Source organism: Muscardinus avellanarius (genome assembly GCF_963383645.1).
Source record: "Muscardinus avellanarius genome assembly, chromosome: 5".
NCBI classification, from domain to species: domain Eukaryota; kingdom Metazoa; phylum Chordata; class Mammalia; order Rodentia; family Gliridae; genus Muscardinus; species Muscardinus avellanarius.
Window position 1 is genome coordinate 139,243,101 of NC_137790.1, and position 60,948 is coordinate 139,304,048.

Below are 60,948 nucleotides of genomic sequence, written 5' to 3' on the forward strand. Positions count from 1 at the left end.
AAAATCAGACTGGGAGTATAGCTCAGGGGCAGAATACCCTTGAGTTCAATCCTTTGTATCACACACATACACACAAAATAAATAAATAAATTACATAAACATTAATGTTAAGGAAAATTATGATGTGGAACGCAGAATTTAATGTTTTGTGTAATACATGCTCATTAACCTGGTAATTACCTGTTGCTTTAGTCAAATTGTATGGTTCTTAACACTATTGGTTAATTTTGCATTTTGTATGTAGTACCCAAATATGTATTTACTCCTATAATCGTATTCTAATTGGTCCAATTTAAGACTACAGCTAAATAGAAATCTACAGAACAAATTTCTGGGTCAGACTTATTTTTATTTTAGAAATGGGCTTTTGCTACATCGTAATTCCCAAGAACAGTCCTGGTCATACAGAGTCTTCATGTATTTCAAGACTTCTATTTTCTTCCAGCAAAAACCAAGTTGCATACAAAGCAAAACATGCTAAAACAGAAAACAAAAGAATCATAGCACAAAACAGAAGTTCTTATAATCACCTTCTTCTCCTTTTTTTCTTTTTTATAAATTCCATTTTTGAACTACAGGCCATATCCCGACAGGTGGGTTCACAGGCAGTCTGTGCTATGTACAACATTAGGGTTGTACCACAACTAAAGGTATGATGTGGTTTTCTATTCCTATAAATACATAAAAAACATACCTAGGAAAGTCTAAGCTCTTTTTACTCAAAAGTCCAATTCGAGATATAGATATGATAAAAAACTAGGACAAAATCTTCTTCAGGTAGAGCCATCCTCAAAACTGACCAAAATGAATGAACACAGCTGTCAAATACAAGATTCAATCAGCTCTTCCAGTTTGGAAGATAGAACTCTTCCTGTTCTCAGAAGAGGTGAAATTATTCCCAGCGTCTTGGGTCTGTTCATTGCTATCTTCATTCAGAAAAGTCTTTCCCTCGGATTGAGCCCTAGAACAGAACTTAGCACATTTATCCAATTATTTTCAGGAAATTTCCTGACTCCAGATGATCTGTGCTTTCTGGCTGGAGCCCCACGGGTCATCAATACCAACAGGGCTTTCTTTTCTGCTTTGATCATTTTGCACCCTCACCATCTGCAAAACAGAAAACCATGTGCTGCCTTTAATGTATTTATTTAAATCGTCCCCTCTGGAGCTCAGCCCTTTACATGCTACGGATGAAACAAACACAAGTGGCTTTTTCCATTTTCAATAGTCAAAATAAAACCGCATGCTGTGATAATAGACGCAAATTAGAAATACATGAGTAGAACTCCTACCTGGGGTAATAGTGGTGCGTTGGTGATGTGAGACTCCCTGCTTAGCAAATTCAGCAGCTGGGCTCATTAAACAGACATTTGAAGGAAGGTACAACAGAGCCAAGGTCAGGGGTCTACTCAGGATCCCCTTGCCTTCGTTTTCTTTTGGCATTAATTTCTAGGACATGATGCCTTGCCCTCCAAATTCTCCTCCCTCCCCGTCTCCAGTCACCGCCATGGGAACTTTTGCTCCCAACACCAGCACCTACTAGTCTATTCTCCAGAGAAATACTTTTGAGCTACAGGAGCAGATTCGACCACCTGCTTCGGGAGTACCAGGGGCGCTTATGACCCTCCTGGGAATTTACCTCCCGCCCTATGGCAGCTCTCCACCTTCCCGAGTAAGAAAACCCAGTTTCCCCTGCCTCCGTCTTCGAGGCGTAGCTCAGACCCTGGAGTTCACTGGAGGCTCAGGCTTCCGCGCCCTCTAAGGGACTTTGCTGAGAAGGCAGCCTGGTATGGCCTGTTCTGGTCGTGCTTTCTCCACCCTCTTCCCAGTTCTCCGGAGAGCCTGCCTATTTAGTCTATCTGGTGCACACAATTCTCAATCCAGGGTGGGTCGGGGAGCAGCAGGCCCACGACAGAATCTTCGAGAGGCTCTGGCCTCGCTGGCTTCCAGAGATTTTGCTTATGGACCAATAGCAAGGAGAAAGGGAAAATCACGTGTGTCTTGCCTTACACATTCGAAAGCTAACACCTCGTTTTCTTTATGAGTTTAAGTAGTTGAAAATATGTAGTTATATGCTCTACTATAAAAGTGACACTTAAACAGTGTGGTGACGCACGCTTGTAATCCCAGTACTTGGGAGGCTGAGACAGGAGGACCGCAGGTTCGCAGCCAGCCTCGGCTACTTAGTGAGGCTCTTTGCAACCCAGTGAGACCCGGTTTCAAAATAAAAAATAAATAATAGGGCTGAGGGTATAGCTCAGGGGACAGAATGTCCCGAGTTTCATTCCCAGGACCACACACACACACAAAATTCCTGCGAAAAGGATACATGCTTGTCCATGATCCCCAGAGATGTGACCGCCCTCCTGCACAAAATACCTATTAATACCCAGTGAAAGGGGCTCCCATGAAGGAAGGCTGACCTGGGTTCAGTATCTACAATTCAAGGCCAAGGGTGCTGAGCGCTGGCCTGCATCAGTCACCTGGAGGGACTCCAGTGATCGCCAGAGTTCCCAGTGGGGGAGGTCTGTCTGGGGTGGGATTGAGAACCTGCATATCTAATGAGTTTCCAGAGACTGCTGATATTGTGAGACTGACCAAATCAGTACGGTCGGGTATCTTAAAGTGGTTTGCCAATAAAAACTGTAAGGCTGGTAAGGATCACACTTTGAGAAACTGCATTGGATAATGGGAAAAATAAAGACAAAGAAACAAACCCTGGATTTGCATAAAGGGAAAGGAAGGGGGACGCTTTAAGAATACATGTTCAAATCCTGCAAATGTACATTGCAATAAGCAAATGGAAAATCTGTCAATTAATTAAATGCATAGAATAAAAATGTCAGAAAGATGGACAGGTTTAAAAAAAAAGACCACTCTTCTTTGGGAAAACAAGAAATAAACAAGGTGATATGAAGCCTGATAATTTTGCACGATGGATTCTTATCTTTAGGTTTCACTATTATCAGAATTTGATAACTCATACAGGAATAGTTCCTGGTGATTCCATTCTGGCACATTGCATACTTTGAGCTTTATACAGATCATCTGCAGCTTTTGACAACTGAGAGGGACATTTTCTTTGTCATGGTCTGACTTTAAGGTGATCTTATGTTGTAGAAACAATTATAGAGGAGGAATCACTGTGGCAAACAGCACTGGATTGTGTGAATATTCTTAAGACACTAGGATGTCTGTGGCTTCCATTTCTTTATCTGTAAGACCATAAAGTACAACTCAGTGACTTCGAGAGTCACTTCAATTGTTGAATTCTAAGCTTCCATGATTCCAAAGAGGGGGGGGGGAAACCCTTAATTGATATTTTCTAAAGAAACTGAGATTGGTTGCACAGAGCGGGGCTGGCCAATAATCACTCAACTAACTTGTGGGCTAGAGCTCTAGATGCAATAGTACAATACAAAACCTTGGAGAAAATGAAGAAGAATGATAATAACAAGAAGGGTATTAGATATGCCCACGTGGTGATAATCCTTGTGATGCTACTGACCTTATCATTGGGGGCAACAAATTACCTTAAGATGTCCAACGAGACTGACTCAATCAGAATTTACAGGAGCATTTCCCAACATGAATCCACCTTGGAACCACCTGGAGAACTTCAAAAAGTACTAATGCCTGGGTCTCACCCCCAGAGAATACGATTTTATTAAATGTGAGCCATGGGCTGGACTTTAGACTTTTCAAAAATTTTATGCTGAAGCCACAACCCACCAAGTGACAATATTGGACATAGGGCCTTTAAGGAGGCGATTCAGATTGAATGAGGTCATAAGCGTAGAGCCTTGAACTGGTGACCTTGTAAGAAGGGCAAGAGACATCGGGGCTCTCTCAACTGTAAGGACACAGCGATGAGGCGGCTGTCAACAAGCCAGCAAGAGCGCCTTCATCAGGAACCTATGAGCTAGTGTCTCGACCATAGATAGACCTCCAGCCCCCGAACTGTGAGAAACAAATGACTCCTATATGAGCCCCCCAGTCTACGGTATTTGCATGGCAGCCTGGACAGAGTGAGCCATTCCCCCGTGCACTGCTCCCGTCTGCCTCTGATCTACCCCTGACGCCTCCTTCCAAAGGTCGAGAAAACACACTGATTGGAAGTTCTCAAGCCAGAGCGTGGCACTGAGCCTTTTGGGGCCTCAGTTTCTCCGACTGCATAGTAGCAATAGTATTTCCTGTCTTTCATACAGGGCTTTGGAAGGGATCTGGGGAGATAATATATAGGATTTCCTCCTCCTCCTTCCTCCTCCTCCCTCTCCTCTTCCTCCTTTTTCTCCTCCTTTTCCCCTTCCTCTTCCTCCTCCTCCTCCTTCTCCTTCTTCTTCTCCTTCTCCTTCTTCTTTTTCGTGTGTGAGAGGGTGCTGGGGATTAAAACCAGGGCCATTTTACCGCCTAGCTACACCCCAAGCCCTGTTTTATTTTTTATTTTGAAACAGGGTCTCGCTAAGTTGCTGGACGTCTCTCTAAGTTGCTGAGGCTGCCTTTGCGCTTGCGAGCCTCCTGTCTCGACCTCCCGAGTACTGGGATTAACAGTACTTTATACCTGCTTTCCAGTTCTGGTTTTTGACAACACAACTAATTTTTTTCCCTGCCCTTCTGGATCTTCTCTCCCTTGCCTTCTTATTTGGGGGCCCCTCTTTTAACCCTGCCCTGCCATCCTTACCTGCTGCACTGTTTCCTCTGCACTGACCTCCCCCCAGGGGAAGCCCAGACAAAGGAACGGGGGCTGGGGGTCTTCCGCTAGTGCACTCAAGATTACCTTTCGCTCCTTGACGCTGTCGTTGGCTGGAGCTGCCATTTCTCCTGCGTCCACCTCTCCCTCGTCATTCACCATCAATTCCCCAGGTAGAATTTGCGGATGGAGTCAGCAGCCATCCCGGAATCACTGATAGGAGTGTTCCCTAATTCAAAGGAATGCTGCTCCTGGGAACCAAGCTCACGGCGCAGCCGGCTGTTCTCTGTATTCCATCCAGCTCAGGAAGAATGCTAAGGCGATAGGGAATAGAGGAAAAATTGGTTAGTCAAGTCCCTTGCGAGATTAAATGGAAATACCGCCTGATAATAGAACAGGAATACATTTTATGTATGTGATTGGACTAGCCCCAATGTACTTGGCAGATGGAATTTGACTTGGGGACAATCGTTTAATATTCTGAAGGGGAATTAGACATTTATATGTCTCAGTGGTTTAGGACTCCAAACCAATTCTGTTTTCATCACTGAATTTTTATTGAGTACGTAGGACTGTGCTTTGCAAAATCAGACTTTTAAAAAATGCACCTGCCAGGCTTCATATGTGTTTCTTTTTCTAAATGGCAAAGCTTTTATTTTCTTTTTATGTTTTTCTTTCGCTCCAACCTTTGATACTATAAGCTTTCTGTTTTGGAACTCCCCAATATTAGAGTTTTATTATTTAATTACTAATAAGGTACTAATAAGAGGCCTTTTGGGGGGTAAAAATAACAGAAATGAAAATAAGGTTCTTTCTAATATAAATCATATCTATCTGTTAGGAATTTGCCTGACTTCTTTTCTTTATTTTTTGCAATACTAGGGATTAAACCCAGAGGCATTCTACTTCCAAGCTACACCCCGCAGCCCTATTCTTATTTTTTGTTTTGAAACAGGGTCTCACTAAGTTGCAGAAGACCTGACTAAGTAGCTGAGACTGGCTGTGAACCTGCAATCCTCCTGTCTCAGCCTCCCAGGTGCTGGGACTACAAGCATGTGCCACCGCGCCCAGCTTTGTCTGACTTTTTTAATCTTGGGGTTGGGATAAGACTTTCACCATTTTCTGTCAGCTATTAAATATAACTCTTAAATTCCAGGGACCCCAAGTCCGGGGTGACGTTCATAACTGCAGGCCTGTATTGCTGTCATAATCCCCAATACCAAAAATAAAATAAATAAAAAATACTGTGAAGTGAATAGTGCTAAGTCGGGTCCCTTCCCCACGTGAGGTCAGCGGGAACAGGATGTGGAACCCGGGAAGCCAGAAGCGGAGGTATCGCGAGAATCCAGGTGCCGCGAGACTACAGATGGTGCGAGAGAATCGGCGTGCCTATAAAACATCGGTGCCTCCGATCCACCTGTGAGTCAGCAGGCCGATGAGGACTGTGCGCGAATCTCCAGAGGCGAGGCCCATCAGTCCCTTCCCCCGCGGCCGGCGGTCTCTGATGACCCGGTTGGTGTTTTTACCTCCCTCCTAAACCCCCAAACTCTATTTTCAACCTAACAAATAGCATTTTAGATTCCACAAGCACATCCCAAAGTTTGCATCCTGAAATCTAAAATGCCATTCGTTTCACACCACTTTCTTATTTAATTTTATTTTTTGGTACTAACTAGGGATTGAACCCAGGGGCATTCTACCTTCAAACTACACCCCCAGCCTATATATGTATGTATGTATATATATTATATATAAATATATATATATATATATATGTAATTTTTGGGGGTGGTACTGGGGTTCCTGGAAGCCCTTCTACCTCAGGGCTAGGCTCCCAGACCTATTTTATACTTTTTATTTGGAAACAGGGTCTCTTAAGCCAGCGCAGCTGGCTTCCGAACCTGCGTGATTCTCCTGTCTCTGCCTCTCAAGCCCAGGGATTACAAGCATGCGCCACCACGCCCAGCGCCCTTTTTATATTTAAAGACAGGGTCTTGCTAAATTTCTGAGCTGGCCTCAAGCCTGCAACCCTCCCATCTCAGCCCCCCAAGCACACACCTGGGATAACAGGCGTGTGCTTGGCTGTGAAGCGCCTGGCTTTCTGTTATTTTCTTAAGGACTGTTTCAGTTGCAATATTTCCCAAACTGGGGACTTCTCAAGTCACAATACAGCGTCTTCTGTGCCGCCATTTTCTGGGCTGGGGTAGGTGATGTTCGCACACTTGGCTCTCAGATCTTTGCTGGATTATCTGTTGATAACCTGGAGAGAGAGAGAGTGAGAGGCAATTTTACCCTCCGATATTACCATACAAGGCGGCTCATCTTTTCCTGGGGCTGGCAGCGTTTGCAAAAACAAACTTATCCCATAAGGGACCAGGCAGTATAGGCAGACACTGAAATACCTTGTTGTTGGCCAAGTCAACAAAAGATGTAGCAACGATCCAATGAAAAATGCCCATGCTCTGTTTGTTACAGGCTGCCGGTGTAATTCAAAAACACCTCTTAATTCCTCCTGTCAATTTATTTTTCTCTCTGGAAATGGAGGATCTTTCTAGAAGATCCTCTTAGCTATTGAAATTGTCTGCCTTTTTTCTTTTTTTAAATCTTGGGGTTGAGAGAAGACACCATTATTTTTGTTTTGTTTTGGTTTTTGTCTGTTACTGAATATATCTCCTAAATTCCAGGGTTCCCGAGGACCCTGTGAGTCCCAGGGCTCTATGAATGCCAAACATTTTTTACATTTCTGCAAACCCTAGCAAATTCCAGCAGCCATGGACAACTGTTCAGTGTGGCCGCCGCTCCATCCCTGACTCCCAGTGCAGGCCGGCATTTATTTGGTGCTGTACGATCTTGAGTATGTTCTGTACTCTGTCTAGAGGTATCACCATGGGCAGAGGCTGGGCAGCCACTCTCAATGCCCCGCAATGTGAAGACATTCTTAAAAACCCCTGTGTGGTTGTTCCTGCACTGGCTGGGATAGACTATCGAAGACATTCGAACCTACGGCTCATAAAAATTCAAGTCAGAACCAAGGACAATTTGTAATGAAAGGATGAAATAGAAGTCCTGGGAGCAGGTGGAGGGTGGTAGCAGCTGGCTATTATTTATTTATTATAGCAGTATGCTGTGTTAAGGGTTTAGTAATTGAAGTATAGTTTAACGGACAGGAGCACAGATCTGGGCTCAGAATGCGTGGGGTTGAATCTAGAATGTGACAACTATTAATCGGGAGCTTTTGAGCAAGTGACTTAATGTCTAAGAACCTCAATTTCTCTCTTATAAAAAAAAGGAGCTATGATAGTCGGGCATGGTGTTGCACACCTGTAATCCCAATACTTGGGAGACTGAGACAGGAGGATTACCAGTTTGAGGCCAGCCCCAGCAATGTAGTAAAGATCCTGTTTCAGAATAAGAATAAATAAATAAAAAGGGTTGGGGATAAAGTTCAGAGGTAGAATGCTCCTAGGTTCAATTCTCAGTACCAATAAAAAATAAATTAATTCATTGAAAGTGCCGGAGTTAGCCAGGCGTGGTGGCACACGTTTGTAATCCCAGCATTCAGGAGGCTGAGACGGGTGATCATGGTTCTCAGCCAGTTTCAGCTACTTAGTAAGGTCCCTTGCAACTCAGTGAGACCCTGTTTCAAAATAAAGAATAAAAAAAAAAATAGGGCTGGGGGTGTAACTTGGAGGTAGAATGTCCCTGGGTTCCATCCCCAGTACCACAAAAAAAGGGGGTTGGGGGTTTAGCTCAGAGGTAAAATTCCTCTGAGATCAACCTCCAGTACCATGAAAAAATAAAAAATGGGGGCTATGACTGTTCCCCTGTGAGGACCATGCTGATGATTAGATTTCACAATCCTTTCGAAGAGCCTTAGCACATTGCAAATATTCAGAGATCGAGTTAAAGGAAACATCTCGCCCATTTAGGATTTCCTGGTGAGAACTCCCGATGGGGCAGCAGCGGGCTCCAGGTCAAGGGATGGGCTCTCTGGGAGGTCCTCTCTTGCCTGTCACCCCCTCGCACTCCCCCTCTCCCCACTGACCTGAGAGTGTTGCTAAGTCGGCCCATAGATGGCGCACAGAGACATCGAGCCCACTGCAAAGGCAATACAAGAGCAACTTTTGCGTGACTTACAATGGGCAGGCCATCTAACCGAATGGACAAATGGCTTGATAAACTTGAGTTAGTCCAGCTCTGTCCTGTGGATCCACCTAAGCTGCACTAAGCGATGATCCAGGGGTGGCTGCCTAATGCCTCGAGTTCTTTGTTACTGTGTACGGGACCAAAGGAAAATACAAACAGAGAGTAGCCTTGATGCTTGGCTCTCAGAGACACATTCCTTAAAATGTCCTTGTCTAGAGGGTTGGCTTCGCTGGCTGATACTATGAGGATGACTTTGTCCTTCCGCAGATTGGGGGTTCCTGCAAAGACGTTGTCAATGGTCCGCTGCCGGACATGGCCACTAAGAACATCTTCATCGAGCTGCTGAAGAGAGCCCTGGAGGCGATCTTTCATTTGGTGGACTCAGTTGTAAGTAGTCAAATCAAATCCCAGGTACACAGGGCAGCTAACCTGGGAGAGAGTAGGTGAGGACAGCCACTCTGTCTCCCAAGGTGGCCGTCAGAGGATGGGGCCAGGTGAAAGTAATCGAGCCCTGAGATTATAAATGCTTTCACGTGCTGGAACTCATCACGCCCTACTCGTTGGGAAGCATCTACCAGGGAAGCCACATCCATGTAATATTCTTGGAGAGAGTCATCTCCAGGTGTATAAGTAAGACTTGACTCTTCTTTCATGCCACTGAATAACTCAAGTCAGTCTCCTTAGCAGAAGGATGAACCTGAAACTCCTAATCACAGAAGGCAAATACCTGAAATTCCCAATCACAGACTGGCACAGGGCGTTGCTGTTTTACTCCTGCCCCCGTGGCAGGCATTACTAATCAATTACGATACTGGTCACCAGGTATATTCTCCAAATTTGTCTTCACATAGTGCAGAGAGAGCGATTGCAATTTAGCCCCCGTTGTCCCAGAAGAAGAAACCTATGTGCCTCCCCATTGTGGATCTTTGTCAAAGGATTCATTTATCCTCCGGCATTTTAAGGTACAAGATGAGAAGCCTTCAGCTATGTTTAGTGCCTTTCACACAGTTGCAGAGTCCAGAGTATACATTTGCATCTGTGTGAAGATTTAATTATAGGTATTGATCCCCAAGAGGAAAGCATAGATGTCAAAATTAAATTGATCGGGAGCATGAGCTCACGTATCATTTTACACATGTTCAAAAATTATATCAGGAAGCAATGTCATGAGGAAAAGGATGTGCAGGCACTGATTTTGGAATCCCAATGTCATGTAAGATGTGACATACTCTAAGACTTAATGTGGGTACTCAAAGTGCCAGTTTGCAAAGAATTTAATCATCTCTTGAAAAAATAAGGTGTTTACACTGCAATAATATACTGAGAAATTAACCCAAAGGCATTCAACCCTGAGCTAAACCCCCAGCCCAATTTCTTTTTGCTTTTTTTTAATGGGGTTTCCTTAAATCGCTGAGTCTGCCCTCAAACCTGCAATCCTCCTGTCTCGGCCTCCCAAGTACTGAGATTACAGGTATGGGCCACCATGCCAGGCTTGATATTAATTTTTTTGGTAGCAAGATATTCTCAGTGAAAGAAATAGTACGTCAATTTACATTCTAATGCAAACTTATTTTTTTTCAGACCACTAGTTCAAATAATAATGCTTTAAATCCAATGAGTTTATGAACTTGGTCCTCAAGCATGAGATTGTAGCTGTTTGGGAAAGTCATGATAGGAAATGTCAACTTTGACAAATAAGATGGTCAGTGTACTCTTCTCCTATGAAAAAAATGTTTATAAAACGTCAAACAATATGTAGATTGCTAAATGGAAAAAATGTTTTGACCTCTATTATAAGATGCCTTTGAATGCATTATTTCATTTCATCCTCATATTGATAAGTGACTCAGCCTGTGCTGATGGTCGGAAGCTTAATACTGAAATAGATGGCATCAAACACAATGGACATGGGGAATGTCACCGAGAGGGCACATGCTCAGCTAGCTGGTTTTGAATGTTCAGTGGACTCTGCATTCCTGGGATGAATGCCACATTCGCTTTTTTTTTTTAATCCATCATCTGATTTGGTTTGCTAAGATTATGTTTAGAACTTTTGCACTTGTGTTCATGATGAATGCTGATCTATCCTTACCTTTCTACGTAATGCCTTTGTCTTCTTTTGGTAACGGGGTAATCTGGCCTTGAAGATGAAGTTGGAAAATATTCCCTCCTCTTTAATTTCCTGAAAAAGTCTGCATAGAATTGATATTATTTCTTTTTTAGATGTTTTGTTGAACTCACCAGAGAAATAATCTGTGCCTGAGGGTGTTTTTTATTTTTATTTTTATGGGACGATCTGAACTACAAATTCAATCTCTTTAATAGCTATTGGGCTATTTAAAGTTATTTCTTCTTGAGTGAGCTTTGATCATCTGTGCATTGCAAAAAATGTACTGCATAGCCAAGCACGATGGCACACTTCTGTAATCCCAGGACTTAGGAGTCGAAGACAGGAGGCTCTAGCAGGTTTTAGTTTTCATCTTATCATTTTTAGTTATCACTTCACTAAAACTTTCCCTACTGATTATAGCTGTTGAGAGCCGGTCCAGTTCTTTATTCCGTCTTGGGCGGGTCTACGAGATGAACTCGGGAGAGAGCCTTATATGTTCATGTTCTCTTCCTTCTTCCAAAGGACTAAGAACTGGTCGTGAATGTGCCACATTTTCCCTTCATTAATACATTTATAGCATTGACCAGAAATTAGCATTTCGTAAGCACATTTGAAATTTATGAGTCTCCCATTTCTCACCAGAAACCCAGTTTCCAATTTAGAATTTCTGATGGAGATGTAAATTCCTGAAAACAAAGCAAGGCGTGAAGACCACAGTATGTATCTTACATTTTTCTCTGCTGTGGATGCTATGTAATATACATCACCATCAGAGTATCTCTAGAGTTCTCAGCCATAGTCTGTTAGGAACCGTGAAGAGTGACTAAATGGGTGTTTCTGCCTCTTGGAGTTTATAATTCTGGACTTGACTACCCACTACCTGCTTTGTAAACACATAGTGGGAAGTGTTTCATAAATTTCCTGACAGAAAATGAAGGGTTGCAGTGAAGTGTTTTTTCATGCATGCTCATACCAGAAATATTGCTTTTCTTAAGTTTTTTTTTTATAAATGAGCAAAATCTCAATCTTTTCCCTAAGCACCTGGCAAATCGATTTTGTAAAGAGGTATATTTCATTCATGAACTCTGTTAAAAATAGATTCCCTCCTGCTTACATGCTTAGCGTGAGAATCAACGAAACTAGACGTAGACGATTGTAGCTTAAAGATGCACAATTTTGGTCAAACATAAAGTATAACCGTTCTGTTTGGGGTCTAAATTCATCTTACTTAAGGAGACAGGACTTCAGAAAAATTTTCCTTCCAGAAAATGTGGCAGAAGGTGTGAATAAAATATGTTCATAACTCTCAGCAACAGTGTGTATTTTCTAGAAACATCAGCCAAGCCAAGTTCCTACCCTCAAGTCTGCGGAGGAATTTCCTTGGAATGGCAGAGAGGGAAGAGCTGGCTTGCTTCATTACTGGCAAGACTTGGATGGGAGAGAGGATTAGTTGGATTTCCAGAGAAACACCCCCAGAGATCTACCTAACTTTGGCCAAGGATTTGGGCTTCCATGCCAAGTGTGCTCTGTGAACTCTGGTGAAGATTGGACTTGGAAAGGAGATTTAGGGGGAGAGAGAATCTAAAGGACCTAAGCCATGTGGGCCGGGACTAAGTGTGCAGTGAGGCAGCCACCGCCCTGCCTGGCCTTTGAGGGAAACCTCAAGATATATATGAGTTATCCAGCATCTGCCTTGGGATTGGCCTCGGAGCCAACACGGCCATGCGTTCTCCACAGGCGGGCCACATGTACAGTCAAGGCTACTTTGATGTATAAGGCTCCATCCACAGAAACAATAGCTGATGTGTGTGTGCATGTGCGTGTGAGTGTGCATGTGTGTGTGTGTGTGTGTGTGTGTGTGTGTGTGTGTGTGTGTACTGGGAATTAAACCCAGCACATTCTACCTCTGAGCTATACTACCAGTCCTATTTTATTTTTTTTATTTTGAAACAAGGGCTTGCTACATTGCTGAGGGCCTCACTAAGTTGCTGAGGCTGGCCTCAAACCTGCATTCCTCCTGTCTTGTCCTCTCAAGCACTGGGATTACAGACATGTGTCTCCATGACCAGCTAACAGCTGATATTTTTCAAGTCAACATTTTATAGAATGGCTTCCTATGAGATTATCGATGCTTTCTTTTTTGCATTTCTTCTTCCTGAGTACTTAATTGAGAGATCAAGATTGGCTTCAGGTCTTGAGCGAGCTCAGTTCTACAAGTCTTCTCTTATCAAATCTTCTAGCACTGTGAGGGTAGGATTACCATCATTCCCATTTCACAGATGAGTAAACTAAAGACTGGAGAGGTTATATGACTTGTCCAAGGAGGGACAGCCTGTGAGAGGCAGACACAGGACCTGACCCAGCTCTAACTGTCAACTCTTTCAGAAGAACAGACCATTGGATAGAAGGGTGGAGTAGAAAAAGATGGCGCACAGTAACCTGCTCACTAGAGATCCAGGGCCCGGGTTTGAAGAATGTGGTTGTCCGTCAATTGGTATTCCTTCCGACTGAAGCCACGAGGGAGCGTTTTCTTCTAAAAGCGAGCAGTAAGTAAGATTTGTCTGCAATAACTAAAATTTGGATTCTATTCTTCTCTAGGCATTGCAGAACAGTGGTTAGGAGCAGGCTGTTTGGAATTTGAGTCCTGTCTCTACCCAGTGTTAGCTCTGTGACTCTAAGTCATCTCCATGGATCATTTTTACTATCTAAAACACCATAATAACAAACTACAACCTTACAAGGTTTTTGAAAAAATTAGTTTGCACAGTGCCTAGAGTATCCCACGTAGTCCACAAGTTTAGTGTTTAGAAAGAAACAAATAGAAAAATCTAGGCGCCCCCAAATCCTTTCTATGATAGTTCATTCTATAGAGTTTCCATGAGGAAAAAATACAGTCAGTTGGTATCACACGCACGCACGCATGCGCGCGCACGCGTGCACACACACACACACACACACACACACACACACACACACGCATGACTGCTCTCAGAAATGAGAAAGACAATCCTGTTACGTTTATGCATGCTTACCGTCAGATGCTGGCAGTACTTCCTATGTCCCTTTAACGCCACCGACACAGGCCTGTCCTTCTTTCTGTCTGGTGAGGTCACTGTCTGGACGCAGGCACTGGTGTGTGTATTTGACTGTGTGTCACAGATTTTATGCCAAAGAGAAATATAGGCTCTATGATCCAGTGTTTGATTCAGAATCAAAAAGTATATTGGCTCTTATTAAAAACTGATTCGTACATCAGAGTAAGATGGAACTTAGAAAACTAAAAAGGAGAAATGAAACCCCGCAAATTCCATCTTGGGTTTGGTTTTGGTTTTGCAGCACTGGGGTTCAAGCCCAGGGCTCGGAGCATGCTAGGCAAGTGTTCTACCCCTGGGCCACACCTCCAGCCCCCACACATTCTTCTGAGCCCAACTCCAGCCTTGTCTGAACAGGGAAGTGTTCATGTGTTAATGAATTCATCGAAAAGAGCATCTGTTGAAGTTATCCTAAGATCCAAGGCTACTTAAAGCTGGGAACAAAGTAGAGGTTATGTTTAGGTTGGTAGCTAATATTTATTAAAAATTATGCTGTCTTCTTTTGTCTTGAAAGTAGACTTGCTGTGTCTTAGATATTGGTTAATGCAGCATATTTGATGGGAATGACAGGCTCACTGCTGGGTCACAGTTGCGTTTTCTTTAGAGTTAAATGGCTCATTGTCCGCTGTGTAGATCCACCGAGCAAAGTGCATCCCACTGGCAAGTGGTCAGAGAGGGGACTGCCTTTTGCAAAGTGTTTTTATATCGCAGATATAAAAATGCCTGCTAAGCCAGGCGTGGTGGGCACGCTTGTAATCCCCGCACTTGGGAGGCTGAGACAGGAGGATTGCACAAGTTCGAAGCCAGCCTCAGACACTTAGTGAGACCCTGTTTCCAAATAAAGTATAAAATAGGTCTGGGTGTATAGCCCGGAGGTAGAAAAGCCCCTGGTTTCCACCCCCAGTACCACCAAAATAAATAAATAAATAAATAAATAAATAAATAAAAATGCCTGCTAGAATTGTGACACAATCTCTGCAGGAAGTTGGCCCTTAAAAGTGTTTTGTTATATAGATGTTGGATGGATGGATGGATGGATGGATGGATGGATGGATGTTCTTGGGTGAATAAAATAAAATTTTCATAGTTTTATCATTATAAACAAATGTATAATAGTATAATTTCAATGCTGATGAACTTTATAACCTAGTTCACCAGCGATCCTTTGGAAACATGAGTTCTCGCTTTATTTTCTGTGATAACTAGGTACCCAGTTGCCTTCAGTTCCCTTAAGAACCCGGGCCAAACCTATCACACCAAAGTAGAAGGCTGTACAGTGGTTCCCCAATTTTGCCTCCACTGGAATCACTTGTGCTGCTGGTTAAAGCCCGGATGGCTGAGCCCAGCCCAGAGCTTCTGAGTCAGCAGGTCCGGAATGAGCGCGGAGAACGTGCGTTTCTATTGAGTTTCCAGGTGGTGCTGACGCTGCTCGTGTAGGGACCATGCTTTGAGGACCACTGGGATAGGTGATCTCAAAGTGGAGGGGATGGAAACCACCTCTGGAGGTTATAAAACGTGTGGCTTCCTCCTTGCTGTTCACTGCCTCAGATATGAAGTAGTAGATATGTGCTTATGGTGGACTTCTAGACCATTTGATTCAGGTTACCCTTGGGATGCTCTGGAAAACAGAGTGGGCCAGATACGAAAATGGAGTTGAAGATGGACTCGAGATGAACGGGAGCAGGGAGGGAGAGGCAGACGGAGGGAGACAGCCAGTGGTTGTGCTTCTGATGAAGAGGCCTCCCTGCCGGCCCGCAGGACGCTGGGCACTATGAATCTCTTCAGTGATGAAGATTCCTGACTTTCCCCAAGACTCGCTAACTTCAAGGGCAGCGAGCTCAGCCCTTGGCTGCAAGAATCACGCTATAAATGAGTAATAAATGCAGCATGTGGAGGTGCTTATGAAAGCCATCAAGCTTTTATTTGTGCCGTTCATCTGGAACTTATGAGAGCTCATCGCGCAGCAACTGCAAGAGGGGCCTCAACAATTTACTCTCCAGAAGGACAACACGGAATATAGAAAGTTCTCCATGGTTAGGGTAACTGGCTAAAGATAAGAAAAAAAGAGAGAAAAGAAAGAAAGAGAAAGAAAGAGAAAGAGAGAAAGAGAGAAAGAGAGAAAGAGAGAAAGAAAGAAAGAAAGAAAGAAAGAAAGAAAGAAAGAAAGAAAGAAAGGTGAGAGAAAGATCCCTAGAAAATATTTAGGATCTGAGATTCAGATTTATTTTAAAGGATAAAAGAAGGCCAGATGTGGTGGTGTACACTTATAATCCCATTACTTGGGAGGCTGAGACAGGAGGATCACAGGTTCATAGCCAGCCTCAGCTACTTAGTGAGGCCCTCTGCAACTTAATGAGACTCTGTTTCAAAATAAAGAATAAAAAAAAAATAGGACAGGGAATGTAGCTCAGAGGACGAATGCCCTGGGTTCCATCCCCAGACCCGCAAAAAAAAAAAGAAAAAAGAGCTAACACTCCTTATTTTTCTACTAATGACTGATTTCTTAATTATTAATTCTTCATTATAGCTTTTATGAAGGCAAGTTTGGCTGTTTAAAAGATAAAGTTGAGCTGGGCGTGGTGGCGCACGCTTGTAATCCTTGCACTTGGGAGGCGGAGACAGGAGGATCGCGCAGGCTGGAAGCCAGCCGCATGTGCTGGTTTAAAGACCCTGTTTCCAAATAAAAAAGTATAAAAATAGGTGTCTGGGAGTGTAGCCTGGAGGTAGAAGGGTTTCCAGGAACCCCAGTACCACCAAAAAGAAAGATAAAGTTGAAATATATTTCAGAACTAGCTATGGAGATATGAGTGTTGAATGCAAGAAAAGTAAAATTTGTTCCAGGAAGCTACTAGGAATGGATATTACAGTATGAATCGATTCCTTTTAAGCCAGGCGTGGTGGTGCACGCTTGTGATACCATCATTTGGGAGGCTGAGACAGGATCGCAGTTCCTGGACAGCCGCAGCTACAAAATGAGGCCCTCTGCAACTTAGTGAGACCTTGTTTCAAAGTAAAGAATAAAAAATAGGTCTGGGGGTGTAGCTCGGAGGTAGAATGTCCCTAGGTTCCATCCCAAGTACCACAATAAATACATACATGCATAAATAATAAAAGATACATCAACCTCATGATGGTTATATAATACCTTGAAGAAAACAACCTACTTCCTCCCATCGAGCCCGCCCATCCGCTGTCTCCATGGTTTCCCTGAGAGATGACAGATCAGTTAGGTAAAGGGAAGCCTCTGCCATGTGTCCACTGGGAAACTAATCCCATCAGAAAATCAATTTGACTGGAGAGAAACTACAATACCTTATATCTAGAAGATCCTTTGACTCCCTGCAAAAGATTAAATACCTGTCACTAACATATCTAAATCAGTAAAGATTTATAGGCTGTGGCAAGAAGGGGCAGCCTCTCAAAAAAGAGGCTGTTTTCAGTTGCTTTTAGCTATATACCTAGGAAGGGGTTACATACAGATGGAATTTAATTAATGCTGAAGACGCCTCAAGCTTATTAAGAATAGGATTATATATAAATATAACTGGAGAAAGAGGAAGGGGTGATAGAAGAGAGAGGATAGAATAGAGAGGAGAGAAGAAAGAGGGAGGAGGAGAGAGGGACAGGATGTTAAGAAGACATCCACAGAGGTATCCCAAGTGACTTTTTTTTATTGCTACGTTTACTGGTGCATTGTAATTACACATGGGAGTGAGGTTCAAAGCGGTGCACACACACATAGTACTCAGTGTAATTTTTTGCTAGAAGCCACGGGCAATTAGCTTGAGCACACCACTCTTGAGGCAGAGCGATTTCCTCCCACAAGCATGTTGGTTTAAAGCTTTCTTGCCTCCTGCATTCGGGGCTTTCTTAGGATGAGTTCAGCTCTGCTCTTCCTCAGCAGACAGTGCAAGTGACAGTCTGGAGTCGCCTGGCTTTCCGCCACATTCCTGACTCCTTGGGTCATCGGCACTGTCCCTGACCTCTTGCCTGATCCCCTAGCGCTGTCCTGAAGGTCAATGTAGCTGACACAAGACAAGATGGCGCTGGGGACTGGAGCTGAGCGGAAACAGTTGACCAGAAGTGACACTGAGTGAGACTGAAGGAGAGCCAGGTCGAAGATCCCAAAGTCAGGCCATTCCTGGGGCCGGTGGGGGCGGGGCTCTCAAGGTCAATGACCTGTGCGTCTCCGGGGACCCTGCTCCTCCCAGGGAATATTTACAAACAGTAAAGCCCACGGTAATGCGAATCTCAAGAGAAGGACCACTGTGTGCTCCCTGAGGAAGGGACCCTATTACAGTGGGACAGAAAAACTGTACCGGTGTGAGATGTAGCTGTGGGTTCTTGTTCCTAGCTATTTTAGAAAAAAATAGTCCGAACTCTTCTGCTATTATAAGCTTAAGCTTATCCCTCTGTAGGAACATAAAGCTTTTCATGAAAAAGAACATCAACAAGGAATTGGGTCACACAAACTTACAGGGTCTCCACCCTCTCCCCCGGTGTCCTCTGCTGCCTTCCAGACCTGCAGAGGGAAGAGAGACTGGGAATCTTAGTGTCTCCCCATCCCATCGATCAAAGTTGCCAGGCTGTCAGGCACTCGAGGCCCCTCCTGCAGCGAGGCAGCAGTGTTTGGGACAGTGAGTCTAGGGGCTGATGGCTGGCGCTGGTTCTGGCTCTTGTGCTCCTCTTTGAAGCCCCAGCAGAAGGCGGCCCTCTTAGTGCCCGCAGCCAGCTGGCCCTGGAGAGCAATGAGGGCCCCTGTTGAGGGACTTGCGGGGACAGCCGAGGCCACCTCAGCTCTTTGAAGAGACAAATGAATATATTTCTAAAAGGATCCTTTATTTTCTTTTGCTTTTTTTTTTCTTTTTTTCTTTTCTTTTCTTTTTTTCCCTGCGGTACTGGGGATGGAACCCATGGACATTCTACCTCCGAGCTACAACCCTAGCCCTGTTTTTTATTATTTATTTTGAAGCAGGGTCTCACTGAGTTGCAAAGGGCCTCACTCAGTAGCTGAAGCTGTCCTCGAACCACAATCCTCATTCAGCCTCCCAAATGCTGGGATTACAAGTGTGCACTACCACGCCTGGTTTGCGCGCGCGCACGCGCGCGCGCGCGCGTGTGTGTGTGTGTGTGTGTGTGTGTGTGTGTGCGTATTACTGGGGATTGGAACTCAGGGGCATTCTATCTCCAAGCTACACTCCCATATCTATTTTATTGTTACTTTGAAACAAGGTATCATCAGGTAGATAAGAGTCTTACTACCTGCTGAGGCTGTCCTCAAACCTGTGATCCTCCTGTCTCAGCCCCCCAAGTACAGGGATTACAGGCATATGCCACTATGCCCAGCTTAATGTTGCTTTATTGAGAGCTCAAGGAAGAACCGACACTTTTAACAGTGCGGTTGTATATATTTATTGTTTCGTTGCTACAGTGCTGAGGGTTGAACTCAGGGGTGCTCTATCACTGGGCTTCACTCCCAGCTCTTCTTATTTTTTTTTTTTATTTTGAGACAAGGTCTGTGTTGCTGAGCCTGGTCTCAATCTTATGATCCTATTGCCTCAGCCTCCAAGTGCTTGGGATTATAGGCATGTACCATTGCACCGTGACCAACTAGGTTGTATATATTCAAGTCGCAGTCCTGTCTCCCTGAGTCCTGCATGGTTTAACTGCATCGCGGCTTATTTGTGGTTAAAATGTCATCTGAGGTTTGCTGTCCCCACCTCTAGCCCAGGTTCTAGTTGTCTTCTCAGTAAACCAGGGAGGCTGTATTCCTGGATCATAAATCTACTATTGACCCAAGAAAGGAGACTTCACTAAATAAAATGTCACAATGCAGTGGCAAGTCCAATGTAAATTAGCCTTCCTTCCAAGGCTGGGCAGTGCATAAATTATGACCAAGTCTTAGAGTTCATCTCTTTAAAAAAAAAAAGTCCTTCCAGCCAGGCATGGTGGTGCATGCTTATAATCCCAGAATTTGGGAGGCTAAGACAGGACGGTCGCAGGCTCACAGCCAGCCTCAGCAACTTAGCGAGACCCTCCACAACTTAGTGAGACCCTGTTTCAAAATAAAACAATAAAATAGGGCTGGGGATAGAGCTCAGAGGTAGAATGCTCTTGTGTTCAATCCCCAGCACCCCCCCAATTTTTTTCATTATACTATCTAAAATGCTTTTGAAAACATACATAAGTGAATAAAATGCAAAGGTCTGATTTAGTTGTTATAAAATTAACTTTATGTCATAGTTTTTAAATTATCATATGGAAAGTGTGTGCAGCCATCGCCCGGTGGAGAATGAGCAGGTCGGCCATTGGCAATCCCAGGCACCTGCCTGCCCCGTCATTACCGACCCAGCCTGCCCAGGCTGCAGCCCAATGTATGTGTAATAATTCCTTGCCTTTTAAAAATACTTTGCCACTTCAGTATCCATCCCTAGGTACTAGCTTAGTCTCTTCTGGTTTTAAACTTTTCTTTTTTTTTTTTTTTTTTTTTTTGGTGGTAAACCCTTCTACCTCCGGACTACTCCCAGACCTATTTTTATATTTTTATTTGGAAACAGGGTCTCTTAAGCCAGCGAGGCTGGCTTCGAACCTGCGCGATCCTCCTGTCTCCGCCTCCCAAGCGCGGGGATTACAAGCGTGCGCCGCCACGCCCGGCCTAGTTTTAAACTTTTCATGAATGGCACCGCACCATGTGGAGCCTTTCGTGTTTTGCTTCTTCTGGCTCTGACTACACTGCCGTAATTTACTCACACTGCTCGTGTAGCTGAGTCATCCGTTCATTTGCAGCGATATAGAGCACTTCATTGAAGACGCCATGATCTGTCTACCCGTTCTCTTGCGGTGTAATTGATCTCTCATGATTTGTTGTTTTATAGGTCTATTAATCTCAGTGCTATGACTTTTTTTGCAGCTCAATCTCACTTTGTCGCTGGTGAAGCATACCTCCTCTGTTTTTAACACTTTTCAGACTGTCTAATGCAAAAAACCAAAATGTAAATCACAAAACCAAAAAGCAACATCACCAAGGATGTATGAGAGAACAGAGTTATTCTTAAGAGCAATATCAAAATTGAGCCCTTCTGCCGGGTGTAGCTCACGCCAGTCATCCCAGTACTGGGAAGGCTGAGACAGGAGGATCCCAGGTTCATGGCCAGCCTCAGAAACTTGGCAAAACACTGTTTCCAAATAAGTAAATAAGCCGGGCGTGGTGGGGCACGCTTGTAATCCCCGCGCTTGGGAAGTGGAGACAGGAGGATCACGCAGGTTCGAAGACAGCCGCACTGGCTTAAGAGACCCTGTTTCCAAAAATAAAAAATCATAAAATAGGTCTGGGAGTGTAGCCCGGAGGTAGAAGGGCTTTCAGGAACCCCAGTACCACCACCAAAATAAATAAATAAATAAATAAATAAATAAATAAATAAATAAATAAATAAGGCTGGAGGTGGAGCTCAGAGGTAGCGTATTCCTGGGTTCAATCCCGAGTACTCCCTACCTACAAAGAGTGAGCCCTTCTGAAGTGGCTCCTGCACTGTAAAAGCCACATGAAATGTCCACAGCAAGGACTGCAGTATGGAGTGAAGGTTGCAAATCCAACCGTTCAGTCTCACTCCCACCCACACCAGAGAGAGCCCGGCAGAGACAAGAACCGAACAGCCCCTTCAAGGCTCGTAATCCTTGGGTCCCATGAGGTCCAGCAACTCCCAGACATATGCAAATGTGCAGCAGCAGGCCCTCTCTGCTATGTTTCCCTGGAAAGGAGCGAATCAGGGTGCACAAGGACCATCAGAAGTTTTATCATGCAAGAATTGTATTCACACAAATCATAACCCACCACCAACTCGCCCAGCCCCTGCCTTGGGGAGGGAGGATACAGAGAATAAGAGGAGCTGCAGGGATTAATTGTGCAGAGAGGGCGCCAGGTTAACAACCATACTGGCAACATCCCTGCTCCAAAGGAAATGGCCTGTTACAGACAGGGCACCAAGCACATAGATGGCCACAGGCCAAGTCTGCCTAAGACTCTGGCTCCAAGTTAGCAATCTCCTAAATTTCTGTAGCATGAACTTTCAGAAGATGTTTTAATTAGATTTGGAGTTGGTTGGCCTTTATTTTCCTATGCATTCATTTAGTGAGATGACAAAGAACTAAATAATATACAAAAAAATAGAGAGAGATATAATACCCTGGCCTTTCTAACTTTCTTGTGATTTACTTTTTTATTTATGTGTGGAACATATTGAAAATGGTATACATTTAGACTGTGCTTGGTGCCCTCTCCCCCATGCATGATTTTTTATTTCCTAAAGACCATGTGCTTAACTGAGTGGAGCAAATGGAGGCAGTCTTTGGAAATGCCAAGATTCTAATTTCGTTCTCCTGGCATTTGCGACAACTGGATTTTTCACAGCTCACCAGGTACCGTGAGCGCATGCTGCCCAGATTCACCCTTCCAGTGGTCAGGCGAGTTCTATAATCAAAGCCCTTTCCAAATTCAAAGCTGGAAAAGTCGTCATAAGCAACAGCATCAAGTAACACCACCAGCAGACCACAGAGTCCTGTTTAGTAACAATGACAGGTGAGAAACCAGATACTGCACACAAAAAGAGAATTTCCACGTAGTGAAAGTTATTCAAAGACTCAGAAATGGAGCAAAATGGGCCTAAGAGGAAGCAGGACGCCCTGCACGTGAAGAACCCGGTGGCAGCTTTGCCTGCAGTTTTGAATATGCACCCGTCTCTGACTTTAGCCTGAAACCCCCTGAGAAAAAGTATTCAAGAGAAACTCTTTATGAGTGGACTGAAAACACTAGGAGGAAACTGTGTTCGATGTCTTGCCACTAGTTTTAGGCACCTCTTAGGCATTCCAAAGTGATTTCTAAAGAAAGGGGCAGTGCCCATCTTTGGCGGGGTCTTCTGCATTCCTGGGTGGAAGTTAATGATAATTCACAAGTCATCCCCACTACCAAACAGGTCAGAGAGCCCATGGTGGAAAGCCCAGGTGAGTCACTCAGCTGAAGTCCTGGCACATCCAGCCATCCATTCACTCACTCGCGATTCACTCATCTCCTAGTGCATTTGCTCCGCCCGTCCCACCATTACACGAGGGCTCTGTGCTACTCGTTGCACCAGGAACACAGACGATTCCTGTCTCCTGCCTGTCCGCTTTCACGGTCAAATTAAACAGACGGACAAGAATCAAACTTTTGTTCAGAGAAGGGTAAGTGCTCTGGAAATGTCGGAGTGGTGTGCAGGCCTGAGGAAAGGCTCCTAACGCAATCTTAGAGAGTCACAGGAGGCTTCTTGGAGAAACTGGTGTTTACACAGATGTGTGTGTGTGTGTGTGTGTGTGTGTGTGTGTGTGTGTACGCATGGGTGCGTGAGAGAGAGAGAGAGAGAGAGAGAGAGAGAGAGAGAGAGAGATATGCACTAGGGATTAAAGCCAGGGGGTTCTTCCTCTAAGCTGTACTCTCAGTTCTTTCTTTCTCTTATTCTTCTTGTCATTTATTATTATTATTATTATTATTATTATTATTATTATTATAACAGCGTAGCCAGCCATGGTGACGCCTGCCTGTAATGTTCGGGTCTCATCAGTGGTTAAATCCATTGACTCATAGGGTGGTGATGTAGGCAGATAGGGCGTGGCTGGAGGGGGTGGGCCACTGCTGGTGTGGCCTTGGGGATTCTCTATGTTCCTTTTTTCCTCCCCTCACACTTTTCCTCTGCTTTTTTCAGCATGCCCTGAGCTCTGCAGATGCGTCAGCCTAACGTGGACTAAACCTATGGAATCTCTGGGACTGTGGGCAAAGAAACTTTCCTTCCTCTGAGTGGTCACGTATTTGGTGAGAAAGCTGACCGACACATACCATACGTGCTGGCCTCTAACCTGCAATCTTCCTGCCTCAGCCTCCCAAGCACTGGGATTGCAGGCATGCGCCGTCACGCCCAGCTTGCTTGAGCTGGTCTCTGAAGGAAGGGTAGAAGTTCACCAAGGGAAAGAAACAGAGATGAAGATGGAGAGAAGAGCTGGGGAGGAAGGGAGGCAGGCAGAGCTTCACAGGAGGACATGCAGGAATGAAGCCATAGAGGACCTTGGAGGAGGAGGCTGAATTCTGCAGAGCCATGTGGGCCAACTTAAGGAAGTTTACACACATCCCAGGAACAGTGAGAAGGTGTTGAAGGGGTCTGAGCAGAGAAGATGATACAACCCAGAAAACAAACAGGACATTCTGTGGCCTCTGGGCAGGGGAGGGGGTCACCTTGAAGAAGCTGAATCCCAGAAGCTAATCTGAGGCTCTACCAAGTCTCAAACAGGGCATCCCATCCGATGACCAGCGGAGTCTTTCTCTGCCACATACCCTCTCAGCGTCTCCATCCAGCTGCCATTCCATCCAAAGCTCTAACCCAGATACAGGGTGTAGAGGAGACGTGCTCCTCCCAGTCCCCAGTGCTTCCTTTCTTTTTTAAGCATATACTGCTCTCGGTGCATTGTGATTATGCATCCTACTGAGATTCCAGGTGGCAGAAGTTCACGCACACATAGCACTTGCCATGTTTTCCTCCAGACCCCACCCTACTTCCTCGTCGTCTTCTTACATATATTGAAATTGGTACTGACAGCTTCATACATGGACAGAGCAGTTTTGAACCGTTTTCTTCCTCAATTCTCCCGTTTTTCCCTCCATCTCCTTCCACTGCTCTCTCTCCTCATTCATCAAATGCCTTTTTGTTTCCTTTTTCCTCTCCAGCTTCCACGTATGAGAGAAAACATAAAACCTTTGGTTTTCTGAGACTGGCTGATCTCACTTAGCAAAATATTCTCTAGCACCACTGAATCTTTTTCTGCAAATGACACAATTTTGTTCTTCTTTATGGCTGAGTAAAATTCCATTGTGTATGTATACTATATTTTCTTTAGCTGTTGCTCTGTTGATGCACATCTAGGTTGGTAATATAATTTGGCTGTTGTGAATTGTGTTGCTATAAGTATGGATATGCGATATCATTATAGCATTATGACTTTAATTCTTTTGGAAAGAACTAAATTATAGCTGGGTCATATGATGGTTCCATTCCTAATCTTTTGAGGAACCTCTATCCTAACCTTTATAATGGTTACATTAATTTATAATACCAACAGTGTATACAGGTAGGTTCCCATTTCTCCACATTCTTGACAGAACTATTATTGTTTGTATTCTTGATGATTGCCATTCTAGCTGGAGTGAGATGGAATCTCAGCAAAAAAAAAAAAAATCAAGAGTCTGAAGAGAGTCTACAGAATGCTGGCTATTCCTCTGATAAAGGACTAATATCTAGAATATATTAAAAACTTTAAAAACTTAACACTAAAAAACACACAATTAAAAATAGGCAATTGAGCCAGGCATGGTGGCGCACACTTGTAATCCCCGCGCTTGGGAGGCAGAGACAGGAGGATCGCGTAGGTTCGAAGCCATCCACATGCACTGGCTTAGGAGACCCTGTTTCCAAATAAAAATGTAAAAATAGGTCTGGGAGTGTAGCCTGGAGGTAGAAGGGCTTCCAGGAACCCCAGTACCACCAAAAAAAAAAAAAAAAAAATAGGCAATTGAACTGAACAGACACTTTTCAAAAGAAGAAATACAAAGGGCCAATAATAAAAATATGAAAAATGTTCAACATCATTAGCATTCTGGGAGATCAACTCCTCGTTACACTGAGCTGCTATCTTTTACATGAATAATCAGAAATAATAAGAGATATCTTAAGCTATGCTTCCTAGAAGCAGATGGGGGCAGGGGGACGAGCGATTCATGGAGGCCACTGCTGCTGCTCCAGAGTCAGAACCCTGGCTTCCCAACTCCAGGCCCAGGACTCTCCCATCTCAATTAGTCGCCTCCACTTGAATGCTCAAGTGGGAGAGAAACGATGTGGCGTACTTGGAGAGACTAGCATATTTTCAGAAAGAAGTGGCTTCCATCATAACTCCAGAAGCAGAAACACGCTGGGGAATTTCTACATGTGATATAAATTTCACAAAATGTGCAATGCTGCCTGGCATGCTGTCCTCCCAACTCCCAGCCCCAACTGGACAGAACTCGACAAAATATGGCTGCTGTCCTCCAGAGCTGAAAAGTGACACCCCCTTCAGGTGGCTCCTGGCTTCCTCAGTCGATGCCTTCACACCTGCCCTCTTGCTTCATCTGCATTATCCACCTGGCCTTGGCTGCCTTTTTTTTAACATTGTGTGTGTGTGTGTGTGTGTGTGTGTGTGTGTGTGTGTGTAACTGGGAGTGGAACCCAGGGGCCTTTCTACCTCCGGGCTATACTCCCAGACCTTTTTTATACTTTATTTGGAAACAGGGTCTCACTAAGTTGCTGAGAGCCTCACTCAGTAGCTGAGGCTGGCTTCGAACCTGTGCGATCCTCCTGTCTCAGCCTCCCAAGCACAGGGATTACAAGCATGTGCCACCACGCCCGGCTCTTTTTTTAAATTATTTTTATTAGTGCATTGTAAGTTGTAGTTTGCAGCCATTTATATCTGTGACCTCTGGGTTAAATAATCTCTAAGGATAATTCCGATCTTTAATATGTTATGAGGATATGAATACCATCATTAAAGCAAGAAAGCACACACTGTATACATGCATACACATGTACACATATACACATGTACACATATACACGTGTGCGAAGTCCCTTACAAGATGGTTTAACAAAGTTAAAATAGCCAAACATTCCATCAGCAAATGCTGATTTTCCTTAATTCCTACTTTATGCAGGACATGGTCTTAGGACCTCTGGAAATAGGAGCTACAGATGCAGGTGCTAAGAGGAGCGTGAACCCTGGGTTGCAGGGAGGGGACAGGGCTGACCAGAGGACACGGCCCTCCAGCCTCTACAGCCTCTCCTAGTCTCCAAGGGAGGCTGGCTGAGCCCAGACTTCCTGGAAGCAGAGAAGTGCTCTCTTCTCACCGAGCATGGTTCTAAATACGTGTTCTGCTAGCGCTGACCAATGACCTATCCCTGGGACAAAGCTAGCTTGGAGGTTGCCGTGGAGTCAATCCACACGAAGGCCACGCACTGGTTTTCCCACAGCTCTGGCAGATTTCAGGAACCACCCTTTTATTTCATGTTCTCTTTAACCTATTAACATCTTGGAAGGTGATTCTTCTTTTGGACCTGCCCATAGTGGGCAGAAGCTGTTCCTTACGAACATCACCCACGCCCAAAACCAGGACACAGATCCCCAGGTCTTTTCCAGAGTTTTTACTGCATCTGCCACATTAGAGTGGAGAGACCCAGAGGTGATAACAACCAAGGTCTGAGAGACACCGCATTTCTTCTCCTTCCAGCAAATGGGTGGAGCGTAGAGCTCACTTTCTTAAGGGCTGTGGCAATGTGTGGAAATCCACTGCTCGTGGTGACAGTCTGGATTTGTGCCTTCCACTGGGTTTGGGTTAGTGAGCTTCCCAACTCAATAATTTCCCAATGATGCCGGGCATGGTGGTGCACGCTTGTAATCTCCGCGTTTGGGAGGCGGAGACAGGAGGATCACGCTGGTTCGAAGCTAGCCGCACTGGCTTAAGAGACCCTGTTTCCAAATAAAAAATATAAAAACAGGGCTGGGAGTGTAGCCTGGAGGTAGAAGGGCTCCAGGAACCCCAGTACCACCAAAAAAAATGAATATAAATAAATAAATAAATAAACAAATAATTTCCCATTAGAGGCTCCCATATTGAGCCATCCCAATTTTTATTCTTTGATACTACATGTCAAAATTGTCAATTAAGTCTGACAAGAACGCTGCCATGATAACAAATGCCGAATTGGATACCAAGACAGAGCCATCAAAGAAGAAAATCACATCCACTTCGTGGAGGTCACAGACCGCAATGGGAAACAAGAAAAAGTTATTTTCCGTCAAGAATCATTTGAAATTTTTCCTTTATTCCAAAGTATAAATTGCTTTACTAAGAACTTGCATTGCTTTACATTAGTAGCGAATTTGAAAGAAGTTAACAGAAGAAAGAACCACCGATTGGCCTGCAAGGAGAGAGAAAAATAGCAGGAGGAGTCGTGATAATAGAGGTTTTTCAAGTTGCAATTACTCTCATGATTCATCGGAAAAGACACCGCGGGCTACTCAGAAAGAAAGTCGGAAGCTTGAATAGATTGAATGTGTTCATTAAAAGATCATTACAAAGGCTAGAAGTCTCTTCGACAGACAAATCCAGGCAACGGTACTATTGTGCTCTTGGTAAGACTGCTTTCAGTGCTGCTATTTAACACGTGTTCTGAGAAGTAGCATTACTAAGAGGGCTTGGGAATATAATCACAGAGTTGATATCTGTGACCCCTTATGAGGAATCATCGTAATTTACAGGTCTAGGAACAGAACCCTGAGGTTAAATGATGTGCGTGAGGGCACACAATCCCTCTGGAGTAGAGCTGGTACCCGGAGCTTTACATCCTTGTTACCCTTAAATCGAGCCCACTTTTTCTACTACAATTGTTTTTTTTTTTAATTTTTTTATTGGTGCACTGTATTCATACATCATAATGGGATTAAAAAAAAAACTTCTGTAGACATACATGCACACATCGCCCAGTTAGCCCCTACCCAATCCCCACCCCGTTCCCTCCCCATCCCTCCTTCCCATGCTTGGCTTAGTGGTTGACATCTAGTATTATAGCAATTTATCCAAAATTAACAATGATAATCTCACAGAACAGTTTCATTTGTCTGATACCAATCTTTGATGACTTAAAATAACATTTCAATGTTTCTTTTTGCTTTCTTTCTTACCAGAGAATACTTTTTCTTTCTTTTTTTTTTTTAGGTGAAACTATCACACATTTATTTATTTATTTTTCAGAAAAAATCTATCCTAATATGGAATATGGACTCTAGATACCCAAAACGATCTCAAAAAAGAACAAAGCTAGAAGTTGTATATTTTCTGATTTCAAACCATATAAAGCTACAATAATTGAAACAGTGTAATACTGTTATAAAGACAGATATATAAACCATTGGAGTTAAATAAAAGCCTAGAGCTAAATTCTTCCCTATATTGTCAAGTTATTTTTGACAAGGTTTCCACGAACATTTGGTGGAGGAAATACTAATCTTTTAACTAAATATTGTTGAAAAATAATAATTACATGAAAAAGAATAAAATTGGACCCTTACCTAACACCATACACAAATATTAACTCAAAATAGATAAAAGACCTAAATATAAATCTTAAGACTATAAACTTTTAGAAGAAAATCTGGGTCATAAAACCTCACAACATTGAAATTGGCAGTGATTTCTTGGATATGATTTCAATGGCACAGGCAACAGAAGGGTAAACAAACTCCCTAAAAAATAAAAAAATAGAGCCGGGGGTGATGGCGCACGCTTGTAATCCCTGTGCTTGGGAGGCTGAGACAGGAGGATCACACGGGTTCAAAGCCAGCCTCAGCTACTGAGTGAGGCTCTCAGCAATTTAGTGAGACCCTGTTTCCAAATAAAATATAAGAATAAGGTCTGGGAATATAGCCCGGAGGTAGAAAGCCTCTGGGTTACACCCCCAGTACCATCAAAAAAATAAAAAATAATAAAATAAAATTTAAAAATTGTATATCCAAAGACAATGTAAACAGAGTTAAAAGTAACTGGTAGAATGGGATAAAATATTTCCAAATGCTATATCAGAAGCTATATCAATATTCCATATAGAAATCCTAAAAATTAGCAACAATAAAAGCAAACAATACAATTTAGAGATAGGTAAAAGACTGACATAAATAATGAATCTCCACAGATAACCAATCTTAGTTGTCTGTTGGATGGAAAATCTTGTGTCTCTGGTTCTGGTGTGTTACCTAATTCTTCTTTGTAGTTAATCTCTTTGAGTATTTTCTCTAGCGCTGGTTTTTAAGACATAAATTCCTTCAGTTTCTGTTTGTCATGGAAGCTTCTTATTTCTCCATCTAATTTGATAGAAAGTTTTGCTGGGTAGGAAATTTTTGGCTGGAAGTTGTTTTCTTTCAGAGTTTGAAATATGTTACTCCAAGCCCTTCTGGCTCTCATGACTTGGTTTGGGAAGTCTGGAGTGATTCTAATTGGTTTGCCTCTGAATGTCACTTGGCCCTTTGTTTTTGTTGCCTTTAAGATTCTCTGCTTGGCTTCCACATTGGTCATTTTGACAATGATGTGGCGTGGGGATCCTCTTCTCCGATCCTGTCTAAAGGGAGTTCTATAAGTTTCCTGGATCTGTGTATCGACCTCTTGCTCTATGTTTGGAAAATTTTCTGCTATTACTTCCTTGAAGAGATTGTTGATCCCTTTGGTTTCACCTTCTTTTCCCTCCTCTATTCCAATTATTCTTAGGTTAGCTCTCTTAAAATGGGCCCATATTTCTTCAATGTCAGATTCCTGCTGTCGTATTTTTTTTTCTAATTTAGAAACTATGCGTTCTTTTTTGGAGTGATCATCTTCTAGGAGTGAGATTCTATTCTCCATGTGGTCTAATCAGTTGTTTGTACTTTGAATTGAGGGCTTTACTTCATTAATTGCATCCTTTATCTCTTTTTGCCTCTCTTTGAATTCTTTTCGAAACACCTCTGTTATTTCTACAGTTATTTTCCTAATTTGATCTTCTAGAAATCTCTGATTTTCTGTTTTATCAGGTCCTGATGTTGTGGGGTTGTGGGCATTCATTGCTCCATTGTTATTCCTCTTTCCCATGATTTTGGAAGTTTGTGCCTTCTCTGGGTTCTTCCCTTGTGTCACTACGACTTCACTTAAGGTGCTCTGGATCTCAAGTCTGTGGTATCTCAGTCACCACTACTCCTTTACTGGGTTGTATTGCAAAGTCTCAGACTCAGGGAGTCAATCGAGGCTTCTTTAGACCATGGGGGGTGCCACGTTGGGCGTTCTCCCATGGTGTGATATCTCTGCCACCACCATTCCCCCACTGGTTCAAGTCCCTGGGAGTACAGTACTGGGGTTTCTCCTCTAGGGGCCGCAATTTTACTCACTTTTGTTGAGTGCGCTGATGGAGCTGTGGTGGACTCGGTAAATTCGCTGCTGCTGCCACCGGTGGCAATATGGCGCCGCTGCCATGCCCTCGGCCATGAGGCTGGTGTATTTCTTCTCTCTTTTTGAGCTCTGCTCTGAGTCCCTGCAGGATGTGCTGAGCCCAGCCCCTGGGAGCTTTAGCTGCTCCCTGCGCTGAAAAATCTGCCAAATACCACCTGGCTGTTCCGCAGCGGCTCACCTTGGCTCGCTGTCCGCCGCTCCTCTCTGGAGCTTGTTGGGCTGTTGAGTCCATTGGTCTGTAGCCGTCCGGTGAACACGCCGCTGCCGCTGGCAGTAAGGTGCTGCTGCCGCGTCCTCAGCCGTGAGGCCGGCGTATCTCCCCTCTGGCTCTGAGCTCTGTTCTGCGTCCCTCTCCTCTCTGGGGCCTGGTGCTGCAAGGAAAGATGGCACCCGCGCCGCTGCGCGCCGCGGCTCCAGCCGCAGCACTGCGGTCTGGTTTCTTTCTGGTGCCTCATTTTTCCAGCCCTCTTTTTCTCTGTCCCTTGTAATTACATTTTTTGTTTCTCTGCTGATGGTGTTTTCTGGCTATGAAAGGTGCTGATTTTGTGGTAATAGAGATTGGTTGTTAGCGGGGCTCGTAAGCCCCGCTTTTCTCCATTGTCATCTTCCAGGAAGTCCCCTACAATTGTTTTAAAATATCTTAACCCAAATATTAAAACTTCACAAGACAAGATTTATAATTTATGCTTTTGCTTAAACTTTTGTTGTCACATCCAAAGCAGCTTTAAAAACAACTTACCCTCTCGTGAGTTGGTACACATGCTTTCTTGTAGGGGCAAATAAATATCCTTCAGTTTGTCGAAGTTATCCACATGGATGGTGTTTTCTTTGGTCCCTGCCAATAGCCTTGATTTCATCTTGAATGGCCTTTCCTAAGCCTACCAAGAAGATGGTGATGCCTCTGTCTCTTAATTTTTTTTTTTTTTTTGTACTGGGGATGGAATCCAGGGGCATTCTACCTCTGAGCAACACCTCCAGCCCTATATTTTATTCTTTTTTTTTTTTTTGTGGTACTGGGGGTGGAACCCAGGGACTTTTATACCTGGGCTATACTCCCAGACCTATTTTATACTTTATTTGGAAACAGGGTCTCACTAAGTTGCTGAGAGCCTCACTAAGTAGCCGAGGCTGGCTTCGAACCTGTGTGATCCTCCTGTCTCAGCCTCCCAAGCGCCAGGATTACAAGTGTGTGCCACCACGCCCGGCTTACTTTTATTTTTTATTTTGAAACAGGGTTTCACTGAATTGCAAAGGACCTCACTAAGTAGCTGAGGCTGGCCGCAAACCACGATCCTCCTGCCTCAGCCTCCTGAGTGCTGGGATGACAAGCGTGTGTCTCTCAATTTCGATGTCTGTCATTGAGCAGATTCCAGCTGTGGGACTCCCAGTCAGTGACGGCAATTAGCATCTTCCTCGTGTTCTGTTCCATGTGGCTGCGGTGCTCTGCTCAGAACAAGATGCCCGAGAGCCCTGGTCCTGCTGGTTCCCGGTGGTGTGCATCCACCTCCTCAGGTTTCTGATGATTCCTGAACCATTTGAGTATATGTTCAAGTAGAAATGCATCTCAGGGTTGTCGGAGTATCTGAGAGCTCCGAACTGAACTCGGTCCCCGCCAACAGCTGGTTTTTTCACCAAATGGACGGTTAGGCTCATCATGCTTTCTTGCTGTTGGGAACTTACGCTGCCTGAGTTATCCGGTACAAACACGACGTCTAACAGCTCAATCCCTTTACGGTCTGAAAAGCAAAGAAAAAGAAAGAAGAAATTATGGACCATGTGCGGTACAGGCTCCACAGATCGCTGAGAAGGAAAGCAGGTGAACCTTTGCCGTGAGCCTACAAGGTGGCCAACCCTCTAGCTCCATTTTGGGGGGTGCTGTTGCCATTTTACAGAGAAAGAAACAGAGTCTCAGAGAAGGGGGCTTTGCCCAGATCATGATTCCAAGGACATTTGACCCTTATCTGTGGGGCTCCATGACTGGCCATTCTCCTGCCATATGTCATCCTGTTCTGCTGTATCTCCTTAGGACAGTGAATGCCTTTTGCCAAAGACGTGCTGCTGAAAGGCAACTGCAGAAGCTACTTTTGTCCCAGTATAATTGTGAGACACACTGGCATTTGCCAAACTGGCCTGTGCTTTCAAATAGTTTGGGGGAGCAGGTGGTGTGAGTTGGGGTTTTCAGCCTACCCCCTCAGGCCCCAGCTGCCTTCGGAGCTCCCAGCAGGCAAGCCTTCCCAGTGCATCCTGCCTCCACCAGTATCTGCTCCTTCTGTCCAGCTCCTAAAGCTGAATTCAGTAAAGGAGCAGCCCCAAGTAGAGGGATACTGAGGCTCCTGTGCCCTCTTCCCCAGCCCCAAACCATCCTCCATTATCAGGGGCCAACCAACCTCTTCGGTAGAGTCTCCAAAGTATAGACCCTCACCCTCTTGTTTCTTTCCTTTAACACGAAGCACACGCTTTCTCGAGGTTTGTCTGGTCAATCCTCATTCCTGGTCATGAAGTCTCATGTCTTCAAGTCTCATACCCTGTGGATGAGCTTAGGCTGTCACTGTGAAAACTTGCTAAGACCGGTGACTAATCATGGCTTAGTAAATATTGATGTGTTGATCTCCTGTAGGAGTCAGCAGAAAGTCCACCTTCTGAGGAAAACAAGGGTCTTCGCCACCATGATATTTATCGAGATGAAGAAACGCCAGACAGAGCCCTAAAGATTTCAAAGTCGAGGCTATGGCCTTTGGGTGTCTTCTCAACATTACAGAGGGTTTTGGAATCTCTGCCATGCTTGGAGGAAGAAAAATACTAATTAAGTTGTTACCATGGAAACCTTAGCACTCTACGACCTTAAACTTGGAGTTTACAATGAGACATTTTGTTAACTTTCTGAAAATTTCATACACATAGACTTGAAGAAGTTCTAATGGGGGACTTTAGGTTGCCAGGGGAACAATATCAATAAACCCAGGCTTAGGCTTGTTCTCCTAGCTGCATCCAAAATAGACAATGGCATAGGATAGATTAAAAGGCATAGGTGTTTTTAATCTGTGTATGGATTTATAGCAAGCTCTCATTTAAGGAGCACTAAAATCGCTAGGCTCAAACTAAAAATCCCTCAATACAATTTAAAAAGCACCTTTTTTTTTTTTTTTTTTTTTTGCAGTACTGGAGATAGAACCCAGGAGCATTCTACCTCTGAGCTATACTCGCAGCCCAATTTTTTATTCTTTATTTTGAAACAGGGTCTCACTAAGTTGCAAAGGGCCTCACTAAGTAGCTGAGGCTGTCCGCGAACCCATGATCCTCCTGTCTCAGTCTCCCAAATGCTGGGACTACAAGTGTGCACCACCATGCCTGGCAAAAAAAAAATCAAACAAACAAACAAAAAAAAAAAACCACTATGATTTTTGAAGTATCATGCTGACCCCAAAAAGTCATAAATTAAAATTTTCCAAAGGGATAGTACATGCACAGGCAAATATAAAATATAAAATGCCTAGTCAAAGTTAAGAAGAATAATGTGAAGTAATAAAAATGCACACTATATCATTAAAATACAAAAGATTTTTTTTGGTGGATCAGGGATGCTTAGGATACCGAATTTAATTTAAGTAAAAGAAAGCTGGATGGACTGTGTTTCTAATTATTTACTGCTTACTCATGATTATGGGTAGCCAAGAAGCAATTCTAAGAAATAATTTGGGATTTATAACTGGCTCTGGAAAAATCCAAGTATGTGGGTATTAAAAAGTTGGAAATTATTTGTAAAATTCTGAAAACTTTGTGGAATATGTTTGGAGTCGCCAAAAGTGAAACTCTTTTGTCCCAAACCAGATGACATATTGTTATTCTTGAATATTCCCGGTGGTGATGGATATTTTAACATAAAATGGAGACAATCAAATTGTAACACCAAAGTCCAGGTAGTGCCCAAGCCCGGGGTAGCTCGCTGTTCATCCACTCCGAAGTCAAGGCTCACAGCCTTGAGTCCCAGAGAGTAACGGGGTAATTTACCATGCAAAGTGCACACTCAAAAGATGAGTTTGCTTTCTATGGCCTTTAGGTGGTCAAAGTTCTCAACATGGAAAACTGGGCTCCCGTCACCACTGCTCTCCAGCTGGGTCCTGTTGGCGCCAAACACCCCCACAGAGAAGATGATCAAACCTTCTCCCCAAAGAGCGATGGCAGAGTCTCTCACATCATCCTGCACTTCTCTCTCCGTGATGAGAATGAGAAACTTTCTGGCTCCACGACGGCCCTTTGCTGGAGTAATTGATGAAGTCAGTGTGCTTTTGGTCAGAGTGTTTTGATTAATAAGAAACATCTTGGTTATGGCACCATACATTTTTCTGTGTGTCAAGTATTTATCAAGCTGGAGTCCTTCCTTACCAGCGTCACTGAACAGAATGACCCCAGTCTGGGTCCTTTCTGCACCAATTTGAATCTTCGCTAACAGGTTTTTCATGAAGACTTTCATTGTCTTGAAACTGGTAGATCCTATGCTTCCAGAAATGGCCAGCAGAAACATGTCAGCCTGCATATCTTCATATCGTGCACATTATTCAAAAATACCATAAGCTGGCACGCTTCCCAGAAGCATAGAAACAACAAGGCTGTAATAAATGCTCTGGTAAGAGTGCACTGGAAAAAATGCATTTGCATCTTTAGCAAAAGCCTGATGGCTAGTGCCCTGAGTCAGAAATCTGTACGTCATTCAAGGAGTTTTGAAAAGGAAGTGCGACTTCCAAAGTGTATGTTCATTCATTCATATATATGTCATTCACTTGTTCATAATCCACTCGTTTATTTTAGGTTATGTGTTAAGAATGCAATAGTGATTTTAAAAAAAAGAAATAATCAGAACCAAAGTAGTCAATTCCCAGCATTCATCATTCATGGGATTAATATTCCAAGGTTTCATGTATATTCTGTGTGTGTGTGTGTGTGTGTGTGTGTGCGCGCGCGCGCGCACCCGTACGTACGTATTACTGAGGATTGAACCCCAGGGGCATTCTACCTCTGAGCTACAACCCTGGCCCTATTTATTTATTTATCTTCATTTTTATTGGTGTATTGTAGTCATACCTTTTAATGGAGTACAAGATGGTGGAGGCACACATGCACACATCACCAATTAGCCCTTCCCCAATTCCCGCCCCATTCCCCCCTCCCTCCTTCTTATGTTTGGCTTAGTGATTGACTTTGATATGTTTGTGAATGTACATCATGTGCATTAGAGAATTTTCATCTTCCCTCCTCCCGTCCCCTCAGTTAAGTCACCTTATTTGCTCATCTATATTATCTCCTTCTTCGTCTAGAGTTCCTCCTATGACCCATTTTCTCCCTAGCTTCTGCATATTAGGGAGAGCGTCCAATTTCTTAGTTTTGTGACTGGTTAATCTCACTTAGTATATGTTCTCCAGTTCCAGCTATTGCCCTGTAAATTATGTAATTGTGTTTTTCTTTATGGCTGAGTAAAATTCCATTGTGTACATATCCCATAGTTTTGTAATCCATTCATCTGTTGATGTATATCTTGGCTGGTTCCATAGTTCGGCAATTGTGAATTGAGCAGCTATGAACATAGATACGCATGCATTAGTTTGGTAGTTTGGTTTCTATTCTTTTGGGTAGATACCCAGGAGTGGTATTGCTGGATCATATGGCAAGTTCGTTCCCATTCTTCTGAGGTTCCTCCATACAGTTTTCCAAAGTGGTTGCACTAATTTGCAGTCCCACCAACTAAAAAATAGGGCTGGGGGTATAGCTTGGTGGTTGAATGCCCCCAGGTTCCATCCCCAGTACAGAAAAAAAAAAAAAAAAAAAATATATATATATATATATATATATATATATATATATATATATATATATATATATTTATATATTCAAAAGATGAGTTTGCTTTCTATGGCCTTTAGATGGTCGAAGTTCTCAACATGGAAAACTAGGCTCCCGTCTCCACTGGTTAAATCACAGTGGCCTTAGCATTTGCCTTCCTCTCTTCTTGTAATATTCTTACCTCCAAATATTGGCAAGGCTGGTCCTTTCTCATCATGGCTCTGACAAGTCAAATGTCAGTTCTTTAAGGCCTTCACTCCCCCTCTGCTTAAAGCACACCACGTCTTGTCAACCTTAGTAGCCTACTTCCTCTATGGCGTTATCTGGAATTTCCCATGCATTTGTTCAGGAGCACAGCCGGTACCCTACCACTGACTGTCAGCCCCATAAGAATGGAAACTTGGTACAAGTTTTCCTTCTGCCAGTAGGCCTGGCATATCATAGCACTCCAATTTCTTTTTAATAAAAGACATCTCAATATTCCTTCCTTTGTTAAAAGCTTTTCTTTTTTTGTATTGGGGATGGAACCCAAGGGCATTCTACCTCTGAGGTACACTCCAGCCCTATTTTATTTTTATTTTGAAACAGAGTCTCACTAGGTTCAGGAGAGTCTCACTACTTGCTAAGGCTGTCCTCGAACCTGCCATCCTCTTGTCTCAGCCTCCCAAGGCCTAGGATTACAAGTGTGAGCTACCATGCCCAGCTCTAAATCTTTATTTTTAAAAAAGTACTTTAACTTTCTTAGTAGTCTACTTCTCAGTGTAGTCATTCATCAAAGCTGGGTTGGAGAAAGAGAGTATTTTCAAAAGTTAGGGTATATATGCCATTATTTGTTTGAGTACTTGACCCAGTCTCCAAGTGCAAGACAATTTAGTTATTTTAGAATTCATTGTGTCTTGGCAGCTTTGGGGCAATTTATGGCAACTTGACAGAACCTCAGGCTATGGGCAGTTCCATGAGCAATCAGAAATACTGAGAGTAAGTCTGACCTGATAATTAAACTATGAAACCAATCTATAAAGTATTGGTGCAAAGATAAGCAGTTATCTGCAAAATACAGGGTTGATCCCTCCGAACGTTGAAAGTAAGCAGGACAAATCAATTTTAATTTAAGAAAGAAGAATAAATTTAAGAGCATGAATCACAGTGGGTTACTATGACAACCCAAGTTATCCAGCCCTCCCTGGACATGTGCCATCCAAGACATTAGCTACTGGTTATATGTATTAAAAGGTAAATTTGTTGGGCGTGGTGGCACACAACTATAATCCCAGTACTTGGGAGGTTGAGACAGGAGAATTGCAGCTTCGAGGCCAGCCTCAGCAACTTCGTGAGACTCTGTTTCAGAGGTCCCTCAGGTCTGAGGCTAGCCTCAGCAACTTAGCAAGATCCTATTTTAAAATAAAAAATAAAAAGGGCAGGAAGTGTAGCTCGAACATAGAATTCCCCTGCATTTAATCCCCTGTGTGTGTGTACATTTATATATGTGCATGTACACTTATATGTGTATATATACTTATTAATATTTCATATGTATATGAAGACTTTAGCCAAAAGATCTTTCTCAACTCTATACCAGAGACAATTGACTTTTTTCTTTTTCAGTTCTAAAGCACCAACCTGTGCATTGTACTAATGAATACATAGCATGATACTACCCCAGAAATTCCCAAAGTGGTCCTGGGACTAAAAGCAATTTTTGGAAATGGCAGAGCGTTAGCAGCTACCTTAGCCTGAAGAGCTTAGAAGCAGAGTCTGAAACGCAGATCTTCAGTGGAGGGGCTCAAAGGAGGACAAGTGGCAGAAGACCGGAGAGGGATGGCACGAAGGAGCGCGTCACCGGGTAGAGTCTAGCTTTGCGAGAGGCCCTGGATCATAAACTAGAGCAGAGTTTTCCCCCTTTAGGCCGGAGGAGCGGTGTTCTGTAGTCTCCTGTAAGGTCAGTCACCAGCTGCAGGTCATCCCTAGGACCTGGGGAGAAGGAACCGAGGGCGTGGCATACTTAGGTAGGGAGGCTCAGTGACAGCCAGACAGTGAAAGGCAGCTGTTGGCTGCTGCGGGGGACATTGACAGCAGCGTGGTGAGGACAGCGCCAATCTGGGGAAAAGACTGGGGCAGAGCAGACCACAGACAGCGGACATGTCAGCGTCTCTGCCAGTCACCCCCACTTTCCAAACCAGAGGTGAGCTGGGGAAGGCTCAACAGTGCACTCTTACTTTCCAAGCAACTCAAATTCACCAAAATAAACAATAAAATGGGGCTGGGGGAGGGTGTCGCTCAGCAGTAAAATGCCCTCGGTTCAATTTCCGGTACCATAACACTGCAATAAATTAATATGTAAATAAATAAAACAGTCCTACCGCAGCTTTGATCAGGGCAGCGGCAGAATATGAAGGAATCCAAACTCACCACTCAAAGCATGAGCCCCTTTCTGAAACTCGGTTCTCTAATATAAAAAGAGGGCTGGACATCAGCTATTAACTGCTCTTGTTTTGTTTATTACAGTCCAGGTCTTATGTAAACGTGGGCTCTAACAAAGACATAATGTGAGCGGCTCCATCTCTCCAAGGTCTGAGCCTCTCAGACTGTAGATCCCGCAGAAGGCCACGAATCACCCTCTTGCCAGAGCACTGGCAGAAGCTACAGTGATGTACCCAGGAGGCTCTTCTGGCAGAGGGTCCAGGCACCAAGATCATTTGTTAATTTCCCAGTTGTGGGGGGTGGGGAGTGCTGGGGGTGGAACCCAGAGGCTTTCTAACTTCAGGCTATACTCCCAGACCTATTTTATACTTTATTTGGAAACAGGGTCTCACTAAGTAGCTGAGGCTGGCTTCAAACCTGTGCGATACTCCTATCTCAGCCTCCTAAGCGCGGGGATTACAAGCTTGTGCCACCACGCCCAGCGATTTCCCAGTCTTATGAATTACCTTTCCACTGACTAACCTGTATTTTTTAATAAACATCCCCCAAAAGAAAAATGTCTTGCTTAGGTTTCTAAAATGTCTCTTTGCCAAAACCTCACGAGGCCCATTATTTTACATGGAAAAAAATGACATTGGTCCATAGCTACCCCGCAGCCTGATTCACTGCGACTGATCCGAGCGTGTGAGTGTGTGACCTAGACCATCAGAGCAAGCCCAACCAAGCAGCGCTTGAGCGTTTGCTAGCCCTTTGAGAAGGAGAAGTCCTCTTGCTGCCGACATTGCTGAGACGGTGGGATAGAAGATGACAGCTTTTGGAGTCATCCTGCCTTCTCAAAATCAAAAGCAAGAACCGGGCATGGTGGCGCACGCTTGTAATCCCAGCTTTCGGGAGGCAGAGAGCGAGGATCACGGTTCATGGATAGGCTCAGCTACTTAGCGAGGCCCTTCGCAACTCAGGGAGACCCTGTTTCACAAAATAAAAAGGCTAAAAAATTAGGCCTGGGGGTGTAGCTCGAAGGTACAATACCCCTGGGTTCCAACAACAGTATCTCACACACACACACACATCTTTTTTTACTTTGTTCTATTTTATTTACATACACTTTGTGTTTTTTCCTTTTTGAATTGGATAATTAATCCACTGATTTCTCCTCTTTATTATTTCATGTTGAAATCTCTTTGAGGACATTTATATTCCTGAGTGCAGCCCTGGCTTTGGTACGCAAGCATTTTTATTCTTATTGTAGGCCAGGTATCCTTCAATTATTTTAAATTTCTCAAGTAGCTGGAGACTTTCAGTTTTGATTTGCTTACTGATGTTTTAATTTTTCAGCATGAGCATAGCCCTGGCTTTTATTAATAATATAATAATACTTTGGGCTTTCATGCACTGTGGTTAGAGTAGGCTCTGTAATATTTCTCTATTTTGGAATAGACTGAGGTTACCCTTGTGACCTAATACATATCATGCCCGGTTTTTTAAATGTTTAATGGGTACTTGAAAAGAAAATGTGTTTTCTCTGATGATAAAATAGAGTTTGTTATTAGTTTGTTCATTTCTGCATGCCCAATCCCTCGAGGACTGATATGAACGCATCTGTATTTCCTCTTCAACTTATGATCATATATTCTCCTTTATTTCCTGGAGCTTTCGCTCTATGTATTTCTGCACTGTGCCTGTTACTTCCTAAGGTTTATGGCAGTTACATCTTCACCGTGGGACATATTCATCAATTGTTTACTGTTATGATCTGACTTTCGGTCCTGGTTTGCACAGCCACTAGATGGTACGCTCCCTCAGAGAAGTACATCTATTTTGGTTCACTGTTGTATCCTCTCTCTCTACTGGTGCCTGGTCAACAATTAGCACTCAATAAATCTTGGTTGAAAAAATATTAAAAAAAAAAGGAAAAGAATGTAGGTTTTAAAAAAAAAAAGCCAGGCATGGTGGCGCATGCCTGTAATCCCTTTACTTGGGAGGCTAAGACAGGAGAATCACAGTTTCAAAGCCAGCCTCAGCAGGAGAGGCTCTCAGAAACCTAGCAAGACCTTGTTTCCAAATAAGAAATAAAATTGGGCTGAGGGTGTAGCTCAGAAGGAGAATGCTTCTGGGTTCAACTCCTAATAGCACACACAATACACACACACACACACACACACACACACACAGGCATGCACTCTGCCTCATTCAACATGCTTCTCTATTGACCTTACCATTTATCTGATATAATTTAATCCCTGCTATCTCTTCTAGAGAATATTTGAATTTCAATGATCAAATCTCTTTTGTTATAAATATATGTCTCTTGGAGACAGCACAGAAGTGGGTTCATTTTTTTATTCAGTCTGTCTATTTGTTTGGTTTTTGTATTTTTTTTGGGGGGGTACCAGCAATTGAACCCAGTACCATTGTACCTTCCAGCTACTCCACACCCCAGCCCTTTTTATTTTTATTTTTTTTCCTTTGAAACAGGGTCTAAATTGCTGAGGCCGGCTTTGAACATGGGATCCTCCTGTCTCAGACTCCCAAGTACTAGGATGACAGAAACCTGCCACCACATCTGGTCATTTTTCTTTAAGAGAGGGATGTAAACAATTGCTATTTTCTGTTATAGAATATAGGTTTGAGTTTACTTCTGTCACTTCAATTTTGTGTATCATAATTTAGTTGTTTGGACTTCCTCTTTTGTGTATCATAGTTTATTACTGTTCTGGCTTTATCATCTGTTTTGTCTTTCTACTTTCTGTCATTTATTTAGAAGATTGTAGAAACATATGTATCAGGTTTTTACTTAGAGTAAACTAAGTAAATTTATAAATAAAATATTTTAACATATTTCCAAGTTTATTGATTTTTAAAATGAAAAATATATAACCTCTTACCTATGAAAATAAAAACTACTCTGCTCCCATCTCCTTCCTCTTCATTCTTTGGTCGTACTTCATAGATGCAAGAGGAGTTTTCAAGCTATTATCATAAAATTATCTTCCAAATTTTAGGGTTTGAGCCAGGCTTGGTGGTGCATGCCTGTAATCCCAGTACTTGGGAGACTGAGAAAGGAGGACCACAGGTTCAAGAACAAGTACATACAGCCTTAGCAAGTAATGAGACTTTTAGCCACCTAGCAACCCTGTTTCAAAACAAATAAATAAAATAGAGCTGGGGGTGTAGCTTAAAGATAGAAGGCCCTTGATTCAAACTCAAGTACCTCAAAAAATAGGGGTTTTTATATTATAGTTTTTCTTTAAAAAAAAAGCGTTGTGAACAAAATACCAAAGCCATTTCCATCTTCAAGTTAAAATAGAATTAAAGCATACTACAAATCTGAATTAATTCTAGATTTTTACATTTTGACTCCTTTTATTCCATTTAATGTAATTCAGATTATCACTGTCCAGAAGAAACATAATGCAAACTATATAAGTAATTTCAATTTGTTAAAGCTACATTAACAGAAGTAAAAAGAAATGGGTGTTTTCTTTTTTTTGTTTGAAACAGGGTCTGGTTAAGTTGCAGGGGCTATCCTTGAGCCTGGGATCCTTCTGTTTCAGCTTCTCAAGAATTGGGATTACAGGTGTGCACCACAACAGCGCCCAGCTAATTTTGTGGGAGGAGGGGTACTGGGGATGGACCCCAAGGACGCTCTACCACTAAACTACATCCCCAGCCCACCCACCTTTTTTTTAATCTTTCAAAATAATCAATTTTAAAATAATAATAATAATCAAATTTTTTGTGGTACTGGGGTTCCTGGAAGCCCTTCTACCTCCGGGCTACACTCCCAGACCTATTTTAACATTTTTATTTGGAAACAGGGTCTCCTAAGCCAGCGCGCGCGGCTGGCTTTGAACCTGCGCGATCCTCCTGTCTCTGCCTCCCAAGCGCGGGGATTACAATAATAATCAATTTTATTTTATGATTTGTAAGAGATAGAAATGTATTAAGAACCATTTCAGGGCAGGGGCACTTTCCCAGTGAAACGTCCCTGAGGTCTCCCCCAGGCGGGAGCGGAGGGCCTCCCATCTCGGAGGCTCCAGGAGGCCTCCTGACGGCGATCCCGAATGCAAGTCCCTCCTGCAGCTGTCCCCGGCCACGCTGGGCTGGGCCACGTCGGGGTCCAGGGAGCTGGTATTGTCCTCGCAGCTGTCAGCTTGCACTGGAGACACTGATGTGAAATCATCCTCGGCGCCTCTGCTCCCCTTTCACTGGCGGGTTCCTACAGCTGCGACACGTGCGCGCGCGCGCGCACACACACACACACACACACACACACACACACACACTTTAAAGAAACGAAGAGGAAGATGGGAGCTGGTTATCAGCTGGGGCACCCGGGGAGAACTGGAAACATCGTCCCTGGCCCCGCCCCCCAGGGCCCCGCCCAGCAACCAGGCCCCGCCCACACCATGGCGGCCTTGTCTACTGCGGGAGGTCTGGGGAATGGTCTGACTTCAAAGCCTAACACCTAGTAACACACGTGCACATGATGCAAAAATTTACCAAGTGAATTATTCCATGCTAAGGGAAGACTTGAGACGCCCCCTGGGGCCACTGAAAGATGAGAAGCTGACCACGTCTTGAGTTGCCAAATGGCCCCAAGGAATGGCCCGGAGGAGGAGATTTCAAACAGGTAAGAGGAGCCAGGGCAGTATCACAGAGCAAAGCCGGGCCAGGGCCACACCGGCCACTAGCCGGCCCATTTGTACCTCTGATCCGGACTTTGCCCAGGGCCTCTTCCTGTTCCTGTGCACCTCGAGCTGAGATCTTAGGAGGCTGGCTGGGGCGTCTTCAAAGCAAACTGCAACACCCAGGGAAGGATACATCCCGAGAGAAGACGCCCTCCTAGAGGGCTCTGCTTCAGTGGTTCAAGAAAATCACTGGAAATCAAAGGGGAAAATGCTTCCAAACCCCTTTTGGAAGGGGATTTGAACTTGGAGCCAAAGTTCATCATGAAATGCCATGAAAACATTTGCCGTCAACCTTACACTTCACTGTAGGACTGTACTGAGCATCTGCTGATGGAAAACTTCTAAACAAGCTGTATCTGCAGCTCCGAATCAACATATTTATAGTGGAGAACTATCTTCACAGGCCTGTGCCATTCCGAGGAACAGCTCCCAATTTTACTGACATCCAAAGATGTTTTCAAACAAAACAGCAATTAGCTCTTGCAATCTATGAACTAGCCTTTTATCCCCAGATATTTAAATGTAAAATATACATAGATAATGCATGATTATTGTACTGACTTCTCTATGCTCTGGTATAATAATAACGAGTCAGTGTCATAGCCTGTGACGAGTAAGGGGCTCTGAGGAAATACTTAGGAGTAATTCTGGCAAAGACAGATTATAGAACGTATCAAAACTCTACATCCTTTATCTACCCAATGACAAGAGAGGAAAACTGAGAAATATCTGTAAAGAAATCTGAACCAGAGTTTCAGAGTAAGTCAGTAGTGGAATTTAGACTTAATATTTAAGTTAAGCTACCAAAGAGGAAGATAAACTGAGTATATGGTGCCCACCTGTCATCCCAGTACCTGGAAGGCTGAGACAGGAGGATCGCACGTCCCATGACCAGCCTCAGCAACCTAGTGAGACTCTCAGAAACCTAGCGAGACCCTGTTTCAAAACAAAAGAGGTAAAAAGGGCTAAGAGTAGAAGGTTAGAAGAAAGGAAGTAGAAAATCCCTGAGTTCAATCCACAGTACAATAAATAAATAAATAAGAAAAATAACAAGAATGCAACTGGCAACCATCATCCATCAAATATTTCATGAGTCAAGGTCTCGGCAGTGATGACGAAGGAGCCTGCCCCGCTGAAGAAATGACTTAGAACCTTAAGAATTGTCTCTTCTACACTAGCTCATAGGGAATCTCAGGATCCCACTTATTCTACTTACAAATTGTAGCTCCCTAAGACTCAAAGACAACCATTAAAACATAGATCTTGCCATCATAAATTTTTCCTGAGGATTTTGTTTTCAGAATTCATAAAGCAAATCTATCTGTTGCCACTGGGCGTGGCAACGCACGCTTGTCATCCCAGCATTCGGGAGGCTGAGACGGGAGGATCGCGGTTCACGGACAGCCTCAGCTACTCAGCGAGGCCCTTTGCAATTCAGTGAGAACCTGTTTCAAAATAAGAATAAGGGGCCCAGTACCCTGGAACCCGGACGGGGGTCAGGCGGGGCACGCCAGCCGGGGCCCGGGTCACAGGACTCTGGGCCCTGGGCCGAACTGCGCATAGCACACCAGACCCCTGGAGACACCGGGCCCAGTACCCTGGGTTCCAGGCGGGGGTCGCGCGGGGCACGCCAGCCGGGCTCGGGTCACAGGACCCTGGGCCCCAGGCGGAGTAGTGCGGAGCACCCTGGACCCATGGGGAAACCAACCAGGTTACAGTGCTACTGAGTGAGTGCCTGATCCCACTACCTCCTCAAACCACATATACTGTCTTCTCTTATTAAAAAAAAAAAAAAAAAGGAAAAGAAAAAGAAAAATATCAGAGAAGAGTTAAGAAAGCCGTTGCGGATGCCAGGACACTGGAGATGCAGACAAAACTTATCTAAATGCACTGGAACTTATGGAAAAATTCCCCGTGAAGGAGGACTGCTGTTTCTCTATATTAAGAATCTTGGACATCACCTGTAAGGAGAGAGTTTAGCGGAGACCAAGGAGAAAAGCGGTGTTGAAAGAGGTCAAGGTCTCTGCGATGGCGGTGGAGACTTGGATTCAGGAGAAGCAGAAACCGGATCCTACCAACCTTATTTTTTTGGAGAAATTACACCAAATGTCGAATGCTACCGTCACACATGCTTAGGAACACTGGACAACATTCAGAGTGGAAAAAGAGCCTGGGAAGGATTTGAAATGGTAGAGGCAGTGGCAATGGCAGTGGCCAGCACTCAGGGGAGGCAGAGATCTGATACATTACACCTGGAACCTTTGAAATAATAACCCCAGAGACAGTGATCGGAGCCTGCTGAGGGGTTAGGCGGGTGCCAGGGCCAATGGCCTACATCGGAGCTTGCCGTGAGGCAAGGCCACTACTGAGGCCTCTGAGGCCGGGATTGGAGCCTGCCGAGGGGTTAGAAAGATGCTGGGGCCAGCGAGGCCGGCATCGGAGCCTGCCGTGAGGCAAGGCTGGTGCTGGGGCCTCCAAGGCCAGGATCAGAGCCTGCTGAGGGGTTAGGCCAGTGCTGGGGGCAGCAAGGCCGGCATCAGAGCCTGCCGTGAGGCAAGGCCGGTTCTGGGGCCTCCGAGGCCGGGCTCGGAGCCTGCCAAGGGGTTAGGCCAGTGCTGGGGCCAGCGAGGCCGGCATCAGAGCCTGCCGTGAGGCAAGGCCGGTTCTGGGGCCAGCGAGGCCGGGATCGGAGCCTGACGTGAGGCAAGGCCGGTACTGGGGTTCTCCGAGGCCAGGATAAGAGCCTGCTGAGGGGTTAGGCTGGTGCTGGGGCCAGCGAGGCCAGCATCGGAGCCTGCCATGAGGCAAGGCCAGTGCTGGGGCCTCCAAGGCCGGGATCGTAGCCTGCCAAGGGGTTAGGCCAGTGCTGGGGCCAGCGAGGCCAGCTTCGGAGCCTGCTGTGAGGCAAGGCAGGTACTGGGGCCTCCGAGGCCAGGATAAGAGCCTGCCGAGGGGTTAGGCCGGTGCTGGGGCCAGCGAGGCCGGCACCGGAGCCTGCCGTGAGGCAAGGCCGGTACTGGGGCCTCCGAAGCCGGGATTGGAGCCTGCCGAGGGGTTAGGCTGGTTCTGGGGCCAGCGAGGCTGGCATCTGAGCCTGCTGTGAGGCAAGGTCGGTGCTGGGGCCTCCGAGGCCAGGATCGGAGCCTTCCAAGGGGTTAGGCTGGTGCTGGGGCCAGCGAGGCCGGCATCGGAGCCTGCTGTGAGGCAAGGCCGGTGCTGGGGCCAGCGAGGCCGGGATCGGAGCCTGACGTGAGGCAAGGCCATTACTGGGGTTCTCCGAGGCCAGGATAAGAGCCTGCCGAGGGGTTAGGCCGGTGCTGGGGCTAGCGAGGCCGGCATCAGATCCTGCTGTGAGGCAAGGCCAGTGCTGGGGCCTCCAACGCTGGGATCAGAGCCTGCCGAGGGGTTAGGCCGGTGCTGGGGCCAGCGAGGCCGGTATTGGAGCCTGCCATGAGGTAAGGCCAGTGCTGGGGCCTCCAAGGCCGGGATTGGAATCCTGCCAAGGGGTTAGGCTGGTGCTGGGGCCAATGGCCAGCATCAGAGCCTGCCGTGAGACCAGGCCACTACTGCAGCCTCCGAGGTCATGATCGAAGCCAGCTGAGTGGTTAGGCTGGTGTGGGGGCCAGCGAGACCAGAACTGGGACCGCCCATGAGGCAAGGCCGCTGCTTGAGCCAGTAAGGTCTGGATCAGTCCAAGTAGCCAGGCCACTACTGGGGCCATCAAGAGTGGGATCAGTATTTGCAACGCAGAATGCACAGAGAAATATCGCAGAAAAATATAAATCAGATGCTTCCCCTAATCAGCAATAACTAGGAGGAAAGGGGCAACAGGAATAGGTCGAGCTATAGAAAGGGCCCTATAGTGAAGCAACTAATGTGACCAATCAGAGGGTATAGAATAGTGGAAGACGGAGCCTCTTTAAAATGCAGGAAGTAGCCGGGCGTGGTGGCGCACGCTTGAAATCCCCGCGCTTGAGAGGCAGAGACAGGAGGATCGCGCAGGTTCGAAGCCAGCCGCGCGCGCTGGCTTAGGAGACCCTGTTTCCAAACAAAAATGTAAAAGTAGGTCTGGGAGTGTAGCCCGGATGTAGAAGGGCTTCCAGGAACCCCAGTACCAAAAAAAAAAAAAAAAAAAAAAAAAACAACAACAAAAAAAAAACGCAGGAGGTAAAGTCAGGCATGGTGGCGCACGCTTGTAATCCCCGCGCTTGGGAGGTGGAAACAGGAGGATCGCGCAGGTTCGAAGCCAGCCACGCTGGCGTAAGAGACCCTGTTTCAAAAATATAAAATAGGTCTGGGAGTGTAGCCCGGAAGAAGAAGGGCTTCCAGGAACCCCAGTACCACCAAAATAAATAAATAAATAAATATAAATAAAAATAAAACGCAGGAGGTACATAAACAAATGTATCAAAGTTAATCACCAAAGAAGCATGGGATCGAGGGAGGGGGAGGGAATGGGATGGGGGCTGGATGAGAGCTAATTGGATGATGTGTGCTTGTATATCCTCTCAAGTCTTGTACTCCAATGTGATTGATATATGACTACAATGCACCAATTTAAAAAATAAATTAATAAAAAAATAAAGAATAAAAAACAGGGCTGTGGGTGTAGCTCGGAGGTAGAATGCCCCTGGGTTCCATCCCCAGTACCACACACAAAAAAAATCTATGTCTTGCAAATGACCCAACCTGGCACTCTGGGTTAATAACAACAGAAATTAACGTCATAGGAAGCAGCTGCAATGCAGAGCAGCTATCAAAACCCTGTGAAGCATCAAACACTACATTAAAGTACAAAGATCCTGGTTAAAGAAATAGCGCGCCTCCGGTCTGGAGACTGAGAGCGTGTAATTCCCTCCGCTCTGGGAAGAACCTTCTTTAGAGTCCTGTGCAGAGCAGCCTTGGGTGCTGTTTGGAGGAAATCTCACCGCTCACAGTTTATGGTAGGAAACAAAATCACAGACCATGAATGTTTCAAGGTTTTTGTCTTATGGGGCCAGGGTCTCTTGCCTTATGGCTCACCGCTTCTCTGCCCATCGATTACTGCTTACTTGGAGCCCCCGCATTGGAGTGAGGGGCCCCCGTGTTAGACGAAATGCCACCTCGAGGGCTGCTTCTCAAACTCGAGATGCATCGAATCCTTGGGAGGATTCTTTAACCTCAAGTGTCTGATTCCCATCCACAGAGACGCTGGTCCAGCAGGTCTGCAGTGGCTGGTGCTCGTGAATTGGCGTGTGTGTATGTGTGTGTGTGTGTGTGTGTGTGTGTGTGTGTGCGCACGCACATGCGTGTGTGTGTGTGTGTGTGGTACTGGGGACTGACCCCTAGGGCACTCTACCGCTGAGCTACACCTCCAACCCTTTTTATTTCTTATGTTGAAACAGGGTCTCATTTAACTGCTGCAGCTGGCTTCACACATGCCATCTTCCTGTCTCCACCTTCCCAGTCCTGGGATTATAGACGCGCACCACAACACCTGGCTATGTACGAATTTGCATTTCTACCAGGTTTCCAGAGAGCGCCAGTTGCTGAGGGTCCGGACCACGCCTGCAACAGCATGGCTCCAAGGCCCTTCCCAGCTCAAAGAGTCCAGCTTTTCAGAACTTTAGCCTCGAGCATTTGCACAATTCCTTTGAGCCTGGATTTTAGGGCACTTATCTGGGGCAAAAAATCTCAAGAGAGAGAGATTCACATTCACACCCAGACCTGACCTGGGTTTCCCTGTCCTCCCATCTCGGTGCCCAGGCTGCGCCCAACACTCGCCGAGATGCCCCAGGGTCTAGAGACACTTGGGACCCTGGAGACCGCCCCCAGCTCTCCAGAGGGGCTGCACCAAGCGCCGGGCCACAGTAGCCAAGGTCGTGGATGGAGCTCTGGGGAAGCCCGGCAGGCCCCAGCAAGCCGGCGTGCACTCCCGCACTCTGCAGTCGCCCCCGCGGCCTGCTGCTCTGCCCCGGGGCCTTTGAACTCTGCAGATCTCGAGGGTGTCTGCAGACTCCCAGCTCTTTCTTGGCTTTGTCCACACTGTGTAAGCCCCGGGTTTGGGGGAAGCAGGGGGCTGCCAAATGAACTTGAGAAAGCAGAGTTCTCAGAAAAGGAGGTCCATCTTCATCATAGCTGGGCTGAGGTCAAGGCTGCAATTTGAGCTGAGGACTCACCGTGTGGCTGCGAGGTTTACGGCCCCTCAGAGTCAGCCACAGGGAACCGGAGTAGACCCCCCGGTTGGGGCAGTACCCCAAGGGGAGCCGGTGGAAGAGGGACAGTAAGGGGCCAAAAGGCAGCGGTTTTTTGTTGTGTTTTGTGGTACTGGGTGTTAAACCCAGGGGCTTTCTAACTCTGAGCTACAGCCCTAATTTTTTTATTTTTTTAATTTGGAAACGGTTTTTATTCTGAAACAGTTGCCAAAGGTCTCACTATATGGCTGAGGCTGGGCTCAAATCTGTGATCCTCCTGTCTCAGCCTCCCAAGTCCTGGAATTATAGGTGTGTGTCACCAAACCCGACAAAATGTAGCCGGAGTTCTTTCTATCCAGCAACTTCAGGAAGGACCACACGGGGAGATGGAGACAACATCAAAATGAACGTGTGATTTTAGTGCTTAGGTTGTAGTGAAGAACTGCAAGGGTGTTGTCTATTTTTATATGAATGGCTTAATATTTATATTTGTTTATGACTTAGCCTTCATGGAAATGTGTGCACTCAGGGTTGAAATTTTATATTACATAGATTTATATCAGATAATTTTATACTTTATGTTAAATTTCATATTTCATATTAAATTTATTACATATATTTTATATTACACAAATATATGTCCACAAAGAGATATGATGACATTACTTTCACTGATGAATGTTTATTAAAAGATCAAGAGGCCAAGTCAAATGGTGCACAGCTTATAATCCCAGTACTTGGGAGGCTAAGACAGGAGGATTGCCGGTTCAAGGCCAGCCTCAACAAGTTAACAAAGCCCTCAGCAACTTAGTGAGACCCTGTTTCAAAATAAAAAGAGCCGGGCGTGGTGGCGCACGCTTGTCATCCCCGTGCTTGGGAGGCTGAGACAGGAGGATCGCGCAGGTTAGAAGCCAGCCACGCTGGCTAAGATACCCTGTTTTAAAAAATTTTTAAAGTATAAAATAGGTCTGGGAGTGTAGCCCGCAGGTAGAAGGGCTTCCAGGAACCCCAGTACCATCAAAAATAAATAAACAAAGTAAAAATAAAAATGAAAAGAGCTGGAGGTATAGCTCAGGTATAGAATGCCCCTGCGCTCAGTCCCTAGCACCACTAAAATAAAACACAAGAAAACACACGAGTGGTGGGGGCTCACCCTAGCTTAGCAAGGGCCAGGCTCCAGATTCTGGGGCTGCTTTTGAAGTTAATTGGGAAGTTTCTAAGCATGTCTCAGGAAGAACTGGCTCCAAAGGATGAGGAGAAGGAAGTTGGAGTTGAAGTTAGAATTTTTTTCTCTTTCTTATTTTTTTTTTAATGTTCCAAAGAGGAGCGATTATACCCTCTCTCTAGAAAAACCACTTTCCCCTTGTACCATTCTTTCCTTATGAATGAAAGACAAAAAGGAAAACAGTTACTGGCTTACACAATTAGTGTTCTGTGGAACACCCTGAAAGCCTGGTTTCAGACATAAAGACTCGCTCTTCCATGTGGACGAGCCTCACGTCTTGTCCAAGTTCTAGCAGAAAACATGTCTTTGGTCACCAGAGGAAAAGAAGCAGAGTAGTGCTGAGGCCTAAGAAATTAAGAAGCTGGAGTCAGCTAAGCATGGTGGCGCACGCTTGTCATCCCCATGCTTGGGAGGCGGAGACAGGAGGATGGCGCAGGTTTGAAGCCAGTCATGCTGGCTTCAGAGACCCTGTTTCCAAAAATAAAAAAGTATAAAATAGGTCTGGGAGTGTAGCCCGGAGGTAGAAGGGCTTCCAGAAACCCCAGTACCACCAAAAAGAAGAAGAAGACGAAGACGAAGAAGAAGAAGAAGAAGGAGGAGGAGGAGGAGGAGGAGGAGGAGGAGAAGCTGGAGTCTAGTGGGCATGGTGGTGTGTGTGAATAATCCCAGTACTTGGGAACCTGAGACGGGAGGACCATCAAAAGATGAATGGATTACAAAACTATGAGATGTACGACTACAATGCACCAACACAAAATTTAAAAACTACTCAACACGCTGGGGCCTTTTCCTGCTTATTCTACTTGGTTCTTGGGGAAGCTTCTTTCCCATGTGACTTATTGAGCAACTCAGGGTCTGTGTTTACATGTCCAAATTCTTCACCCTTGTTCATTCCCGAATCACCAAACATCTGCCGAGCATCCGCAGGGTACTTGTGGGAAGAGGTCCCTAAAGGATGTTAGAAGGAGGAGTCCCAAGTTCTCAACGTTAATTCCACTGCGAATATCTGATTACCAAGTCATATCTTATATGTCGCCAGGACAGCTCTAATTATACTTGGTGTCATTTGTTAAGCTGCATATACCTGAGATTTCTGTGTTGGGCTGAATCCGTTCCCTAAATAAAAAATAATTCAACAGAGACAAGAGAGAATTAGAAGAAGAAATAAGTACAAATCGATGGATTTCTCTTTGACCATCACAGAAGTTTATCAGGTTACTTCAATGAATGGACAGGAAGTTTTTGTGTTCAAGGGGAATTCATAGGATTCTGAATGCTTCTCACATCTAAATGTGTAGGAAATATAATACAAGTGAAATTTAAGCTCACATCATTTTAATGTCCTAACTATAACCCATTTTCTCAACCCAAAAAACTTGGAGGAAAATTTATAAAAAGGAAGAACATTTTTACCAGTCAAGGACAAACTTCAGATTTCATCATTCCAAACAGGTGAAATCCTTTTGGTTCTTTTTTTTTTTTTTCCCAACACCCCAGGGAAATAATTCTGAAACATTCTTTTACTCTACTGACTGAAAAACAGAGTTCTCTGCAGGGTGGGTACATCTTGACCACCACTACCCTCACCAACCCAATGAGGTTTACATAAATAAAGTGGCACCCTGGGCCTGGCGTGGTAGCACACACCTGTCATCCCAATACTCGGGAGGCTGAGACAGGAAGGTCTCAGGTTTAGGACCAACCTCAGCAGCTTAGCAAGGCTCTCAGCAACCTAGTGAGACCCTGTTTCCAAGACAAACAACCAGAAAAAGGGCTGGGGTGAAGCTCGGAGGTTCAACCCCCCAGTACCCACCCCAAACACACACACACACAAGAAAGTGACACCTCATTATACGTACACAGTGACCATACAGTGAAAACTCGAGGGTTATGCTGATAACGTCTCTTTTAAGGAAAGCCACAAGTCTGAAAACGTTCACTCATGTCCATGTGAGGCTAAGTGATAACGTAACTTATTTATATCCTTGCTACACTGTGCTTGAGTTTTTAGGCATCATCTGGTTTCTGATCAGTTAAATAATAGAATAATTTCCTGAATCGAGGCAAGGGAAGGTATTATCTAAACCCTTTTCTATGAACAAACACCATATACCTTTATCCTGGAAAGATCCATGTGCCAGGAATTTTCCCGACAGTCAGAAAGTTCTCTTAACGATGGCTCCACCAGTGAATGTCTGATCATTACTCAGTATCTCAAAGCCCTGCTGGTCAGGTCGTCTGGGGATGCGCTCTAACGCCGCAGGGCGTGACTGCCCCGACAAGTCTTTTATTTATTCTCTTTTTGTTCGACTGAATTTCCCAGTTCTATTTCACACTCTTCTGCCTCGATTAACCTCTGCATGCTCTGTGCCTGTGACTTTACCAGCACACCATGGGGGCAGGAATTGAGGCTTCCTGTTAAAAATCCATTGTACGCTTTTCTTCTTCGTTTAATAATTTTATTAGCGGGCTGAAATTACACCTCATAGTGAGGCTCGGTGTGATCCCAACATCTCTGCACACACTCCTGGTGCGTTTCCTTTCACATCCCCCTACATCCCCCATCCTCCTCCATGCAAGTCAGTAAAGTGGGTACGAATATCTTCATAAATTACCATTGTATTATTCGAGCTGTTTCTTTTCTCAGTCCTTTTCCCCTCCCCATACTATATACATCATAGTGAGGTTCAACATGATAGGAACACACACGCACACAGCGTTCCCTCCAGGCCCACCCCACTGCCCCCGGCCCCTACATGTTAGTGAGATTGGTATGGGGACTTCATGTACAGACAGAGCAGTATTTGAATTGCTTTCCTCATCAAGCCTCCTTTTCCACTCCTCCTTTCCTTCCCCCTTTCCTCTTCCACTATTCCACTGCTCTCTCTCTCTCTCTCTCTCTCTCTCTCTCTCTCTCTCTCTCCCTCTCCCTCTCTTCTCGTTTACCTGAAATATCTTGTTTTCTATTTTTTCTCTCTAGCTTCTACAGATGAGTGACCACAGACAGCCCTTGACTCACTGAGACCAGCTGATCTCACTTAGCAAAATATTTCTAGTTCCATGCATTTTCCTGAAAATGAATGTTTTTTTCTTCTTTATGGCAAAATAAAACTCCATGGTGTGTGTCCACCACATTTTCTGCATCCATTCCTCTGCTGATGGACACCTAGGTTAGTTCCATAATTTGACTGTTGTGAATTGTGCTGCTATAAACGCGGGTGTGTGTGGATTACTAGAGTGGTCTGACTAATTCTTTTGGAAAGAGTCTGAGGAGTAATTTAGCTGGGTCATACGGTAGTTTTACTCCTAGTCTTTTTGAGGAAACTCCATTCTAATCGCCATGGTTTTTTAACTATTTTATGATCCAACCAACAGTGCGTAAGAGTTCCTGTTTCCCCACATCCTTGCCAGTACTTACTATTGTTTATACTCTTGATGTTTGCTATTCTAATTGGAGTTAGATGAAATTTCAGGGTAATTTTTATTTGCATTTCCCTGGTTGCTAATGATGCTGGATATCTTTTCACATATTTTTTGGTGACTCGTACTTCTTTTTTTTGAGAAGTATCTGTTCAGTTCACTTGTCTATTTTTTCATTAGATCATATGAACTTTCTAGTATTTTTAGTTCTTTATATATTCTAAATAGTAGTCCTCTCTCAGAGGAGTGTCCAGAAACGATTTTCTTCCATTCTGTAGGCTCTCTCTTTAAACTTATTTTCTTGGCTGCACAGAAGCTTTTTAATTTGATGCCATTCCATTTATTGATTTTCAGTTTTATTTCCTGAGCTTTGGAGTGGGGTCTTGCTAAGAAATTTTCTACCAGTGCCTATATGTTAGAAGTCAAGTGGGATTTATCATGCAAGGATGGTTTGACATATACCAAGCAACAAATATGAAGCATCATATCAATAGAATCAAGGATAGAAACCATATGATCATCTCAACAGATGTGAGGGAAGCAGTTGATAAAATTCAACGTACCTTCACGATGGAAACTCTCAAGAGATGTTTCTCAACACAACATATGACAAACCCACAGGTAACACCACATTTAATGAGGAAAAGCTGAAATCATTTTCTCTAATATTAGGAACAAGACAAGAATGTCCATTTCCACCATTCTTATTCAGCATGGCTTACTTCTCGTGAGAGGTCATGTCTGCTAATCTTTGAGCCTAAACTTCTCTTTCTGAAGAGGGGCATTCCACCACCCCCCATGTTACACCCCCAGCCCTTTTTATTTTTTATGTTGAAACGGGGTCTGTCTGTAACTTGCTGAGTTTATCCTTGAACCTGTGATCCTCTTGTCTCAGCCTCCCAAGTACTGGGATTACAAGGGTGTGCCACCACACCTGGCTGAAACCTAAACTTTCTTAATAATTCATGGCATCAAATGGGGATCGGGAATATTGTAGAAAATCCCCTGTCCCAAAGCAGAGATTGATGGTAAGTTCCCACAGGACTCTGCAGCAGGGACAGGAGGCGGAACCCCGGAAGCCAGAGTGGAGATGCCACAAGACTCCCGACATTGAGGGCAGACTCCAGGTACTGTGAGACTCCAGAGGTCGCGAGAGGGCTGGCATTCCCACGCCACCAGCTCCACCCCACGACCCCGGCTACATAAATACCCTCACTTCCTCTCTGCCATGCAGCTCTGCAGACCAATACCCAGCATGGATCTTCAGACCTTGACCAGGAGCGACGTTCCTTTAATAAAGAGGCCTAATCCCATACTCCTTTGCTGGATTTACCGCCTTTGTGACCCCTGACTCGATTTCAACATTACATTTGGTGTACGAAATGCGGGGGGGACTTTTTTTTCTCTTTTTTTGTTGTTGTACACCCTCCCTGAGTCCCAGACTCTCCGACCCTTAATTGGACCGACCACTTTCTTTCGGACAGGGGAAGTTCCCGTCCCTTCCCCTGGTCAGTGGGCCCCTGCCTTCCGGCTTCTTGCCTCCAGCTTCTCTGTTTACCACACGAGCAGCTGCATCACTGTTGCCTCCAGGACAACCAGCTTGTCCTCCGGCCTTGAGAAGGGAGTGGAGAAAAACCCTCTCACCCTCTTGCTTCCGCTGGCCCTGAGAAGGGAATGGAGATGTCCCTCTCGCTCTCTTGGCCCCATTTCCAGACACTGATCAGGAAAAATAGGGATGCCTGTTTCCCATGGACCAATTATGGGAAGCCAAAATTCCAAAATAGATTCCCAGTCCCCGCTGGACTGTCTCCTCGCTAATTTCCAGACTCTTCTGGGTCTAGCGAAAGACTTATGCCCTGAGCGCCTTTGTTTCTATTGCAATAGGGTATGGCCTCAGCACTGATTGGATAGTGAGTCACAGCGGCCCAAGAACAGTACTTCTGATTTCAATATCCTGACCATGACTTCCGGGAAGATGGCGACCGAGAAAAGCGGGGCTTAAGAGCCCCGCTAACAACAAATATCCATTACCACAAAATCAGCGCCTTCCAAAGCCAGAAAACAACATCACCAGAGAAACAAAAAAATCACCAGGCTCCAGAGAGAAAGCGGACTGAGAACAGAGCCACAGAGGAGATCCTCACGCCCGAGGACGCGGCAGACGCGGCAGCAGCGCCATACTGCCGGCGAATTCACGGGACGGCCACAGCAAGCCGAGGGGAGCCGCTGCGGAACAGCCAGGCGGGATTTCTCGGCGCGGAGGACATCTAAAGCTCCCAGTGTCTGAGCTCAGCACACGCTGCAGGGATTCAGAGTGGAAATCAAAACCAAAAAAAAAACAAAAACGCCAGCCCAACAGCCGAGGGCGTAGCAGCGGCGCCATATTGCCACCGGCGGCAGCAGCACCGAATTCACTACAGCTACATCTGCGTACTCAAGAACAGTGAGTCAAATTGCGGGCCACAGCAGAGAAATCCCAGTACTGTACTCACTGGGACTTGACCCAGTGGGAGAGGGGCGGTGGCAGAGATATCACACCAGAGGAGAACGTGCAACCCGGCACCCCCCACGGTCTAAAGCAGCCTCTATCGACTCTCTGGGTCGGAGACTCTGTGATACAACCCAGTAAAGGAGTAGTGGGGTCTGAGATACTACTGACTCGAGATCTAGAGCACCTTAAGTGAAGTCATAGTGACCCAAGGGAAGAACCCAGAGAAGGCACAAACTTCTGAAATCATGGGAAAGAGGAATAATACTGGAGCAATAAATGCTCACAACACCACAACATCAGAACCCAATAAAACAGAAAATCAGAGATTTCTAGAAGATCAAATCAGGAAAATAACTGTAGAAATAATAGAGGTGCTTCAAAAAGAACTCAGAGAGAGCCAAAAAGAGATAAAGGATGCAATTAATGAAGTAAAGGCCTCAATTCAAAGCACAAACAACCGATTACAACACATGGAGAACAGAATCTCGCTCTTAGAAGATGATCATTCCAAAAATGAACGCATAGTTTCTAATCTAGGAAAAAATATCCGACAGCAGGAATCTGATATTGAAGAAATATGGGCTCATTTTAAGAGAGCTAACCTAAGAATAATTGGAATAGAGGAGGGAAAAGAAAGTGAAACCAAAGGTATCAACAATCTCTTCAAGGAAATAATAGCAGAAAATTTTCCAGACATAGAGCAAGAGGTCGATACGCAGGTCCAGGAAACTTATAGAACTCCCTTTAGACAGGATCGGAGAAGAGGATCCCCACGCCACATAATTGTCAAAATGACCAATGTGGAAGCCAAGCAGAGAATCTTAAAGGCAACAAAAGCAAAGGGCCAAGTGACATTCAGAGGCAAACCAATTAGATTCACTCCAGACTTCCCAAACCAAGTTATGAGAGCCAGAAGGGCTTGGAGTAACATATTCCCAATTTTGAAAGAAAACAACTTCCAGCCAAAAATTTCCTACCCAGCAAAACTTTCTATCAAATTAGATGGAGAAATAAGAAGCTTCCATGACAAACAGAAACTGAAGGAATTTATGTCTTCAAAACCAGCACTAGAGAAAATACTCAAAGAGATTAACTACAAAGAAGAAATAGGTAACACACATCAGAACTAGAGAAACAAGATTTTCCATCCAACAGACAACTAAGATTGGTTATCTGTGGAGATTCATTATTTATGTTAGTCTTTTACCTATCTCTAAAGGGTATTGTTTGCCTTTATTGTTGTTAATTTTTAGGATTTCTAGTTGGAATATTAATATACCTTCAGATATAGCATTTGGAAATATTTTATCCCATTCTATTAGTAACTGTTAACTCTGTTTACATTGTCTTTGGATATACAATATGTTTTTTATTTTTTAGGGAGTTTGTATACTCTTCTGTTGCCTGTGCCATTGAAATCATAACCAAGAAATCACTGCCAATTTCAATGTTGTGAGGTTTTATGACCCAGATTTTCTCCTAAAAGTTTATAGTCTTAAGATTTATATTTAGGTCTTTTATCTATTTTGAGTTAATATTTGTATATGGGATTAGGTAAGGGTCCAATTTTATTCTTTTCCATGTAATTATTATTTTTCAACAATATTTAGTTAAAAGATTATTATTTCTACCACCAAATGTTCGTGGAAACCTTGTCAAAAATAACGACAATATAGGGAAGAATTTAGGTCTAGGCTTTTATTTAACTCCAATGGTTTATATATCTGCCTTTAGAATAGTACTACACTGTTTCAATTATTGTAGCTTTATATGGTTTGAAATCAGAAAATATATATCTTCTAGCTTTGTTCTTTTTCAACATCGATGTGGGTACCTAGAGTCCATATTCCATATTAGGATAGATTTTTTTTCTGAAAAATAAATATATATATGATAGTTTCACCTAAAAAATAGAAAAAAATAGATTCTCTGGTAAGAAAGAAAGCAAAAAGAAATCTTGAAATGTTATCTTTAAGTCATCAAAAGCTTGGTATCAGACAAATGAAACTGTTATGTGAGATTATCATTTTTAATTTTGGATAAATTGCTATAATACTAGATGTCAACTACTAAGCCAAGCATAGGAGGGGGGGATAGGGAGAGAACGGGGTGGGGATCGGGTGGGGGCTGACTGGGCAATGTGTGCATGTATGTCTACAAAAGTATGTATCCCACTATGATGTATGAATACAGTGCACCAATTAAAAATAAATATGAAAAAAAAAATCAATATCCTGACCAATCCCAGCAACTTTTGTAAGTGGTCTGGTAAATAGCCAGAAGTCCTTTATATCCAGGCCTTCTTTTTTATGTGTTCCCACCTTCCCCGCACCATTCTGCCTAAATCCTACTGGCTAGGGACTCCCGCCAGCTGCCACTTTCTCGCCAGCCACCATCTTCCAAGAAGCCACCTTTTTTTTTTTTTGGTGGTGATACTGAGGTTCCTGGAGGCCCTTCTACCTCCAGGCTACATTCCCAGACCTATTTTATACTTTTTATTTGGACACAGGGTCTCTTAAAGCCAGTGCGGCTGGCTTCGAACCTGCGCGATCCTCTTATCTCCGCCTCCCAAGCACGGGGATTACCACGCTGGGCTGCAGCCGCCATTTTCTATCTCTGCTAGATCACCGTGGCCATCTTGGTCGCCCCGTTGCGATGGCATTTGGTCGCGATCTGGTGACGTCACACACTCACCATCTTGGTCACCCCATTGTGGCGGTGTGCAGTCGCCATCTTGTACCTTGCAGGGTTATAGGCACAGTCGCCATCTTGTGGTCTTGCTGGGTTACAGGCGCCATTTTCTGAGGACCCTGTCCTCCAGGGTCTCTCCTCACCACCCTGACCACCAACCTACCCTCTCTGCCAGGAGACCCTGCAGACTGATACCCAGTATCGATCTTCAGACCTCGACCAAGAAGGATATGCTTTTAATAAAGAGGCCTAATCCCACACTCCTTTGTTGAATTTATCTCCTTGGAGACCCCGACTCAATTTCAGTGTTACGGTACTCTCATTAAGCATCTACCTGTGAAGAGTTCTGTATAGTGGCAGGATCTGCAGAAGCAACTGCATATAATTTAAAAAAACATTGAGTTCCAAGTACCATTCAAAGTCTTTGAAATACAGTAGTCCCTTTACCCATGGGGAATAGATTCCAAGACACTTTGGAACATCCTGGGGGATGCCCAAAACAAGAGGTGGTACTGAACGCTACCTATACTATGCTTTACCTCCTCTACACACATACCTATTGTTGTGGCTTGCATTTCAAATGTCTCCCGACACCCAGTCATTGCACAGGGCAGCCATGAACCGAGGAGGGGTGGAGCTGATGGGGAGGGTCCTGGAGAGATGCAATCCTTCTTCCTCTAAGTTGGCCTCTCAGGTGTTTGGGTCACAGTGGAGACGATGTTGACTTAACACAGCTATGACAAGCTTAAGTGATGGGTTACACGTAAGCCAGTAGTAAAGCAGGACAATTGTAACAACCTCCTGCAATCAAAGAGGAACTCTCACTTGTCCTCTCGCTCCCAGAATAGCTCACTGTTCTGGATTCATCCTTCTTGTGATGATGTGA

At 44.5% G+C, this 60,948-nt stretch overlaps 1 pseudogene across 1 annotated transcript; it reads right to left on the reverse strand.

Annotated features, from left to right (window-relative positions):
• Nucleotides 1–6,851: 6,851 nt before the first annotated feature.
• On the reverse strand, nt 6,852–60,104 carry LOC308263638 (collagen alpha-5(VI) chain-like; annotated as a pseudogene). The gene is made up of 20 exons: nt 60,066–60,104; nt 56,348–56,543; nt 52,264–52,408; nt 49,896–50,086; nt 43,342–43,539; nt 35,124–35,651; nt 32,620–32,851; nt 31,855–32,022; nt 27,751–27,891; nt 27,174–27,506; nt 23,131–23,263; nt 22,451–22,593; nt 21,633–21,786; nt 18,621–18,837; nt 17,889–18,137; nt 15,645–15,887; nt 13,979–14,092; nt 13,394–13,479; nt 8,905–9,493; nt 6,852–6,930 (listed from the first exon to the last, which is right to left on the reverse strand). The product of its transcript is annotated as a collagen alpha-5(VI) chain-like (transcript).
• Nucleotides 60,105–60,948: the final 844 nt, after the last annotated feature.